Here is a 66071-nt window from a genome sequence, read left to right on the forward strand (position 1 = left end):
AGGAAACAAGTAGGAAAACACAGGTTCTGAATTAGCATTTCTTCAGCTCCCCTAAAACACAGTATGTGCCAAGGGAGCATTTTTACTTAGAAATCCTCTCCTGAATGGCCCTACAGTATCAGGATTGTGTGATATTGCTAGTTTTTAAATGCCTCTGACTATTTCCTTTTTTTCACATTCACTCCTCTGGAGGTATACAACTAGAGAAGCTCTGTGTGCTGCTTATGAGAGAATCTAGCTGGCTCATGTGATAGCTGCTTCTCTCCTGCTATCCTTTTTCCCCCTGCTAGCCTAACGCAGACTGCAGTCAGCTTGGACTAGCAAGTGTGTACTCCTGTGCAGTTGGTAAGGGTGAGTTCCGTCTGCTTTGAACGAGAGAGGTGATTGCATTGGGGAACAGGAATTGGATCCTATTTTAAATACTTCCTTCTAACAGCCAAGGAATACACTGGATGTAGCTGAGTCATGCAAAACCACTGTCTTTAAGGTTTGAATGGAGACAGGTTTAAATTTCTTAAACTGTAATTTCTGTTTTGCTTGGTTGCAGAATGACTGGATTTGGAGCATGAGATTAGCTTTCACAGCCTCTCCGTGCAACAGTTTCTCCATTGGGTTAAGATGCCAGCGTTCGGTTGAAATTAATCATGGGTGAAATCCCCTCTTTCCCCCCCCTCCCCCCCCGCCCCACAGAAGGATTACACGAGAGCAATACAGCCGTGCTGTCCTGTGTACCTGGGATGCAATTTTGAAACTTGTCCTGAATCATTCTTGTGACCCTGAGCCCAGACTGTGTGTTTTCTCTGGTAGTGATGTCAATCAGGGCAAACACCACGTGAAGTCGATGGCATTATGCTGGTGTAAAAGCAGGATAAGTGAGATCAGAATCTGGCCTTGGGTGTCTCCCCAGTCTCAATAGGTCTAATTATACCCATCTATTTGACAGTGTCACAGAATCCATCAAGAAAAGGAGTACTTGTGGCACCTTAGAGACTAACCAATTTATTTGAGCATGAGCTCTCGTGAGCTACAGCTCACTTCATCCGATGAAGTGAGCTGTAGCTCACGAAAGCTCATGCTCAAATAAATTGGTTAGTCTCTAAGGTGCCACAAGTACTCCTTTTCTTTTTGCGAATACAGACTAACACGGCTGTTACTCTGAAACAGAATCCATCCTGTGCCACAGAAGTGCATTTCATTTTTTAAAAAAGTGCTCATCCCTGTGTTTGCCAGATAACCTTTTAAGTGTGAATTGAGCCTACATCAATGCAAAATTGTCTTGCTGATTATGCAGCCGGCTGGGAACAACATCTGAGAGATGGTGACTAGCCCCATTCATGTCAGTGGCGTGTTGGCTATTGACGGCTGATGATGAAAATTCAAATGCTCCTGTTTAACTCTTTCACTCTAGCAAGTTAATTCAGCTAATATCTCCAGCCCATGCCTTCCTAGTTGCCAAAACCTCAGCTTCTCCCTGACATCTTCTGCACTGCAGTTGAGTTGCCAATACACAATGCTTTGCAAATATTGTGGGAGTGGAAAACAAATTCATTTTAATGTAGATATAAATAATGCAGGAGCTTCCGTAGTGATTGTGTGAAGCATTTTCATATGTAATTGAAAAAAAGCCTTTAAAAGAAACCACATTTTCCTGAAGCTGCTGCAGAATTTCTACGTTTCAGCACTGGGGTCCCATAGAAATCAGGGGACCTTGCTGTAGAAGGTAGAGGAATAGACAGTCTCTTAATTATGTCCCATTCACATCAGCATGAACAACGGAGTTAGCAGAGATAGTGTTTAAATCCTGTGCGACTGATTCTGATTGCACTTTGTGGTGGAAAAACTAGTGTAATGCCATTAACCTCATTGATGTTACTGCTGATTAACACTAGTTTATGTGAGTGAGAAGTTGTGTGTTCTACCCCCATTTGCATAGGTGTAAATGGCTGCACAAGACGTAAGACAGTGGAGAGGCAGGTCCTTGGGGATGACAGTGCAGGCAGGGAATGCAGATCAGGCTGTTGTCTCTTTGCCACTCAGCTCCCTGTATTATTAGAGAACAGAGGGGTGACATGTCTTGTTTAATTGTGGCTGGAAATTGATAACTTGCTTTGTAAGCAGCACATTTCATGCTTTCGTGAACAGGTGAGAGAGGGGGAAGCACGTTCATATTTTAAAGGTAACTTTGCTGAAAGGCTTTTGCTTGGTAGACTGAGATAATTGAAGTCATACAAAATTAGTTATAGTGAGACTAAGGGGAATTTTACTGCAAATCTGTCCTTTAAAAGGACACTGAGGTTTAAGTTCCATTTTTCTTGCTGATTAATCACCCTTTGGGAACTTGATACTGAAATTCCCTTATCAGAATTATGTTCTTTAAAACTTGCATGCATGACTGCTGGGTGACTTGCATGGGTTTTTTCTTATCTGAGAAAATAGCATTTAAGTATTGAGCTGTTAATGAATTATGTAGGTTTTTGCGAATACAAGTTAGCTCTTTGGGTCTACCAACCTTGATGTCCCTTTTAATGGGATTAACTGAAGAAAAATGTATTTTCTGAGGGCTTGTCTACACTACCGCGCAGGGTCAATCTAGGATATGGAACTTCAGCTACGTGAATAGCATAGCTGATGTCGACGTACTTAGATCTACTTGTGGTAAGACGACAGCTGACGCTCTCCCATCGACTCAGCATGTGCGTCTCGTTCTGGTGGAGTACCGGAGTCGACAGAAGAGCGTTCAGCGGTCGATTTATCACGTCTATACCTGATCCAGCAGGTAGTGTAGACAAGCCCTGAGTTTAGCTCTCCAAATTGGGGAGAGTGGGAGGAGTTACTTTAATTTAGTCTGACCACAGTTTCTAGGGGTTCTTAGACTCAGCCTTTGCATCAACCCATGCCAGCTGTTAAAAAGCTCTGAGGCTACCATAACAAAGCTCATGTTTTGAAACCTAGATGACTTTTTTTCAAGTACAAGGTGGTGATCCAGAATATGGTAGGTTCCTGATGGACAGGAAGGCCCTTCTGGGCTGGAAGCGCAAACAGTTGCTTCACTGGAAACAAAAATAGCAGTTTACCACTTAATCTTCATAGGAGTCTACTGCAGCAATATTATTCCAAGAAGCAAAATCTCCTATCCTGCCATTTACCCATGAGACACATTTCCCCTATTCCTTTGCAAGTCACTCCGATTCCCTCTTACCTAGTGGAGAATTGTCACTGTTGGTATAAAACTGAGTGAAGGGGACCAAAAAGGGGTGTGTGTCACCTTAACAGGCATACTTTGGATCTGAACCTGTAAGAGAGGTAGGTCACCAATATTCATAAACTATAAAACTACCTCCTGCAGGGCCAGGATCTCAGCTGGTGCAGATTGGCGCAAAGTCATTGGCGCTACACCCGTTTACATCACCTGAGAATCAGGCCCACAATGGCTTCCTGGCAGGTGAAACTGCATGCTCTTAGAATTGACTTTGAATTTGTTTCCCCTGCTCAATGGCACCACTTTGAGCATGCCCAGCAGGGACACTGGAAAACCTTCTAGAGCCTTCACTGCTCTCCTCTTCCTTTGCAGAGTTTCCCCTAAGCTCTAAGGAGGGGTTGATGATGTCATTTTCTGCACCAACTCCTCCATTCATCCCTGTTCCTTAAAGACTTTGCTCCCCTCTTAAACCAACTCCACAGGGAGCCAACTATGCTCTATTGTACATTTGAGGCTGCATATTCAGACATCTGGGAACTTGTCCACACCTTTACCTAAAATCTTGGGGGAAACCCTGCATTATCTCTTGTCACTTCCTTTTCAATATGCCAATGTGTAAATTTATGAGAAATAACTATATTCATTTCAGCCAGAAGAGTGCCTCCTGCTAGACTTACATCGGATTTGAATACGATCTAAACCTATCCTAGAACTATTTTATTGTTTTAAACCTCTTTCTGACTCTTCTACTGTGGATCATCCGAACTTGGCTATCTTGTTTTCAGTTTATACGAAGAGGCATGTTTGCTCTCTGTCTAGCTGTTCCTGCAGGAAGCCACAAAAAGCTACAATTTTGAAAGCCACGTTAAACCATGTCACAATTAAAATAAGCCAGCCGTGCAAGAAGCCCACTTGCATAGTACTGTGTGTACTGTGCACAAAGAACCCCCGTTCCCTTTTTCAGACACTTTCTTGGCACCACCGAGTGTTAGCTGGATGGAGAGAGACAGAATTTTTCTTCAGATTCACTAGGGTCTCAATATCATTTTGCTGAGCTAGCATTTTGTTTTTTAAATTCAAGATTGGAAACTCAGAGAAAAGACTATTTGAAGTGGGAATTTCCACAAGAAGATTTTCTCTGTAGAAGGGTATAGGTTAGGCAATATGTTGCTTGTAACCTGGATGACTTAGTGAGGATTTGCCTTCTTGGTCTGTCTTGGGACAATTCATGTATAATGAGCTCATTGGCTTGGACAGCTCACGTTGGAAATGCTCCAAGAACCAGAGGCATTCTCCTATCTCTAGCAGTGGTGGTCTGTATTTGGAAATAGAGGCGCCCAAAGTTCCTGCTAAGCTGCACGGCCGCGCAGCAAGCTATAAAGGGCCGCACAGATGGGGGGAGGGGAGCAAGTTGGGGAATGCAGGGCTGCCATGGGCCTCTGCCCCTGCCCCAGAGCTGCTGCTGGTGGGGAGAGGGCTGGGGGGAGTCCTCTGGCCCCAGGCCCAGGACAGCCTGCATTCCAAACTCCTCATCCCTGGCCCCACCCCAGAGCCCGCATCCCCAGCTGGAGCTCTCACCCCCGCACCACAACCCTCTGCCCCAGCCCTGAGCCCCCTTCTGCACCCCAAACTCCTCATCCCTGACTCTTCCCCAGAGCCTGCACCCCCAGCCCTGAGCCCCCTTCCACACTCCTAACCCCAATCCCACCAAACATCACCTCCATATTGGTGCACATAACAAAATTCATTCTGCCCATGGATGGGAAAAATTAGAGGGAAGTTGCAGGAGCCCAGCCTGCCTTTGGCCTCTACTGAGAACTTCTACTGACTTCCACAGGAGAGGCCCATGTGCATCCAAAGGTAGAATGTGGCCCATATGGCATGGGGACCTGATCTGGCCTCGTTGGAAAGACTCATTGACTTCAGTGGGAGCTGGATTGTGCCTTTAATGTGGGGAGGCTAGACTGCCTCACACCACGCCGGACACATTGAGCCTGATCCTCCTGTCACACTGGGGAAACGTTGCTGAAGCCAGTGGAGTCTCATTGATGCGATAGGAGAATCAGGCCCTGTGGACATGGGAGTGGGATGTTGATAGTTAACACTCATTGGTTGAATGTTTTAACCTCCTTCCCCCAAGTAATCACAGTTGATGCAAGTGTACACAGGTTATTGTGAAAGACACTGCTCAAAAGTGGAACAAACTTGCCTTACTGGAGGCCAGTGGATAATCCCTTTTTTACAACAGAAAGGTAAAGAAATGCCAATTTCATACTTGGATTTGTTTTTTTTTTTTTTTTTGGTTTGTTTTTAAAACCCTTTGAGCACCCTCTCTCCATGTTCTGTTACTGCTGATGCCAGCAGCCGGCCATTGTGATGCCAAAAGCATCGTTGGATATCAAGATTCTGATCCTTTTGTTGCTGCTTTTCTCTGTTTTCACTGATTGTTAAAATCCAAGATTTCTGCTGGGGAGGATTCCTGTCTGCAACAACTCTGAGGTGGTTAGTAACCCCGCAGTTCATATTGGGCCGGGAGGTTTCATTAATTTGACAGGGCTCTTCAGAAGAACTAAGTTTTAACTCTTGGGGGATGGGCTGATATTTAACTTGAAAGAGAATAATAGGAGAATACACTTCTGTGGGCCACATCCGTCAGCCCTTATTCCGACCACTGAAGGTAATGGACTGGATTCAGATCTTATTTAGCCTGATGTACATTGAAAATGACAAGTAATCCTGGCAGAGTTACTCTGGATCTACACCAGCAAAACTCAGAGACAATCCATTCAAAGGGGAGTTTGGAGTAAGGATTTAGCTTATTTAAACTAAATGTCTGACCTATTTTGTGACATGGCTGAAAGGAGTTAACGTAAGTCTATGGGCCTGATTCTCCTCTCACTTTCCTCCGTTTTACAGCACTGTAACTCGACTTCAGTGGAGTTACTCTTGTTTTTTGCTCTTACTTACACCAGAATGACTAACGAGTGACACTACTGCAAGTCAGTGGAAGTTAGACTTGTATGCATCTGGTGAGATGAATCAGGTCCTATAACTTGAGAGCCCAGTCCAGTTCCATTAAAGTCAATGGCAAAACTTGTGTTGACCTCTATGGGATCAGGGAAATGAGAGGGGAGGAAGAGGACAAATAATTTTAAAAGTTACACTGTGGAGTCCATTCTCTGTCACGCTGTCGAACTCCGTTGGCATAAATGGGCATAATGTATGTGCTCAAGGTTGTCTTATACGTCTAGTGAATTATCAGTTTTGATGGCTGCTTTGTTGGATAACTACCAAGAATATCTATCTAAGCATCTTGAAATTCACCAGGTAGCCCTCAAGGCTACTCACATGTGATCTGACTGAAGACCATCAAGCTGGCTGCTATTGCGGCGCTGAGGAATATATCCTGCTATTTTTTTCTGACACTTCTTTCCAGATGTTATGGGCTGAAGAAGGGTCAGTGATGACAGTTCTGAGGCTACTTTAATAAGGCTGGATTTTCACTGATGTCACAGTACAGGCTTATAATAGGTTTAGAGTTCTTTATTTAATGGCCTGACTTAATTAGTCCCCCTGCAACTATGGAGTGACGCAAAGAATTAACCTATGTAAACAACCCTGCTCAGCCCTCCTTTTTAAGACACCTCTTCTGAATGCCCTAATTTTGGTTCAGGATATTGTGTTTTCTCAAACTTATCTTGTAAGAATGAGGTTATAAAGAATGAAAGTCATCCTAGTGCAGAGGGCCTAAACAAGGCCCCTTGTTATGGGTCTAGTGGTGTACTGGAGTTTATACAGGCCCCCTTGGGATTGGGGTGACATTGATCCCAAGAGTTAGCCAGGGTTAGTGTGCAAAGGCTGGATCCTTCAGGGCTTTCTTCTGCAAAGCTTCATTAAAGTCAGTTGGAGCTTGCCTGAGTAGGGAATGCAATATCAGGCCCTAAATGAGTGTAAATGAATGAAGACATCTGGCGTGGGGGATTTATTTATACCCACGTTGCATGGACGTGAAGGACTGCACAGGGCATGAGTCTCACCTCCTCTGTATGCTGATGTAGCTCCGCTGACATTAGTGAGTTACTCTGGGTTTGTACCAGTGTGCGTGAGGGGAAAATCAGGCCTCTAGGCCTTTGGTAGGTTTCTGTTAACACTCAGTCAAGACCCTGTTGTATGCTCCCTGTGAAAATAACTGTTTCATAATAAATAAAACTTGAGCCAGTATCAGTGGTAGAATAAAAAAAAAACCAGCAAGCCGCTGCCTGGCAGATTCAGTTCAGAGGTTCTGTTTCTTCTGAAGAAGCTCATAATGTGGGAGAACAGCTGTTGTACATCAAATCATAATAATGAAAAAAAAATCCCAGCAGAGATCTTGGATATTTCTAAATTTTGGACTTGTAACGGTATTGGCATCTAAGGAAAAGACACTTGCAAGGCTCATTCTGGGAATTTTCTAGCATGAGCCAGATCCACCTGTGTGTCTGAAGACAAAACACTTTCATGACATTTGCAATAATTTTCGGCCTACCTCTCAACTGTGACAGAAAATCATAGAGATGGGGAAAGGTCCATTTGGTATGGGGTGAGAACAGGTGTCCTATCAGGGGTTGTTCCTTAAATAGATTTAAGTATTTTGTTTAATTCAGCTGGAAAAGCTGAAGGAGTAAAACTGAATATCCGTGGTTAGATTTTTAAATTTAATACACTGTGAGGGTCTCTTGTTAATGTTGCATCTGTTGCATTTGGCTGCATGTTAGTTGCTGAATTCCAACAAAAGCAACAAATAAAATCAGGTGGGTGGTGATTATTGAGTAGGGGCAGGGGTGTGTGTGACTGCTCAGTGTTCAATACACTAGGCATTCAAAGGCAGAGGGAATAGTACCTGATGATGAAATAATTTATAGGCAAAGAAGTCTTTTTTTTGTCTTTAAACATCACAGATGTGTTCCATTTGAGAGGTATAGTATGAATTGTGATGTCCACTTATTGCACCAAACTAAGGAGCTGTTAACTGGTGTTTTGGGATATGAATGAAGAGAGCTGTTCACTTAAAATACTATTTTAGCACATAAAACATGCACTATATTATGCCCATCTTGCCATTGTGCCTCCAGAGTATGTTGCTAAACAGGATCTGGCTGGGTCTGTACCTGAACAGGAATCCTCCAAGGATCATCTGAGGTTCTTCTGCAAAATTACATAGGGAAGACAAAAATTTCATCTTGGGTAGACCCCAAATCCAGGTAGGGAAAGGTCAAGATATTTTGCAACTCTCTCTACAACATGTCTGCACTGTCCTTGCAATAGAGAAGGAGAACAAGTTCCCTTCTAATTGAGAGAGGAAACGAAGTTCCGGTGCTAAAGGTTCCTGCTGGAATATATAGAATGCAGGTGAATTAACATAAAACAAAGCAAACTGGTACAAAGCGGAATGTGTGTAACCCAGGAAAACACTCTGCAGGCTGGAATGAGTGGGTCTCAGAATAGAAGGCTCAGTCTTTCACTCTGGGTGAGACCCACCCTGTATGGAGGGTCGCTTGCAAGGCACTCTGGTGTTCTTAAGTCCTACATAAACCCTATTTTCAAGAGTTAAATGGGATTTAAATGGTACATAGGCCCTTGCAAGTGGGTCTTCTGCCCCAGGCTTAGTTTCAGTTGCTGAAAACCCAGAGCCCCAGTTTTCAATGGAATGCCCAATACAAGATCTGATGCCAAGTCACTTGTAACATACAAAACTACATTCAAGCCTAGTACAAACCCATTAAAGTCAATGGTGTTACAAAGGGATGAATTTTGCTCCAGAGAAGAAAATGAGCGATTGAATAAAATGATTGAAACTGGCTTCTTACCATTGGCTGCTGTTTTCAGTTCCCATAGTTGCACAAAGGTGGACAAGTTAGGGCAGGGGCATTTTTTTCTTTTGTTCCTGCCCTTCCCTGCCGTTTTGTGGTTTTTTGGTTTTTTTTTTTTTGTGCATATAGGCGGCCTTCTATTTCTTTGATAAACAGTGATATTGGAGTCTTTACATTACTGAGATGAAAAGTTAAAGTGCAATTATAATCTATTTAAAAATGTTATTTCTTTATTGCTGTTCCCAATCTCCAACCAGCAGCACAATTAAAAAAGCACTTGAGATAGAGAGACAAGACTCTTCCCTTGGTTGTATCTACTGAATTGTGTGGGAGTGCACGGGTGTAATCTTGTAAACAGCCTTATCCCTGCAAATATAATGAGCCAGTATCACCAGTACATTTTGCATCACCACATCACAGTCTTCAACAACCATTTAAACCAAGTTTGCAGCATAAAGGAGCTAGGTGGCTGCAAACTTGGTTTAAATGGTTGTTGAAGACTGGTTTATTGCTGCTTTTAATCATTGTAACAGTACAGAGCAGCCAAAGTGAGGTGGCAAATTTGGTCCCAAATCTACAAATAGACATGCATTTAATTCATATGGAATCACCTCGATTTCTTGTATGTTACTTGCCTCTCTTTCCATGGTGTCTGTAACCTTTGACATTTCTCTTAGCTTGTGGTAAAAGAACACAGCCTACAAAAATGGAACAGATGCTAAATGAACCAACAGCCCAGCTGTTCAGCTTTTGATGGTTACAAAAGAATCTGTCCTTTACATTTCATTTCTTACAGAATATTTTTCAGGAAGTTCATTTGAAAATTTGGATGTAATTGACTGCTCCCCACAAGCCCTAAGTACAGGAAACATTTTTACCTTGGGAGATCTGTTAGTAGGTATCTCATTTCAGTGATTCGTGAGCATTACTTTGACAATCAGTTTGGTTTTAGTCAATCAAACATTTCAAATGCACACACTGATGTAAATGGTGCCTCTTCTAACCAATTTTTTGCTGTGTTTTATGTTAATCTAAATGGGGTTGTTTCTAATGTGGGGTAAATAGACTTCGTAGTCCTCCAGGTGCATGTTTTATCTGCTCAAGTATTAGGTTTAAATGGACTAGTTCCCTCGGTTCCTCTGACTTTGCCTAGAATGGACACAGCTTTACAGTTTTGATGGGATGTTTAACAGTTATTTTTTAAAAACTAACTTGTGCTTTTGTACAAAGATCAAGCAAGTGAGCAGGCCGCTGAAGTTTAAAAAGAATAAGCCTGACTGCAGATGGTACCTCCAAATGGGGGCCCAATGGCTGCCTCGTGGGAAACTTGTTTTCACGAGAGCAAGTGCTAGTGAAACTTTAATAAAGATGTGTCTTACACGTTACTGGCTTTTACTGTATTGTCCCAGTATGAGCCTTGGGAGGGCTTGAAGGGAGGGCGGTAAAGCCGTATACACCAATCTGACTCGTTTCACATTGATGGCTTTTGCTCTGACATGCTGTTTTCTTTCAGATGAAGAATCTCATGAACTTGCCTGGCTTTGGAAACACGTCAAGGGCAGGGTGCAAAACACACTAGTAGGACATGACCCTTAACCTTTTTCTCTAAAGAGTAGCCCTATAGGTATATAAGATAAATAGAGCTTAAAACGTGGGGTTGGTTTTATTGTAAGTTTTGGTTTTTGGTTTTTTTCCTAAGTAAAAATGTTTCTTTTAGTGGTTGGGTGTGGGGGAGTAAAATAGAAACAGCTTTAAGAATTTTCTGATAAGCTTTTTAAAAAAATGCATATTCAATTGTATAATTGTGGCACATGGTTATAGAATGGGGTGAATGAAAGCCACTGGGGCAGCTGGGCTGAACATCTGAAGAGTGAATTGCTCATTTGTGATGTTATCTATGGCTGCGGTGGTTTAGAACTCAACTGATGTGGTCCCCCCCCCCCCCCAAATGTCTTGCAAAACTAACGTGCATAAACTCCCATCACTTTCGGCCAGCACAAGCCCTATGCTCCATTTAAACCCAATTTTGATGACTTCAGTGGTGCGTAGGCTTTGTGCTAGCCCCCTGCACAGGAATGTCCCCTTCCTATGAATAAAAAGTCTACAGAGGTAGCAATTCTTCTGGGCTACTACCTGAGATGACATCTTAATGTTGCAGTCTTTCCTCCCCTCTGTAACATGCTATTCAGGGGAGGGGGGCTAAAAGGACAGAGGAAAGCAAAAGGCATCTATCCCAATGAATATATACAGGTGTGCATATATAAGAATGCAAAGGCTGCAACTGGCCAGATCATCGCAAGTGAGTGAAGCTGAGCTGAGTGAGGACATGCAGTGACTAGAAGTTAGGCAGGTGTGAAACTATAAGGCTTGAAAGTGCATGAAAATACTCTGGGCAGCATGTATGGTTTTTAAAAAACACCTCTGGGAGCTAATCTCATGTTAATCGTCTCATGATGTGGGGCAGAAGGGCTACAGCCAGGCTGGCACTTTAGCACTGACAGCTGCCAAAGGAAGCACCAAGATGAGTGCTGACCCCTTTAATGGCAGAGGAACTGCTGGCTGTCTCGGGTCTCCCCACGAAGAAGAGGAGTCAGGTACTAATTTACACACCAATAGCCGGAAAACTCCCCTCTTTGTAAGGCCGTCCCAAAACAAACTTTTTTGAAGGAAGGATCTAAATATAGAGCATTGGAGTTGCGGGGCACTAGTCCTTGTCCCTGTTCCACCACTTTTGCATCAGTTCTTTAAAATCCAAACTGGGCTGCGATTGGTATTTAGTGTTTTATTGGCTTTACTTTTATTTAAGGAAAAAAACCTATAAGGCCAAGAAGCTCCTGTCCCCTTGTAACAGCTGTTCTGTGTCCCAGGACACATTGCAATAGGATCCCTATAAGAAACCTAGCTCCATGTTCACACAATAAAATCAGCCTTCTCTAAGACTCCCTCAGCTTGACCCTAGACGCGATTCACAGATACTTGGGGAATTTAACTATAGACTCAACGCTGATCCATTGGGCCTCTCCTGTTCTTCAAGGATCTGTGCTTAAATAATTTCCTTTTGAAAGGCAGCCGCAAAGGTCTTCTCGTCCTGACTCTTTCTCCCCCTGCTGGGTTCCAGGTATATTTCACCACTTTAAGAAGCTGTTCCTGAGTGAGCAAGCAGGCCGAGCCCAGGCTCTGGAGTTTGTCCGCAAGAATGTCGCCAATGCCCTCTCTGTGGCTAACCTGATCATGGGTCTGTCTTCCATCCTCTGCAGTCTAAATGGGTATGTCTGGGTCTGGGGCTTCACACAGTGTCGTGATTTCATGGGAAGGACTGCATAATTGGCAGGGGTGGAGGGAGGGACAGGGAATCCGCATTATAATCAATGGCAAAACTTCTGTTTGCCGCACTGGGGGAAGGGTCTGGGCCGGTAAGGCCATCTTTACGTTTGAAAAGACTACAGGGGTGTGAATGGCAGAGTGCACCAAAGATCTGCACACTAACTGCCCTGTGGACACTCCTGCTGCAAACCAAAAAGGACCGAGTGCACGTGAATTCAGTCTTTCCACCAGGACTGTGTTAATGTGAACTAGGAACCTTTTAGTTCACACCCACAGCGTGCGCAGGGGGCAGCTAAAGAGCCGCTCTGGTGAGCTCTGCAGTTCGTACCCCCGTAGCTGCACTGCGGTGCTGTGTAGACAAACCATTTGCTAACAGGTGTGCATTTCAAAACGTGACATTTTGTCCTCGTGTGGGCGTGGCCCAAGGTGACCAGGTTGCGCTGATGTCCCCTGACATCTCCAAGGTGACGGCTATCGGAGCTGGTGAGGGGTGGCTGTTGCCACAAGGTATTTCTGTGCTATGTCCTGCCATGATTTATACCCTCTGCCCCCTTGTGGACTTCAGTGGAATGCCTGGACTGTAAATCAGGATAAGAATTGGCCTATGTACCGTAAAATTTCTCTGCACTGCATTACCAGTGTGCTGCCAAAGTATCTCCTCTAGGCTCAGTAAGCAACACGGTAGGTAGGAAAGAAAAGAGACCTGACGAGGTAACAAAACAGCGAAGTGTTTGAAGAGAGTTAAACAGGCACAGGGGAATATATTCAAGGTTGTCTTCCTCCCGTATGAGTGGGAATTTCCATCAATTTCTGCAGGATGCCAAAGGGGCCTTTACTTATACATTGTCCTGTAAGGATACCCAGCTAAAAATATTCCTTGAACTTGTTAATTTATATGGTGCATCCAGAATTGACTACCCAGTCCAGCAGCCCTACTCAGATACAGCTCCTGTTGACATCACTGTAGAGATCTGCCTCAGTTCAGACTGCTGACTCGGGGTCTGAAATCTCATCGGGGCTTGTCAAACAGGGAATCGTGTCTGCTCATAAAATAGAATAAAAAGGAAAGAGGTGGTCATCCCAGACTTTTGCCCTCCAGGCAAACATTTGAAATGTTCTTTGATAAAACAACAAATAGCACTGCATGGCCTAAGAGTTATTTCCATGTGATATCACTTGTGTGCTGTTTCGTTCAGGAGGGGGAATCCCAGGGAGACACTTTCCTGGAGCAGAGCCAACGTGGCAGTCTAGTGTGCAGTTGTTGCTCTCCTTAGCTTCACTTTAAGCCTGTCTGCAGCTACAAAAACAGAGTTGGAGGCTTGGTTACAGCTCAGTAAAAGGGCTGGTTTCTTAGTCCCTGTCACGGAGTCCCTGGACGATGCTCTGGAACTGCTCCCCATGAAGCCAGTCAGGACTCTGGGGCAGTTGCCTTCCTGTGAGCAGCCTGTCTGCAGGACACACAGCTTCCACCTTCCTGGGTCTGACCTCGGAGCATTCAGCATCCTCTGCCCCTCTGTGCGCTTCCCAAAGCGAGTCCACTCAGGCGGGCTCCTGGGGAAGCCAGAGGGTCCTGCACCCCAACTTCGCAGTCAGACGTGACTCTCAGCCAGCCAGTAAAACAGAGGTTTATTAGATGACAGGAACATGGTCTAAAACAGAGCTTGCAGGTGCAGAGAACAGGACCCCTCAGCTGGGTCCATTTTGGGGGGCAGTGAGCCAGACAACCACGTCTGCCCTTCACTCCATGTCCCAGCCAGCCCCCAACTGAAACTCCCTCCAGCCCCTCCTCCTCTGGGCTTTGTCCATTTCCCGGGCCAGGAGGTCACCTGATTCCTTTGTTTTCCAACCCTTTAGCTCTCACCTTGCAGGGGGGAAGGGCCCAGACCATCAGTTGCCAGGAAACAGGGTGTCGGCCATTCTCTGTGTCCAGATCCCTGCACACACCTGCCCTCTAGGGCTCTGCAATGATCATACACCCTTATCCCACCACCTAGATACTTAAGAACTGCCTAGGAGAAACTGAGGCACCCCCACACTATTCAGAGGAAACATTAAGAACAGTCCCACTTCGTCACAGTCCCCCATAGTGTAAATTGGCATAGTTCCACTGACTAGAGTAAAGCTCTGTAATTGAGCCTTGGTCACATGCCAGGCTTTAGCTTCGTTATGTGACGTGGTTACAATACGGCTAGCTCCTGTCCACACTACAGATCTGATCGTGGTGTACATGACTCTGTTGTGGTAACACAGATGGCTCCCTAATGCACGATTTATGTTAATATTAAAAAGAAAAGGAGGACTTGTGGCACCTTAGAGACTAACCAATTTATTTGAGCATGAGCTTTCGTGAGCTACAGCGCACTTCATCGGATGCATCCGATGAAGTGAGCTGTAGCGCACCCGATGAAGTGAGCTGTAGCTCACGAAAGCTCGTGCTCAAATAAATTGGTTAGTCTCTAAGGTGCCACAAGTACTCCTTTTCTTTTTGCGAATACAGACTAACACGGCTGTTACTCTGAAACCTGTTAATATTAAAGTGAGGGGGGAAGGGAGATGTCAAGCAATAGAGCCCCCAAATTTAGGTTTGGGTGTTTTTTAAACAAAAAACTTAGTCTATAAAATCAAAAGGAACATTTATTATTCAACACTTAGCTCAGGTGGGAGGAGATTCTGCTTTCATAACTGGAGGAGCTGAGTTCTATCCTGGCTGGCAGTGCAAAGGGCCAGGAGTTCATGGTATGCAGTGTAGTGAAAACTATGAAATTACAATACAAACATTTTGATCCATGGGGCAAACAAAAATTGTGCAAGAGAGAACATAATAGGACAACCCAGTACCTATTTTGGATATTTCTATAACACCTATTACTGTAGTTTCTAAGTGGTATTAAACCACACAATTTGGGGTTTGCACCCAAATATCCCATTTATGAATAGAGGTCTACTTAAATCATGGAGAAATCACAAATTTTTCACGAGTTGGTCATGGCATAAATAGCAAATTTTGCAGATGTCTTCAGACGTCAGCATTTCTCAAACAGGAGGTCCTGACCCAAAAGAGGGTCTCAAGACTATTGTAGCGGGGGCATGAGAGCAGTAGCTGGGGGCCGGGCACCCCGCTTTGAAGGTAGCGCTGCTGCCAACAGAAGTAAGGACGGTTCCCTTCTGTTGTGCTGCCTTCAGAGCTGGGTGCCGGCGAGCAGCCACCACTCTCCATCCGCCCAGGTCTGAAGGCAGCGCAGAAGAAAGGGTGGCAATACCGTGACCCCCCTACAATAGCAAGATTTCACAGGGGAGACCAGATTTCATGGTGCATGACATGTTTTTCATGGCTGTGAATTTGGTAAGGCCCTTTTCATGAATCATATTTAGGAACCTCTGCGATCATCGAATGCCTGCAGGGAAATGTATTAGCTCTGTTTGGACGAGAGACGCTCACCCTTTCTCCCTCAAGGTGAAGTGAACACAACAAATTAGCTAGATGGGGATGACAGATGAACAGATACTCCTTGAAGGGCAGGGATTCTGTTGCCGTTTGGATACCACCTTGTACCACAGCAACCAAATGGAGATCGTACCTCAGCAGCCTAAGGGATGTGCCTGGTGCACAGGAATGAATAAATGCGGCGCTTATGAAAGCAGCGAAGCCATGAGGGGCGAGTGGAGCCCGACTCCACCCCTTCCCCTTGCTCCCCTCCGCCACCAGAGCCCTGAAACCACCCTGCCCCCCCCCACTGCCAAAGGAGCACCGTGCCAGCCGGAGCCCTGAGGGGGGGGGGCCCCAACCTGCTTAGAGGAGCCCTGGGCTGGCCAGAGCCACCGCGACCACACCTCCCCTCTGCAGACCCCAAGCCTCCCCATGGGAAAATTCAAAAGCTGTTGTCGTCTCTCTTCCAGAAGAAGAACCTGAGATTTTGCTATGCCCCATGCAGGTTCTGGGGCGGCTGAGAGGTGGTATGTCTTACTCAGCTTCCTGGGTTCATCTCCCTGGAGTCTAGCGAGTTACTGATGAACCCAGGAAGCTGAGTAGCACATTCCACTGCCTCAGCCACCCCAGAACCTGCATGGGGCATAATAAAAAGCAAAAATTTCCCCCACCAAACCCACAACAGGGGTCCGGCAGCAGTGGCTGCACGAGGGGAGGCTGAGTCTGTTGTTCTCGCCACCCATGAGTGATGCCTTGGCCAGATGTTACAGTAACTCCCAGAGCCCAGGAAGTCGCAGCACTGTACTGCTAGTCAGTATCCTGTTACTAAGTTGGACCAAATTCTGTCCTCCATTTACACCTGGGAGGGACAGAGACACAACTTGAACAAAAACAGAGGGGCCCTTGGAAGGACAATGCAGGAGATCCATAGGCACGCTGGGGGGACATCAGCAGGAGAGTGAAGAGCTGGGGAGGGACTTATTTTGCGCTGCAAAAATGATTGCCCCCATGCTAAGGCATCTTGCAACGCTCCCCTGCCAAATCTGTTTTGGCTGCTTGATCTCCCTGGGAAGCTCTTACGCACTTTAATCTGGTTCAGTCAAGGCCATGCCATCCCGGACACACTGCTGACTGCCCTCCTCCTCTCCTGTGTGATTATCCTCTAATGCTTCCCTATTGAAGCCTATCAGCCCCTGCCTGTGGTCAAGGTCAAGGACGTCCCCTTCTTCCAAGGCTGAGCAAGTGGCATGTGTACGGAACAGGACTCTTGTCTCCCCCACATCACAGAGTGGAATTTGCTCCTCCCCTTCCGGAGAGCCTGTGTGAACAAGGCAGCAGAAGGTGCGGGCAGGCCCCTGGGAGAGCTACTGCTTGGGAGGTGGGAAAGGCAGCGTGTATCAGAAGATCTGGGCGTGAGCTCTGACTTCAGTCTCCTGCACTGATGCAGAGCCATGCGCATTCCAGCTTCACAGGCTGTCTCCCAGCAACCCTGCTCTTGTTGCCTGTTATAAACCTCCGAACCTGACGTAGTCATGGAGACCCTAATGTCCTTCCCTTGCTCTTGTCCTCTAGGCAATACCACTGTGCTTGCTGGCTGCTCCTGATCGGGTTCCTGCTTGACCTAGCTGACGGAGCGGTTGCTAGGCAATTGAATGCTTGCTCAGCCCTGGGTGAGTTCCATCTTGTCGTCCTTTAGAAGCTCTGAATACGAGGCCTGTTGCTCAGGCTGTGAGACAGGCAGTGTCCAATCTACTTAATGAACAAACGAGACATAACAGGTCCACTCATCCCTGTCGGGCAGGATAAATTGCACCCTAGGGATAAAATTAGCCCACGGGCTGTATTGCTACCCCATCACTGCACTCCCAGACAGGTGGGTTTTCAAGCACAGAGACTGTTGTGCCAGGTAATCGTTACACACGTTGGTGCTGGGGGCTTCTTGCTAAACGTAGGGTCGTTTGTCTGTAGAATTTCTGAGATTTCGGTCAGGATTCTGTGCTTTAAAAGCATTCTTCAGAATCGCAGTTAGTCCCCAGTTTGCCTGGAACGTGTTAGAATCCAGAGGATTTCAGATTATATCCTTTTTTAATTCTAGCCTTCCTTGTTGCAAATTGAAACACCAAAACTCAATAGCCATTAACATGGTGCCTCTCCTGGTAGTCAATCAGCAGCAGCAGTTTCTCCAGTCGTTCTCGTAAATGATGGCATTGCAGACAGGCCGTTATGAATCACTAAAACAACCATATCAGTTTGAGCTGTCGGTATGGAAAACACAGGTGGGGAGCAAATTCCGTGTGGGAGGGGAAAATAACAGGCCTTGACCCTGGCGTCTGGACAGAGAGAGGAAACATACTGCATTCCTGTCCAGAGGCTGTGGAATGGAGACTTCTGCTGCACTCTTCCCCTTGACTCCACTTCCAGTGGGGATCCACATATGTGGATGGGTGCTCTCCATTCATCTTCCACCATCAGATTGACTGCAAAGAGCCCTTGTTTCTGGCTTGGCCCAAGATCCATGTGAAACTCTGGAGTGGTGAGTCTTGCCGATGGGTGGGTTTAAAACCCTTCTAATTCTGCAGGGAGGCAACTTCCCTGTATCGCCAATAAATGATCTGATGGGGAAACTGAGAGAAACCTCCCTTAGTTTTCTATTGCCACCTGTTTTTTTTCCCACCCAACTATTTGGGCCATAGTGATTGCTCTACGTCAACTCCTGCAGCATGCTAATGGAAGAGTCTGTTTGGAGGCAGAGGAGAGAAATTGTATATTAGATCCAAATTTCCAGTGCAGTCCGCCTTCATCTGTTATCCTTCAGACCAGCGCGAAGAGAGTTATATGGTATGGTTCTAGGTTTTCCAGGCCTGCTGTACCACAGGAGTATGTGAATACAGAATCAGCCTTGCAAAGGCAGAGGGCTAAATATAGTATTCAAAAGATAAGTTCATGAGATGGGTAGGGATCTGGAGTCCAGTGCTACATTTTTAACCCACCCAAAGCCTCCACTGCAGTCACTGGGATCAGATTCGCCATTGCCCTGCACTTGGGGGAGTCTTTTACACAAGTGCAAAGTGAGTATAAACTCCCGCTCCCAAATCTGAATGGTGGCATTTAACACCTGTGTTGAACTGGTGTGAATGATTGCCCCAGGGCAACACCGAATTGGGCCTTGGGAGTGCAAGGACTATACAGCCAGGCCCCTGGACATGCCCAGGTTGTTTCTCTATGATGGACTCTCTGTGCCCCATGTAGGATTGTACTGTGCGTGTAGCCAGGTAAGTCCATGTTTGGGAGTAGAGCAGCATGCGTAGGGTTGAGCTGTGGACACTGCCTCCATCTGAGCAACTCGGCCTCCGGCCCCACTGGCTCACTGGTTTCCTGGGAAAAAGGCGTTGTGGTGCTCTCCAGGTTTGTTGTCTCTCAGCGACTCTAGATCAGGTGTGCTTGGTTTATAAGCAGCATTTTTCTAACTGGCAGCCCTGCCAGGTGCCCTTGGGAACCAGGAGTCAAGCTAGGTTGTTCCATAAGGCTCAGGGAGTCAACAGTTCTGACGATACGCAGGCCAGAACCGACTCCTGCTCCCTCTGCTGTAGCTTGGCTCTCCAGGGCCAATGGGAATGAAAACAACTACACTTATTTTAGTCAGTGAAGTTGGCAGATGAGGCTTTGATACACCCAGGGAGCATAGAAGAAGGTGCCAATTTTAAAAGAAAGGGTCTTCAGGGAAAACGAAGACCGAGTCCTAAAAACAGAGCTTGAACTCCTCTTCTCTTGCAGACAGTAACTCTCTTTGGGGCTGGGTTTAACTGTCTAGTGCAGTAAAAGTCTTTTGTGTCTTACAGAACAAATAATTGCTACTAATAATAATTTTGGCCCCCAAGACGAATGAAGTAAAAGTATCTGCTCGGGGGAGTAGAGTATCCAGAGCTTTAAACTTACAATAAAAAAACCCAGACCTCTGTCCTAGTACTCTTTCAGGGGAGGAAAGCAGAAACATAGGAAGACACCATACCAGCTCAGACCCCTGGTCCTTCTAGTCCTGTATTCTGCCCCTGACATGCCCAGCCCCAGAACCAGATGCCACAGGAAGGTGCACGAACCCTCTTGGCTGGCAGATGTGGGCTAATTGAACCCCCATGTGAATGTCTTGTTCTAACCCCATATAATCAGAGATCAGGCTAAGCCCTGCAGCATCCAGTTTTATATCCCTCCCTTCCAAAATTTCTTTTGTTAGCATTAGTTATTGTAATGCTGAATATTCTTGTTCTCGATCCCTTGTTGAATGTTACCAACTTCTTGGCCTCAACAACAGCCTAGCAATGAGTTTCACAGACTCACTGTGTAAATGAGGCCCACTGTGTAAAGGATTTTCTTTTATCAGTTTTGAATTTGTCACATTTCAATGTTATTGAATGGTCCCTTGTTCTGGTGTTATGAAAGAGCAAGAACAGAAGCTCTCTTAATTACCTTCTCCAGACCAATTCCTCTTCCTCCTTTCCTGCAGCACCTCCTGTCTCCCATAACTCTAGACTGTGCTGGTGCTATTTATGCCCTGTCCTTCCCCATTGACTCAAACCCATCTTGTGGTGGCACCAATTCTGGTGTCTCATGTTTTAGGGTTTGGTGTACTTCTGACTGTGCTGTGCACCAAGACACTTGCACAAGTCAATGGGGAGCCTCCACTGGAAGCTTGGCAAGTACAGGAAGTGGGGGAAGCAGAGGACTGCCTTTCTCTTAGCCAGTACTTGGTTAGTGTTGGCTCTGTCCAACTATCTGAATTGGCAGGATTAATTGTAAATGGTGGCTGCCTCCAGTACCTGGTAATCTTGGGAGTGTGGGACTCTGACTTGTCCTCAGGTGCGGGTGGGTTTGTGCCAGGGCAGGGAAACAGGTTATGCCTTTGACAGTCCTCAGCTGAAGTAAGCAGGAAAGTTCTTAAGCCAAAGGACACCTACTCTTTGTAGATTAATAGGCTCCAAGGCCAGACAGGACCATTGTGATCATCTGGTCTGACCTCCGATATTACACAGGCCAGAGAAGTTACCTAAAATAATTCCTAGAGCAGATATTTTAGAAAAACGCTGAATCTTGATTTTAAAATTCTCAGCGACAGAGAATCCACCACAACCTTTGGTAAATTGTTGCAGTAGTTAATTACCCGCACTGTTAAAATTTTAGACCTAATATCCAGTCTGAATTTGTCTAGCTTCAACTTCCAGCCACTGAATCGTGTTAGCCCTTTCTCTGCTAGATTGAAGAACCCATTATTAAGCAGTTGTGCCCTGTGTAGGTACTTACAGACTGTGATCGAGTCACCCCTTAACCTTCTCTTTGGTAAGCTAAATAGATTGAGCTTCTTGAGTCTATCACTATAAGGCAGGTTTTCAAATCCTTTAATCATTCTCGTGGCTCTTCTTTGAACCCGCTCTAATTTACCAACATCCTCCTTGAATTGTGAGAACCAGATCTGGACCCAGGATGCCAGCAACGGTCACACCAGTGCCAAATGCACAGGTAAAATAACCTCTATTCCTACTCCAGAATCCCCTGTTTATTACTCCTGGGGGAATTTTGTGCCACTGTGCATGCACAGAATTTATGTCCCCTGCAGATTTCTTTTCTTCCCCACAGAAAATGACTTTCTGATGAGGAAGCAAAGGGAAGCCACAAGAGCGGTCATACGACCCTCCCCAGCAGTATGTTTCGGGTGCCCAGGGCAGCTGGCAGAGCGGTAACTCACTGTGGGGCAGGGGATGGGACTGGGGAAGACCTGGCTGGTTGCTCCCACCCTGTGCTGGGCTCAGCTGCTAGTCCCGGCTGGGCTGGGGGGGATGGGACTTCCTCTTTCCCCCGCACAGCATCTGGGGCTGTGTCAGACCCACCCCCAGACTTCTCCCCTGGCTGTAGGAAGCTCTGCAAACTGGCCTTCCCCTTCTCCCCCTCACCTTCCTGCACTTATTGCTCCTCAGCTGCAGGGGAAGAGATCACTGTACAGGGAGCTGCTCCCCCATCCCCCCAACCCCTGTGCATCTAGACCCCCTCATACCCAGACCCTCCTGCCGAGCCTCACCCCCCTCCCACCCACACACACAGAACCCCCCCCCCCCCGACGAGCCCCACTCCCCCTGCACCTAAACCACCCCAATGAGCCACCTGCATCCGGATCCACACCCTACTGAGCCCTAACCAGCTGCACCTGGATCCCGACCCCACTGAGCCGAACTCCCCCAGCATCTGGACCCTCCCACTGAGCTCCCCACACCCAGACCCCCCTGCCGAGCCTCAACCACCTTCACCTGGATCCCCCTGTGGAGTCCCATTACTGTTGCACCCAAAAACCACCAACAAGCCACTGTGCATCCAGATCCCTCCCGCGCCCAGATTGCCATACACCGAAGTATCTCAACCCACACCTGGATCCCCCCACACTAGGCCCCTCCACACTTGGATCATGCCTTCCTGAGCCTGCCTGCCTGCACCTGGTATACCTGGCACGGAGGAGCAGGGCCCTGGGGTGTTTCTGGGATAGGCCTGGCTTGCTCTGTGTCAGGGTTGGGTGCAGCCTCACTGCTGAGTCCGTATCCTGTGGGGAGCCGCACAGTGATTTCCCACCTCAGTGCAGCCAGTGGCCTGTGCTTCCCAGTGCCAATCTGGAGTGTCCACATTTATTTGACAAATAAAATTTTCAGAATTTTGCAGAATTTTAAAATACTATGTGCAGAATTTATTATTTTGTGGTGCAGAATGTCCTCAGGAGTAATAAAGTTTATGCATCCCAGGATCACATTAGCTTTTTTGGCCACAGTATCACATTGGGAGCTCATGGTCAGCTGATTATCCTCCATGACCCCCACTGCTTCCCAGGATAGAGTCCCCCATCCTGAAAGTATGGCCCACATTCATTATTCCTAGATGGATACATTTAGCCACATTAAAATGCATATTGTTTGCTTGAGCCCAGTTTACCAAGCGATCTAGATCACTCTGTATCAGTGACCTGTCTTCATTATTTACCACTCCCCCAGTTTTGTGGCCTCTGCAAACATAATTAGTGATTATTTTGTTTTCCTCCAGGTCACTGATTAAAAATGTGAAACAGCGTCAGGCTAAGAGTTGGAGCCCATTACAAACACATCGGCTCGATGATCCGCTGCTTACAATCACATTTTCAGATCTATCAGTTAGGCAGCTTTTAATGCATATAACATGCAGTTCCATGTCAAATGCCTTGCAGAAGTCTAAGTATATTAAGTCACTGTTACCTTTGGCAACCAAACTTGTAATCCCGTCAAAAAAAGAGAGAGTTAGACAGGATATACTTTCCATTTACACGTGTTGGTTGGCATTGATTATATTACCCTTCTATAGAAATATAAGCCCACATTAGACCCCACTAAACTATGGTTTTAAATTGAGTGTGGATTTTAATATGCGTGATAGGCCTGAAGCATGAGACCAAAAAAAAAAAAAGATCACGAGAATGAAGGATTGTTCGTGTTAGACTTGTATTGGGCCTGGAAGTACTAGAGTTTTCTTATTTAAGAGTTAGGATAAGCAGCAGAAATAAAGAGAATGTGTTAACTGGATCCCAGACATAGTAAATAATTGGTTAGAAATGCTTAGACCAGTAGCTCGGGAAAAATACGGCAAAGCAATATAAACTGCTTCAGCTGACTTTAGCGAAGGTCCAGTAATTCGCAATGACATCCCTCATGCATTAGTGTATATAAAGCATGGGTTTTCTACGGGTTCCTTGTCCGAGCTTTTCCTTACCTCTCTGGAGTCGTGCTTTCATGGGAAGGTGTCTCCCAGGCCTGATCTGGTTGTTTTGGCTTATCACTTATTTGCTTATCACTGTATTGTTGGTGGATATTGACTGTGAGTTTATCTGTTTACATCTGTATTTTGGATGTAACCAACAGCAAGTGGCCTTTGGGACTAATAAAAGAATGCTTGTGTGGCAGCTGAGTCAGGGCAAACCGCAATAAATGTATTAACAAAATAATTTCCAGCACCACTATTAATTCTGTATTAATTGAGTCCTGTGTCAGCCGCTCCGTGAGCAGACTGACAGGTCTGTAATTACCTGGGTCAACTCACTTACCCTTTCTAAGTATCAGCACCACACCAGCTTTCTTCTGGAACTTCTCCAGCATTCCCGGGCTGATTGAAAACGAACAGTACCGCCCCAGCGAGCGTCTCCACCGGCCCTTCCAAGGCTGTTGCGTGTGGGGAGGGGAGGGAGCGGTGGTGATCCTAGGTGCCGTTTCACACCCGTAGTAGCCTTGAGGGAGAGAAAATCGTGTATCTCACCGTGCACTGAATGTGCAACAAGCCAAATTCAGTGCTGCGCTACGGCTGTGCGGAAAGGGCTGAGGAAAGGCGAGGAGGAGCAATATGGCTCATTTGAGGGGACAGGAGGGCTCTCAAAGTGGAGAAACTCATCCACTTTGCAAACTGAACTTCTCACCCTGGGAGGTGCCAAGCCTGAATGCCTAACTCAGCTCCTTCTTCATCAAGTAGAACTTGATCATGGATGGGTCAGAAATAGCGTGGGGAAAAATGAACCCTTTGACAAGAGGATCCGTCTCCTCTCCGCATCCTCCAGGCTCAGTACCCTCCTCTTCGGCAGAAGGGCAGAGGGAGGCCCTAAGGAGCCAGTAGGGCAGGCCTCTCTTGAGGTGAAAGGAGTTGCACCAGAAAGTGGGGGCAGTTTAAAATGTGCCTAGCTGACTGTTCCAAGTGGTTTGTAAAATCAAAGGTCAAAACTTGACTCTTCCCATTCGCCAAAGCTGGAACATCTTTCCTGCCATCATCTGCCTCACTGGAGCCCAAGCCAGAGAGTAACCTCACCATGCCCCTTACCTGTTCTTCCAGTGGTTTGTTATCTTGACAGTTACACAGTTGGGCCTTATTTCCACTTGAGTGTGACTAGCTTCTACTTCCAGCTCTTGGCTCTTATTCTGCCTTGGGTGGACTAAAGAGACCCCTGCTGTCAGAAATCTCCCTGTCTAGACACTTCTCGGTCCTGAGCAAGGCACAGCTGTAGCTCCTTTAGTCTCTGTAAGGGACGTGCTGTGTTGGTGGTGATGATGCTAGTCGTGTCCAGCCCATGGAGTTCCCTAGTGGGTGATGCTGAACTCACCCCAAGAGCACTGCTGGGTTTGGGAAATCTGTTTGCCCCTTCCTGCCATTTGTGGTGCTGGGATCAGCGACCACGCAACCTGAGCAGCTACTTGTCACTCGCTGCAGGTGCCAAGCTGGATGACTTTGCTGACTTCACGTCATTCGGTCTGGCCACAGCTCTGCTGCTGCAGGCTCACGGGATCCTGGATGGCTTGCTGGCGATGGTCTATGTGCTCGCAGTCTTTGCCCGCTTGTGTTTCTTCTCCAGTGGTAAGTGCGTGGTCTCCCTTCCTCTGCGTGGGTCTGGAGCATGGCTACAGCCAGTCATAAGGGCGTGTAAGTAGGGTGTAATGCGGCTGAAAGTCGGTCACCTGGTTGTAGGAGTTCTGTTCTAGTCTCTGCTAACAGGGGCCGGGCAGCACCTCCTGCTGGGAGGAAATGGAATGAGAGAATTGTGCTGGTCCTGCTTTCTGAACTCCTGTAGCTGAGAAGCAGCCATGCCCTGTGAGTTTCTGAGGCCGCTCTAAACAGTGTGGACTCTCACTGGTTTTATTTCATATCCTCTGCTGCAAGTGGTGGCAGGTGTGTGTGGGGCGGGGGGGAGAGGTAGGGGGAGGGGTAGTGCTCGGAGGTGTGGGAGGCCCCAGTGATGGATCTCTGCTGCTGTGGAGGAGGGAGCAGGTCAGCCCCTGGGGGCTGGGGAGCAGTAGGAAGGGTTCAGGCTCCTCGGGGCCACCATGTTCTCCTTGTGGAGTTTCCTGGTTTCTCTGTCCCACTCCAGCAGGTTTTTCTTTCAGAGGATATAGTTTTGCCCTCTGTGGGAGAGAGTGGGTGAGATGCTGTGTATATGTTAGAGACTTTCAACTTTAGTGTCTATCTGTGCTGTTAACAACATATTAAACTCTCCAAACTGTATCCGTGCCCTGTCCTCTTCATTATTTGCCACTTGCCCAATGTTTGTGTCATCTGCAAACTTTATCAGTGGTGGTTTTATGTTTCCTCCCAGGTTATTGATAGAAATGTGAAATAGCGCAGGGCCAAGAACCAATCCCTGAGGGACCCCAGTGGAAACACACCAACTTGGTGACGGCTCCCCATTTACAGTTACACGTTGAGACTCTGTGTTAGCCCGTTTAGTCCATTGAATGTGTGCCATGTTCACTTTATACTGTTCTAGTTGTTGAATTAAAATGTGGTGTGGCACCGAGTCACTTGCCTTACAGAAGTCTCAGGAAATTACAGTAGCACGGTTATGAATTTGGTTGATAAAAGGACTCTCCTCAAAAAGATACCACGTTTAGTGAGGCAGGGTCTGTTTTCCATAAGCCCATGTTGACTTTCGTTAATTGTGTTGCCGCCTTTTAATTCTTGGGTCGATGTTTGGCAGACAGGCCTATAACTACCTGGGTCGGCCTGTTTAAACCCTTTTTAAAACTGGCCCAACATTGACTTTCCTCCAGTCATCTGGGGTTTCCCCAGTGCTCCAAGACTCAGTGAACATCTGCATTTTCCCTTTCAATGGCTGGAGTGAGAGAGCAACGAAAGAGAAGGTGGAAGAAAGGAAAGCAAGAGGGAGGAAACCTCTTGGGGAGGAGAAGAGAGGAAAGAAGAAAACAAACATAGTCCTGATTGCTCGAGGGGAAGGAGGGAGGGAAAATTAGCCCACGACCCTATTTTGGTTGCAGTCCTTTCGGTTATGATCCATTTTCTTAGCGTTGAGATGGTGAGTGATGGGCACAGTGAGAACTCCCAGATAATCTGTTCCCCTGTCTAATCGTTGGTGATGTCCAGCTGAGGGAAACGAAAAATACACACAGTAAATGGTGAAACGTGATTTTTAAGTGTTCATTTTTCTTATCTCAGGTGTTACAAATAAAACCGGGGAAGAACTGTTCAAATTTTTGGTTAATCTGTCCATGTCCCCTTTTTAGGGCTGAACCAAGCATTGTCTTTTATTTCCCAGAATCCTCTGTCTTATAGCTTTGTGGCCATTTAAAAAGGAAAAGTCACCCATTCCTTCCTCTTTCTTGTAGGAATCCCTTTCATGTACCGAGGCCTGCCCTGTCCCTATGCTTCTTCCCTCCTGACGGGCACATACCTCTTGACAGGGGGCAACCTTGTGGTTCTACGGATTGTGGCCATGATAATGATCCTGTTCATGGTTGACCAGGGCTTCTATCCCCATGACAAAGTACTGGAGTCCCAGCTCTGGAAAAAGATGGTCTATGCAGGGGGTAAGTTTTTAAAACAAACCAGCACAAAACCTTGGCTCTCATTTGTTTCTTATAACACACACACAAGGGGTGAAGGCATAGTGCTTTTGCCCTTCATTATCGAGTCTCTTCTCTGACTTCATCCTTCAGCTGAACTGCTGGAAAGGGTAAACTAATGTGAAGAGTTCTTGGGAGCTGTATGAAAATATACATTTCTTTTTTGTACTGTAAACCTAAAATATATATCTTCTTCAACATGTGTTTGAAACATGAGGGGGTTCTTACTTGCCTGAATACAGTGTGTGCCTCTTTAAGAGAAGCAGAAATAAGAATACATGGAATGTCCATAGTGCTTGTCACCAGAGACATTGTGAATACACACTACAAAATGGGGAAGAGCATTTTCTCAGTGTTTAGGGATTGGCAAACAGGCAGAGGCACAGAAGTTACTGGTGTAAGATCACATAGTGGCCATGTTTGGATTAGGAATAGAACCAGTTTCTCAACTTTCAATTGCTATGATCAAACTCTTAGGTCATGCTCCCTCCTCCCTGAAATAAACCTAGATGATTCAGAAGCAGAGAAAGTGTCATGCCAGATCCTGTCAATGGTCCATCTAGCTCAGTTTCCTTTCTCTGGGAATGGCCAGTACCAGATGTTTCAGAGGAAGGTGTAAAATACCCAGCAGCTCATACTGGACAACTGCATTTTTTATTAATGTTTTTATTCATTTATAGAACCCTGAAATGGAGCCATGAAACAGCCAGAAAAGTATTTTGTCAGACTTCTAGGCATGGCATGGAAACAGTAGAAGCACAGCACTGTGTGTATACAAAGGTGGGGTCACGAAACTAACTCACCAGGCTGGCAGCTGCACTGTGCATGGTGCTGCAGGAAGGCAGTGTGACAAGAGACCGTTGAAGTGTTAGAACTTTGACTAGTAGCTGTATGCTGCACAGCAGAGACTCTGCGATGGGAATGGCATTGCATCTGCGTCTAGCAGTACCCTTCTCTCTATTTGCTGTCGCAGTCTTTAACACAACTTCCTTGAAGGCAGTAAGTTTTTGCTGGTGTATAGAAGAGTAGCTCTGGCAGCTTGTACTTTCATGGATTATATATTTTCTCTTTTAAGATCATGAAGTACATTATACGTGGTGGCAATGGCTCCTTTTGCCGCAGAGTTACATGCTGTGAAAGGTGCAAGAGAAGACCAGATCATACTAAACAACCTGTGTCTGGTGTTTCTTAAAAGGACTTATTTCCAGCAGCGAACAGAAGAATCTTTTAGGCTCAAACCTGCTAGAAAATCTTTCAGTGACAGAAAGGCAGGGATTTGGGGAAGTGTGTGAAATGCATATTTACATTTGTTTAACCTTGTCAATTGTATCTGACCTACTTTTCTGTGCTACTTTCCTGTTGCAGGTATCCTGATGGTTTTGTTCTCTTCCTATTCAATAGTCTCTCTCTACTATCTCATTTGGTCTACTACTTACATCTTCTTTCCAGTCGCCTTGTGGAGCAGCAAAGTTTAACTGCACGCTTGATATTGTGTAGATGACAGCTTCATGTGTCACCATGATAACCTGCCAAAGGCAACACCTGTGACCTAAATGAAGACTTATCCTGTGTTAACATCCATGAGTTGCCTAATCCTTACTAAAGGTTTCATCATTGAAATCATCTATACTTGAAAGTAACTGCGACTTGTCACTTCAAATAACACTTTCAAACTGGAGTGGTAGGAAGTATCTGTGTTAACACAGCTCCTGCAGTTCCCCTGCCTGTTTCAAAGTGTTCATGTCGTGCCTGCTCTCTGACACCACATGTAATAACTAACATGAAGTTTAACGCTTGTTAATGGGGAAACTTCATTTAAACTCTCCCAGATATTTGAGGGTTTGCTGAAGATGTGAGTACATGTTCCTTACAAAAAGATACTGTATGGATTTAAGTTGAGAAATTCATTTTCAGATTTTTATTATGCTTAAAATCATGAATTTATAAAGTTATTTGCTTCTTCTAGAGTTGTAGGGCAGTAGACACCCACGATGGGGGTTCCTCTAACGACCCCACAGGCCCAACCTCAGCTGTGACTCTGGAAGAGGCCCAGGAAGGCTGGGATCAGTATCAGAAGCACTGAGATTGGTACCTTAAGCACTGAGATGTTGATTTGAAAACTGCTGCTTAACAGCTTGACCCAGTGGTGGCCAACCTTATTATACGGGTGGGCCACAGGAACTTAAGCACGACCCTTGGGTGGACCAAACAGATTTGACAGATTTTAATCAGATTTCAAGGCATCTGTATTGATTTATATTTGAAGTTCTGCTTGTTTCGTATGTATTTAGCTAGGTTGTTTCTATGTAAAGTATTGTCTGTTTACACACTCGTGTAAACTAAAATGATGTAAACATGATGACAAAACGCTAATGTATTGGCCATTAGTATATTGTGTTGAAGCAGGGTGTGGGCCTTATGAAATGCTCTGGTGGCCTGTAGGTTGGGGTCCCCTGTCCTAACCCAATGAAATGGCATGAAAATAGTTAGAGTAGGTTTATTTGTATATTTGTAATACACAGGAGAGCAGAACGGTGGCTTTTTTCTTAATGGATCACTGAGGACAATTTGAAATTGCTCTCAGTCCTTCTCAGCAACAGTGTTTGCATTTGCACGAAAGATGAAAACGTACCACCCCTTTCTAGAGGTGGTGTAATGCAGCCCAGACTGCGGTAGGACACAGCTAGGAAATGTATGTTTAGAAGAGCCAGTGACTAACTGAACATAAGCACATGGCTTACATTGAATCACCTAGTCCTATATTCTCTGCAGATACTGTATCTGGTAGGGCTTTTATCCTGCTCCAAGGGCCTTGGCTTCTCATCAGAGTTAGGCTGAGAAAACAGAGGTATACCTAAAAAGTAGTGTAGATCAGTTATTTTACTATTTTAGATAATTATGAACAGCTCCCCATTGAAATATGAGATCTGTATATTATAAATTGTAACCACCAACTCCTCTAATGCTCACATAGAAGTAATCAGACTAGTGAGATCATCTTGTAAGTGAAACGTAAAACCATACATACACTATACCAGACCAAAATCCCACTGCAGTGGGACCTTATCATTTCAGAGAATCCTGTGCTGAAGGAAGGAAAGTTATGACTATCCCACTACAAAGCACCTGCCTCTGAAAAGGGAAAAATGTCTAGCAGACCAAGGGATAAAGAATAACCTCTTAAATGTTTGGGATCCTGGTGTAACTACATTGAAGTCTGTGGAGTTGCACCAGGTCTGAACTTGGCCCAGCTTTATTGCCTGTACTGGAGTTGTACCTACTGAGGTAGGAATTTGGCCCACTGTGTAAACTTCGCTGGTGAAGGGACTTTACCCAACAGTGAGTCGTCTTGGCAATGTGAAAACCTCTCCCTGGACATAACTTGGACTGTACCTGTGGTTACAAGTCTGAGGCTCCAAACTTCACTTCAGATGAAAGACCAGGGAAATTGACCTAATACATATGCACCTATGTCAGTCCAAGCGTAGCTAGATCAAAAACTATTGCAAAACAGTAAAACAAATTTTTGGAAACACTTGATACCTGATTCTGATCTCTTTGCTGTGGTGTCAATCTGGAGTAACGTCACTGAAGCCAGACTAACATCTGGGTAAAGCTGGAGTGAGACCCAAATCAGGCCCTTACAGTTCAAGTTATGGCCTCAATTGACAAATTATGATTTGAGTATCATTCCGATAAAGAAAATTAATTAAAATAACCATTGGATTAACTAGTTTTTAACATTGGTGTCCTCCTAATTAATGATTCAGTCTGAGAGTGCATTTGAAAATAAAATAGCCAAACTACTGGGGTAAGATCCTTCTGCCTTAATTTTTTGACAAATGCGTGTTCTCATAAAGGTTGAGGTTTTCTCACTTGAGCTGTCTGGGAAAGGGGAAAGTGGGTCATGTAAGCACCTAGATTCTGCCTCCTACCTTCTCTAGGGTTGTGAAAATAAGCCTGACCTTCAAAGTGTGCCCCCGGAAGAGCAGACTGATGAGAACTGCCAAAGCAAGTCCTGCACCTTGAAGCTCCTTTTCAAGAGGCCTGATCCTGCGAGGCCCTGAATGCCTCCTGGGAGATGCAACTGACTTCACTGGGAACTGAAGGTGCTCAGCATTTCACAGTGCCAGACCTTGATATTTCTGCTACACTGTGTTTGAGTCTCGAAATGACAAATGAGTCACTTGCGTGCCCCAGGAGGGCCAGTAGAGCAATCCTTGCATTCACCAGTGGTATTCAGGCACAATAGCATGTGGCAGCTGTTGCAGTGGGTCCAAGCAGAGGGGCACTTGACTGTTTTCAAGCCATTGAGTCCCTAATTCTGATTGCATCAGCATCCTTAGAAGTATCTAAACTTGGTCCCGTTGACTAGAGGGAATAAAACTAGCCAGGCTAAACAGTGGCTTCCTATCTGTGCTCAGAAGTGCCTTGTTGGAGCCCTAGTCTCTCTTGCATTGTGGTTGCTCATGGACCCTGGAGCAGGGACTGCCTACGCGCAGGCATAGCCCTGTGGCTGGTATTGATGCAACCTCTGCAGCCAGAAGAAGAATGGCTCCATTATGAGCCCTTCAGTACCCCTCCCTCTGGCGTGGAGCAAGGAGTAGCTAGGAATCCACCCGTATGGCACCTTATCACAACACGCAAAACTGGAAGACAAACAGAAGCATTCCCATTAGGCATAGCCTTCGCTCCCAGAGTGCTCTGACTCTTCCCAAGTGTTTTTTAAACATGGCCCCTTATCTGATGCTGTGACTACACCTGGCATTACTTCCATGTCCCCATTTTTTGTTTGCACATTTGCTGGCACCACTAACGGGTTGGAGCGAGCGAACGCACCAAGCAAGAAGCTGCCTGGCAAAATGGACTGTAGCTCATCTGTAGCTGTGGTGTGCAGGACTGGAGACTGCTGCGAAGCTGTTCTGTTCTGGCAATTGAAATCTGAACAAGAGAACATTCAATTGGCAGATGTATCACAAATGTACATAGTAATGTAATGTACAGAAGTAATTGTAGTGTGGTTTTTTATTGTTGTTGAAGTCCTGAATATATTTTAAAGAGAATTAGCTCTGTCCCCACCTGAATACTGTGGGGACAGAACTCTTCTCTATTGATCAAATCTTTGGTTGGGAAGAAAATAATCTACCAGCTCTTTTAAAATATGACATGAAGTCTTGATGTCCAGGAGTTTTAGAATATTTATTTTTTACTGATCACTGTAGTGAAACGTATTGTTTCCCCCCTGCATTTGCTTTATCTGGGGAAAGGGCACAGGAATGGAAAATTGTACTTGAAATTGAAGTTCAATCTCTGGAAATAAAATGTTGGGGAAACATCCAATGCTGTGCTTTGTTTGTAAATCTGTTCGCTCCTGAAAAGCAAAGAAGCTGGAGACTGAAAGCATGTGAGGAAAATCTTCCACAATTCTTGCCTTCAAACACAGGCATTCTGTGGAATACAACTCTGCTCACTGTAGCTTGACAAAAGTGCGTTCCCTGCTTGGCTGGGTGTTGGCAGAATGGCTTGCTTATTAGTATGCAAAGAGGTACAGCAAACATTCCCATGGGAGATTGGAATTCCCACCGCTGTCACATGATACCGCTACTAAAACCAGACCAGTGAGGACAAGAGAACACTTTCCAGAAGGTACCAGTCAGGAGATAGAGCAAAGGATAGCATAGTAGAACTGCTTCCTAGCTCTGCTGCTGACTTGCATTGTGATCTTGGTGAAGTCTCTTGGACCAAAAGGATTGCCCCTAAGTCCGTATTTCTTTATGGATCCAAGTTTGGAAATGGTATTAACACACCTACCCCTACTTTCCCTGTGTGTTCAAAAAACAAACAAAGCAAATCCCTCCTTTTTGTAAATGTGCTTTGAAAGGCCAGTATTTATTATGTATCATGCAGTTTTGATCCGGTCAGTATTTTAATAGCACACAATCTCCGCCTTATGGCAGGAGCCTGGTCTTGTTTATCACTGCACTTACAGCAGAAAGAAGGCTGCCTTGAAAAGCTGACCCCAGCCATAATAAACCCATTGCTTCTATCAAGGAGCAGCAATGTGACTTAACACACCGGTCATAGGTTATAAAGCCAGAAGGGTCCACTGTGATCACCCAGCATGTTCTGTATAACGCCGATCATAGGACATCCCTGAATTAATCTGTGTTAGAACTAGAGCAGAGCTCATAAAAACATGCAATCTTGAATTAAAAATTGCTAGTGATGTAGAACAGAGGAGTCGTCAGTCTAGCAGACAAAAGTGTCACCAGATCCAAGGGGGAAGCTGAAGCTAGACACATTTAGACTGGAATAATGCACAATTTATTTAACAGTGAGGGTAAACCTGTCACAAGGAGAGTTTGCTTCTCGCACTCCCAGAAAGCATTAGATCACATATGGTACGATCTGACTTGGCCTCACCTCTGGGAGAAGTAAATGACTTTGTCAAGGAGGAAATCTGCTTTGCCCTGCAGGCGTGCTATCAGCTGGATAAAACTTCCTGCAATGGCTAAATTCATCCCTAATACTAAAGGCTGAGAAGCATTGCCAGCAATAACTTAGCCCATTTTGGTTAAGAACATCACCATCTCCGTAGCTGGAGGTCATTCATATAGCCAATCAGATTTCCCCCCCACCCACCCCAAAAAAAAAAAAGACTTGTGGGCTTTACGATAAAAGTGTGAAACTTGGCAGAGTCACAGGGCATGACCTAATAACGATTTTCAGAGATGGGGCCATTGCCAACTCATGCTGTGTTGGCTGTGGCAGCCATTTTAACAACATTCCCATAATTGGCAAAGAACATTGCTTTACAGTTGGACACACAAGGGCTGTATTCTTAGTTTTCCTTCAACATGACCTTAACATCAGCGTAAGGACACATCTTTGTACTAATTTTGATTGTCAGTGTGGTCTTGGCAGAATTTAATCACATTTCTCTTTTTCTTTCAGAGGGTACTTTGGTTATGTGAAAGCAGCTTGGTGATGGGGTGGTACTGACTGCACACAGTAGAGAAAGATATTAGATTATTATTGGCTATTACTAATGCTTCAAATGTATCTTTTAGACAAGCTTGTTCAAGAGCAGGTCCATCAACAGAGAGCCATTCCTCTATTGACTGGGGCAAGTGTGTACTTTGTCAGGAAGATACAGGTGCAGAGTTGACTGATCCAGCAGACTCAGAAAGAGAGCATGTCGGATGTGGCTATCAAACTCTACTAGAAAATATCAGATGTTCCCATAAGCTGAAGGCACGTCCCATATCCACAGACATACGTATATTAGATGATGGTGTGATACGAGCAGTGGGGGAGGGGAGAGTAGCTCCCTTTGATGGACAGCCAGCCAACCAGTTAGCTGTAAAATCCTCTTGGTCTGTTCTCTGCTTGCTTTACCTATAAAGGGTTAAGAAGTCCATAGGTAAAAGAAAAGGATTGGGCACCTGACCAAAAGAGCCAATGGAAATGTAGAACTTTTTAAAATTGGAAAGAAGCTTTCCCTTTGTCTGTCATTCTCTGGGCTGCAGTGCTGTGTAAGGCTTGAACCAGGTACGAAAATTCATCTTCCAAATCTAGAGGAAATGATTTGGATAGGGAATGTTTAGTTAGACACAATCAGGTTTATTTTTTATTTTGGCTAATGGATCTCCTCTGTGCTAATCCCAGATGCTTTTGTTTGCTTGTAACTTTTAAGATGAACCCTTAAGAAAGCTAGTTTGGGTGCTTGGTTTTTGGAATTGCTCTTTTAAAATCTAGCAAAAGCCTAAGTTCCAGATGTATTTTCTTTCTTTGTGTTTTTAATAAAATTTACCTTTTTTAAGAACAGGATTGGATTTTTGGTGTCCTAAGAGGTTTGTGCATATGCTGTTTGATTAGCTGGTGGCAACAGCTACTTTCCTTTGTTTTCTCTCTCAGCTCTTCCCGGGGAGGGGGGGTGGGTGGGGGTGTGTGTGTGTGTGTGTGTGTGTGTGTGTGAGAGAGAGAGAGAGAGAGAGAGAGCGCGAGCGTGCGCACAGGGAGGAATTCCCAAGTGCTCTTTCCTGGATCCAAGGGGGTTTTTTACATTTGGGTGGTGGCAGCGTTTACCAAGCCAAGGTCAGAGAAAGCTGTAACCTTGGGAGTGTAATAAAAATTAATACTTGCCACTCCAGGCTTCTATTAATTTTTATTACACTCCCAAGGTTACAGCTTTTATCTGACCTTGGCTTGGTAAACACATGAAGCTTCTACTCTGGGAATAGATCCTCAAGTCCACAGGCATGCAGTTCAGCTACAGATCAGTGCTTCAAAAAGTAAGGCTTTGTCTACACTGGCAAGTGAAAGACAAAACTTTTCTTGTTCAGAGATGTTAAAAACACACACACTAAAAGACAAAAGTTTTGTCTACATTAAGTGCTGGTGTGAACAGTGCTTTGTTGGCAGGAGTGTTCAACTAGAATTCTTTGAGGGGGTCAACAAGCATGTGGACAAGGGGGATCCAGTGGACATAGTGTATTTAGATTTTCAGAAAGCCTTTGACAAGGTCCCTCACCAAAGGGTATTAAGCAAAGTAAGCTGTCATGGGATAAAAGGAACTGGTTAAAAGATAGGAAACAAAGGGTAGGAATAAATGGTCAGTTTTCAGAATGGAGAGAGGTAAATAGTGGTGTCCCCCTCGGGTCTGTATTGGGACCAGTCCTATTCAACATATTCATAAATGATCTGGAAAAAGGGGTAAACAGTGAGGTGGCAAAATTTGCAGATGACACAAAACTAGTAAAGATAGTTAAGTCCCAGGCAGACTGCGAAGAGCTAAAAAAGGATTTCACAAAACTGGGTGACTGGGCAACAAAACGGCAGATGAAATTCAATGTTGATAAATACAGAGTAATGCACATTGGAAAACATAATCCCAACTATACGTATAAAATGATGGGGTCTAAATTAGCTGTTACCACTCAAGAAAGAGATCTTGGAGTCAGTGTGGAGAGTTCTCTGAAAACATCCACTCAATGTGCAGCAGCATCCAAAAAAGTGAACAGACTGTTGGGAATCATTAAGAAAGGAATAATAAGACAGAAAATATATTGCCTCTATATACACCCCTGGTATGCCCACACCTGGAATACTGCGGGCAGATGTGGTCGCCCCATTACAAAAAAGATACATTGGGGTGGGAAAAGGTTCAGAAAAGGGCAACAAAAATTATTAGGGACATGGAACGGCTTCTGTCTGAGGAGAGATTAATAAGACTGGGACTTTTCAGCTTGGAAAAAAGACAACTAAGGTGGGATATGATAGAGGTCTATAAAATCATGACATGGAGAAAGGAAATAAGGTAGTGTTCTTTACTTCATCTCATAGCACAAGAACTAGGGGTCACCAAATGACATTAATAGGCAGCAGGTTTAAAACAAACCAAGTATTTTTTCCACACAACGCACAGTCAACCTGTGGAACTCTTTGCCACATGATGTTGTGAAGGCCAAGACTATAATAGGGTTCAAAAAAGAACGAGATAAATTCATGGAGGATAGGTCTATCAATGGCTATTAGCCAGGATGGGCAGGGAAGGTGTCTCTATCCTCTGTTTGCCAGAAGCTAGGAATGAGCGACAGGGGATGGATCACTTGATGATTACCTGTTCTGTTCATTCCCTCTGGGGCACTTGGCATTGACCACTGTCGGAAGATAGGATACTGGGCTAGATGGACGTTTGGTCTGACCCAGTAGGGGCATTCTTATGTTCTTAACTGATGCAGCATGCCCAGAGGTGCCAGGGCTATGAATTGCTAAGCCTAGAGGTGCTGGGGCTAAGCTCTGGCAAGCCATGGCACAAATGAAGCAGTTTGTACCACAACAAAGCTCAAGAAATGCCTTTCCCAGTCTATGGTGGTCTGACATTTTATGCACAGACATGAAAAAAGTGAACCAGTAGAAATTTCTTTAAACATGGATTGTCCATCTCCTATGACAGAGCACTGCTATCTCTACCTGCATGGCAAACATGCATGCCAACACTTCAAGAATGAGAATGCAGTCTGTCTCTAAAGCTTCATGCTGGTCTGTTCACTGCTGTGACCATAAACAACATAGACCACATTCCCAGCTCCACCATGGCAACAGACTCCTTCCATGGAACTGGATACACTTTTTCAGTATCCCAGTACTCATGTGGGGGGAGTTGTCCGTGAAATTCCCACCCTGGGCTGTGAGATAGCAACATCAGTGAAGACGACTATATCATCACTTCCTGATGATATAGTCGTCACAATTGTCCTTTCATTGATCTTGCAGAAAACCAGTGCTCCCATCCCTGCTGCACATGCTGATGGCCAGCTCATTACACAAGCCTTGTAAGAAGAATGCAAATGGCTTGAACAAGTAAAGCAAGCAGCAAGTCTGGATACCTTCAATGGAGATCAAGACATTTCCGGGGCAGCTTAGCAAGCCAGCAAACAGCCAGTGCAAGACTTCACCCCAGCCTGCACTGGGCTTCTTCCCTTCCTGAGCCTGTGGCAATGATTCGTCCAGCCATGGATGTGATAAGGAACATTGTACATCACCACGCCAAGTCCCAGTGATCCCTGTGAATCAGCCTCTTTTCCCCATAACCAAACCGATACAGTGGACCTGGCCTGCTGGGGATGGAGAGGACAAATCTGTCATTATGGTGGGTGGTCTGCATCTGGAAATGGCAAGTCATAAAGGTGATTGGAGATTGGCTAAAAGAGAGTGGATGGACTGAACCCCTTGTTCAGGCCAAAGTGGCCTCTCTAGAAAAGGCTGACTCCTCCCTGAAAGTGTCTCATGTCACAGGTATTAGGCATGGTCACCAAGTAACTGCCAGCAGACTGTACAGCTTGCTCCAATATACACACACCCAGTACTGTATACCTAAGGTCCCGGGTGTTAAATTAGAGAAAACAGTATTCCATTTCTGGCATACCACACTTCACCTAAAAGATAGTAAAATGATAAGTAACAGCATGGATTTGTCAAGAACAAATCATGTCAAACCAACCTAATATCTTTCTTTGACAGGGTAACAAGCCTTGTGATGGGGGAAGTGGTAGACGTGGTATATCTTGACTTTAGTAAGACTTCTGATACTGTCTCGCATGACCTTCTCATAAACAAACGAGGGAAATACAACCTATAAGGTGGGTGCATAACTGGCTGGAAAATTGTTCCCAGAGAGTAATCATCAGTGGTTCACAGTCATGCTGGAAGGGCATAACGAGTGGGGTCGCACAGGGATCAGTTCTGGATCCGGTTCTGTTCAATAGCTTCATCAGTGATTTAGATCAGTGGTCTCCAAAGTGGGGTTCGCGCACCCCAGGGGGTGCGCAAGACCATCCCTGGGGGTGCGCGGCAACAGGAGCGCCGCCAAAGGAGCCCTGCTGGCGCGGTGGCAGCAGTGCTCCTGGACCTTCGATTCTTCGGCAGCAGCTCGGCTCTCCCCGCTCCGTCTTGGGCCGCATGCCGGCAGGTCAGCTCTCCCCACTCCGTCTTCGGCCGCACGCCGGCAGGTCAGCTCTCCCCGCTCCGTCTTGGGCCGCACGCCGGCGGGTCAGCTCTCCCCACTCCGTCTTGGGCCGCACGCCGGCAGGTCAGCTCTCCCCGCTCCGTCTTGGGCCGCACGCCGGCGGGTCAGCTCTCCCCGCTCCGTCTTCAGCGGCACGCCGGCAGGTCAGCTCTCCCCGCTCCGTCTTGGGCCGCACGCCAGCGGGTCAGCTCTCCCCGCTTCGACTTGGGCCGCACGCCGGTGGGTCAGCTCTCCCCGCTCCGTCTTGGGCCGCACGCCGGCAGGTCAGCTCTCCCCGCTCCGTCTTGGGCCGCACGCCGGCAGGTCAGCTCTCCCCGCTCCGTCTTGGGCCGCACGCCGGCAGGTCAGCTCTCCCCGCTCCGTCTTGGGCCGCACGCCGGCAGGTCAGCTCTCCCCGCTTCGACTTGGGCCGCACGCCGGCAGGTCAGCTCTCCCCGCTCCGTCTTGGGCCGCACGCCGGCAGGTCAGCTCTCCCCGCTCCGTCTTGGGCCGCACGCCGGCAGGTCAGCTCTCCCCGCTCCGTCTTGGGCCGCACGCCGGCAGGTCAGCTCTCCCCGCTCCGTCTTGGGCCGCACGCCGGCAGGTCAGCTCTCCCCGCTCCGTCTTGGGCCGCACGCCGGCAGGTCAGCTCTCCCCGCTCCGTCTTGGGCCGCACGCCGGCAGGTCAGCTCTCCCCGCTCCGTCTTGGGCCGCACGCCGGCAGGTCAGCTCTCCCCGCTTCGACTTGGGCCGCACGCCGGCGGGTCAGCTCTCCCCACTCCGTCTTCGGCCGCACGCCGGCAGGTCAGCTCTCCCCGCTCCGTCTTGGGCCGCACGCCGGCGGGTCAGCTCTCCCCACTCCGTCTTCGGCCGCACGCCGGCAGGTCAGCTCTCCCCGCTCCGTCTTGGGCCGCACGCCGGCGGGTCAGCTCTCCCCACTCCGTCTTGGGCCGCACGCCGGCAGGTCAGCTCTCCCCGCTCCGTCTTGGGCCGCACGCCGGCGGGTCAGCTCTCCCCGCTCCGTCTTCAGCGGCACGCCGGCAGGTCAGCTCTCCCCGCTCCGTCTTGGGCCGCACGCCAGCGGGTCAGCTCTCCCCGCTTCGACTTGGGCCGCACGCCGGCGGGTCAGCTCTCCCCGCTCCGTCTTGGGCCGCACGCCGGCAGGTCAGCTCTCCCCGCTCCGTCTTGGGCCGCACGCCGGCAGGTCAGCTCTCCCCGCTCCGTCTTGGGCCGCACGCCGGCAGGTCAGCTCTCCCCGCTCCGTCTTGGGCCGCACGCCGGCAGGTCAGCTCTCCCCGCTCCGTCTTGGGCCGCACGCCGGCAGGTCAGCTCTCCCCGCTCCGTCTTGGGCCGCACGCCGGCAGGTCAGCTCTCCCCGCTCCGTCTTGGGCCGCACGCCGGCAGGTCAGCTCTCCCCGCTTCGACTTGGGCCACACGCCGGCAGGTCAGCTCTCCCCACTTCGACTTGGGCCACACGCCGGCAGGTCAGCTCTCCCCGCTTCGACTTGGGCCACACGCCGGCAGGTCAGCTCTCCCCGCTTCGACTTGGGCCGCACGCCGGCAGGTCAGCTCTCCCCGCTCCGTCTTGGGCCGCACGCCGGCAGGTCAGCTCTCCCCGCTCCGTCTTGGGCCGCACGCCGGCAGGTCAGCTCTCCTCGCTCCGTCTTGGGCCGCACGCCGGCAGGTCAGCTCTCCCCGCTTCGACTTGGGCCGCACGCCGGCAGGTCAGCTCTCCCCGCTTCGACTTGGGCCGCACGCCGGCAGGTCAGCTCTCCCCGCTCCGTCTTGGGCCGCACGCCGGCAGGTCAGCTCTCCCCGCTCCGTCTTGGGCCGCACGCCGGCAGGTCAGCTCTCCCCGCTCCGTCTTGGGCCGCACGCCGGCAGGTCAGCTCTCCCCGCTCCGTCTTGGGCCGCACGCCGGCAGGTCAGCTCTCCCCGCTCCGTCTTGGGCCGCACGCCGGCAGGTCAGCTCTCCCCGCTCCGTCTTGGGCCGCACGCCGGCAGGTCAGCTCTCCCCGCTTCGACTTGGGCCGCACGCCGGCGGGTCAGCGCTCCCCGCTTCGACTTGGGCCACACGCTGGCGGGTCAGCTCTCCCCGCTTCGACTTGGGCCGCACGCCAGCAGGTCAGCTCTCCCCGCTCCATCTTGGGCCGCACGCCGGCGGGTCAGCTCTCCCCGCTTCGACTTGGGCCGCACGCCGGCAGGTCAGCGCTCCCCGCTTCGACTTGGGCCGCACGCTGGCGGGTCAGCTCTCCCCGCTTAGACTTGGGCCGCACGCCAGCAGGTCAGCTCTCCGCGCTCCGTCTTGGGCCACACGCCGGCAGGTCAGCTCTCCCCGCTTCGACTTGGGCCGCACACCAGCAGGTCAGCTCTCCCCGCTCTGTCTTGGGCCGCACACCGGCGGGTCAGCTCTCCCCGCTCCGTCTTGGGCCGCAAGCCGGCGGCAGCTCGGCTCTCCCGCTCCGTCCTCGGCAGCACGCTGGCAGCAGCTCTTTTTTTTTTTCTTTTTGCTTCCGCAGAGCTGGCCCTGGTGGTGCGCGATTCAAAAGGTTTGGAGACCCTTGATTTAGATCATAGCAAAGAGAGAACACTTATGAAGTTTGCAGACAATATCAAGCTGGGAGGGGTTGCAAGTGCTTTGGAGGATAGGATTAAAATTCAAAATGATCTGGACAAACTGGAGAAATGGTCTGAAGTAAGTAGGATGAAATTCAATAAGGACAAATGCAAAGTAGTACTTTGGAAGGGACAATCAGTTGCACACACAGACAATGGGAAATGACGGCCTAGGAAGGAGTACAGAGGAAAGGGCTCTGGGGTAATAGTGGTTCACAACCTAAATATGAGTCAAGAATGTAACACCGTTGGGAAAATAAGCGATCATTACTCTGGGATGTATTAGAAGGAATGTTGTAAGCAAGACATGAGAAGTAATTCTTCTGCTCTACTCCACACTGGCCTCAACTAGAGTATTGTGTACAGTTCTGGGTGTCACATTTCAGGAAGGATGTGGACAAATTGGAGAAAGTCCAGAGAAGAGCAACAAAAACGATTAAAGATCTAGAAAACATGAGCTATGAGGGAAGATTGAAAAAAATTGGGTTTGTTTAGTCTGGAGAAGAGAAGACAGGATGTTTCAGATGCTGAAGACTGTGAAAGAGCTTTTTGTGTCTTAATTAGCATTAGGCTGCATGTTTAGGTAAACTGCCTTTTCAGTCTTTCTGAGACACACCAATGTCCTGTTACGCACAGATCAATCTGAACTATCCTTATCAGCAGAGAGAAGTATAATTTGCTGTTCATGAACAGAAAATTGTAAACTTCATGTTATTTTTCCATATAATTAATATGTTAGTAAATACTCCCTGGTGATCCACTACGGAGCATGTTAATTCTTATTATAGCTGTACAATCTCAAGCCATCACAATTAATTGCTTTAGTTTTGAATACACCTAAGAAAATAGGAATATAAATATATAAACCCCGCCTGGTCACAGTTTAATACCATAACCAATCAATAACAGAAAAACATCAGTAGGAAAAAAGCGTTTGTAATTTAAAATGGCTGCCACAGCCAACATGGCATGAGCTGAGGATGACCAAGGACCTTAGAAATCCATTTGCCATTGAAAAATATGGAATTTGCATTTTTACTGAGAATCTTTAGTTTTTACATTTTGTGGGGGGGAAAAAACATATGAATTTTGAACTAAATTTTACTGAAAGTACTAGTGTCCCTTAGTCCAGTGGCTCTCAACCTTTCCAAACTGCTGTACCCCTGTCAGGAGTCTGATCTGTCTTGAGTACCCCAAGTTTCATCTCACTTAAAAACTACTCGGTTGCAAAATCAGACGTAGAAATACAAAAGTGGCACAGCACACTAGGACCGAAACATTGCTTATTTTCTCATTTTTACCATATAATTATCAAATAACTCAATTGAATATAAATATTGTGCTTACATTTCAGTGTATAGTACAGTATTTAGAGCAGTATAAACAAGTCATTGTATGAAATTTGAGTTTGTAGATGACACTAGTGCTTTTTATGTAGCCTATTGTAAAACTAGGCAAATATCTAGATGAGTTGATGTACCCCCTAAAAGATATCTGCGTACCCCCAGAGATACGTGTACCCCCGGTTGAGAACCACTGACTTATTCAATGTGCACAGCCTCCCCCTCTTGTAGTTGATTTTTGAATGCACTTTAAATTTACAGTGGAACCTTGTTTATCTGATCTAATTGGGACTGGGCGCAGATTGGATAATCAAAAATTGGGATAATCAGGAGGATTGGCAAAGAGCTTTCTGTTCCTTATTTTAAGAGGCCGGGTGGACTCAGGTGGTCAGCCCTGGACAGCGGGGTCTCGGCTAGTCAGCCCCGGGGAGACTGATGATTTGGTTAATACGGAGAGCTGGATAGCGGAGGCTTGGATAAGTGGGGTTCTACTGTATATCAATAAAACTTTGTGTTTAAGTGATCCTTGAACATATTGTGGCTAGGGAAATGAAAGTTCAGCTTTTTAATTTAATAGCAGAAAAATGCTGATTTTTAAGTTTTTTTATCAGAGAATTTTAGTTTTTTATCACGGATAACTAGGATCCCTGGTGATGATCCCTTTTCTGAAAATCTTTATTAGGGCATGCCCTAAGACTCTAGCAAATCTCATGCTTTTATCATAAAATCTGCAATTCTTTCACAAATCTGATCAGTTAATAATCATCTGATCATAACAACGGGGACTTCCCGGCAGGAAAGCTGCACAAAGGGCTATGATCTCCCTCACCTCCCAGTTATTAGCCTCTTCAGACACAAGCCTCCAAAGCTGCAAAACGACTCGCAGATGAACATATCACTTCCCTTCACTGCTCACATCATCGGCATATCCCTGTATTTTCAGCATGGCCTTCCCAGCAGTGGGATTTCCTAATTTGTATGTTCTTGCTGGTTCCTTTGGATCAGTGTTCCCGTAGAACAGACAATAACGTTTCTTTCATAATAAAGCAGCACAGAGCAGCCTCATTTTCTGCCCATGCTGTTGAGCTCCCACAAGACTATCCACCCACAGCAGATACACTGTGGTGGGGAATTTGAAAGGTTTTATCGCCATGGGCCGGGGGGGTTCCCATTCGTAAGAGCAGGAGTTGGCAGTAAGTGACACAAGTTTCCTGGAAAACATTTACAGCTCCTCGTGCTCCCATAGATTCTGTTTAAGGAGGTTATTTTGCTTTGTTTCACCCTATTTTTCATTCTCTCTTCCTCTTTGAAGTATCTTTTGCTCAAGAGGCCTAGTCAGTTTGGAATTTTGTATAGTAGCATGTGATTTTTATCCACCCTGATTCCAATATTTTTAAATTGGATTTTTTTGATAGGTTTTTTTTCCCTCAAAAAACATTTTATCTAAAGATAGTTTTAATTAAGATACATTATAGCTCAAAGATATCTCATCAGAGAATAGGGATTATAAATTCTAATTCTATAGTATGAAAATATATTAATGTAATGTTTAAGAAAAGTTTTGTAAATGAGTTCCAATAGTTCATGGATTAGGGACCCCATCTTATACGGTTCCAGGGGCTTCTGTATAGATTATTTAGGTTAATTTTTCTATCTACCCACTGGGACTTAGTGATCAGTCTAGAAGATACCATCAGAGATGCTTAGTTTTGCAGTTCTCAAACTGTGGATGTGTCTCCAAAGATAACATGCTTGTTATCAGTAAAAATGTTTTTAAGTCAATAATATAGAGGTGAGAAATAACAAACCTCAACCCCATTGTCCCTCTGCAAATTTGGGTACACAGAGTCAATCCCTTACCTTGCTCTAAAAGTGCAGTCAATTTAATTTTGTTTTTAAAAAAATATTCCATCTAACTATTTTAGTTGAAAACAATTTTAACAAAAACAAACCTGATTTTAAAAAACTTGAATGTTTAAATTCAAAAATTTATATGCTTGTTTTATTTAAATATGATATGTTTGCTGTTGAAGAAAAAATCCAGAATACATAACGTTGTTTTAGTTAAATAAAACAATTTAAATGTCTCTGGTGATGTTCTCCTCCTAAAACAGCCTGGCAAGAAAATCCTCCAAATATTAATGATTAACCTGTTGAATTGGAGATCGTTCACCTCCCAATGACTTCATTAATTATCTGCTTCAATTACCTTTGGTAAATGAAATAGCCAAACAATCATTCATTTTCTGATATAGCTGTAAAACTCATCTGAAAAGTTTTCAATATAAATCACTTAAAAAAATCTATAGTGTGTACCTTCTAAAAATGAAACCGACATCTCTATCTCGGAGTTGTGAAGAATATGTATTAAGGTTATGACAACCAACAAGAATGCACTTTTATGTAGAAATCCATGATTAAATCGAGTCTTCCAGACTAGTGATTTAGACTGATTTAAAACCATTTGATTTAAATCAAATCCCACCTGTGTGGAATGCAGGAATTTATGCACCTAACAGAGGGAGATTCATTCCACAAGTGCCTACGCTCCTAGCAATAAGGTTCTTCAAACTCACTGATGCTGTAAAGACGGACATTTACACCAACAGAGCAAAGGCCAAATAAGCATTTGTGTTAACTACACAGACACCAAGCTGTTTCTTCAACTATAGCCCCTGTCTAGATTAATCAAACCTGCCTACTAGAGTCAAGTTTATGAAAGCCCAGAACCCCAATCGGTCCAAAAAGCGGTCAGTTAATAACCAACTCCCTCTACACCTGTCCATCCCTTTCTATTTTGTAATGACTGGGAAGGGATGGCCTCTCCATCTCTTCATGTTTTCAAATCAAAACGGGATGCCTTTCTAGAAGATCTGCTTTAGTCAAACAAAAATTGTTGGGCTCAGTACAGAAGTAACTGGGATGAAATTCTCTCACCTGTGTTAAGCAGGAGGTCAAACTACATGACCCAACGGTCCTTTCTGCCCTTGAAATCTAAGAATCTATAATGAGAACCCACATAGACAAGGACTAATCAGCTATAGGACAATCTAGCCAGCCATTTTACAGTCAGCAGTGCTGAAGACGTTAGTTCACGATGGATTGATTTAAATAACCAATTTTAATTAGGATTTAAATCAGCAAGCAGGAAACCTTGATTTAAATAATCAATGTTAATCATGTTTTCCATTTGTACATTTTAGTTACTTGCCTAAAGAAAGATTTAGTCTCATTGGTCAGTAACCATTAAAACATGTGGATTTGCAACTAAATATAACCTTTACACTAAACTCGGTGCTTCTTTTTGCTAACCAGGAAGATACATTATCTATACACATTTAAACAATTATGTAGCTTAACTTACATTTATTCATAGTTTTAATTTTTACCTTTTTATTATGGTAGAAAATGGTAAATGATGTATTTCTTATTTACTAGATGCTGCGGTTTTTTTACTTGTGATTTGTCAAACGCTATTTCTACGGAAATTCAAATAAAACTGCACAAAAACAGCATTTAAAAAATTATTACTTAAATCGACCTTAACAGTGCTGGGTACATAAGGAAAAAAAAATCAGAATGTTTTGCATTTAAAACTGATTTATTAAATGAAGGAAGCGTTATCTAAAGTTAGTGAATTGAACTGATTGTTCCTGGCCACCACATTCTTCAAGATTTTAGAACTAGTAGATTTCATCCTCTCACACCTAATTTGTATTCATAGATTGAAAGAGGAAAATAAGCTTTCCTGCTTTGTCAACTCCCAATCGGTTTCTTAATTTTGCATGAACTAGCCATTGAAGTGAACTAGCTAAATTCACAAAAATGAAGAAAATATTCTCTCTGCACCTGCAGCAGGGGTGACTGCTGTCAAAAGCTGATTTAGCTCTTCAACAAACTCTGGTTCCAGGGACTTAGCCAGAGACTTCCCCCAGTTCAGTGGTTTGACTTCCTTTAAAATTTGACAGAAAACATACTGCTTTTTATTGTTTGTATTTAATTGATTTTAAGGTACTATATGTTCAGGTCTTGATATAGATTTTCAAGTTTCAAATGTAAGTAAATTTATTTTTAAAAAATAAACCTGTATTTAATTTAAATCAAAAATTGGATTTTTTATTTAAATCTGATTTTTTACAATATCTTTAATCATTCATTTTTATCCATCCTGCATCAGTCAGAGACACAGGAACACTCTTCTTTCACAAATCCTGGTCTTACAAACAGCGACACTTGTACTAAGTGACCATTCAAGCAAGTGCCGAAGAGAGGAGTCGTCTAATAAAGGTGACTGAAGTTGAGCTGGGAAGGTGAGGGCAATTCAGCCAGAGATTCAAGCAGATGCATGTTTTAAAACACACTTGTACTTTGGCTGCAAAAAATTTACTTGAATTTTTTTCAGCCAAAGTGAACGTTTTCAGAAACACTCAGGAAGAAAACGAGATACTGCCAGGCAGCCACAACTCCCCTTTCACCATCACCACTTTCTCAACACACAAGGGAAGAGGCAATCAGGGAGCTCCCCGGTCACAGCTTGCTGCCGCTCATCTACCGATTCTCTACATCCCTGCTCAAGCTACCCGCGATACGAGAGAGGGGGAATGTGGTAGCCATAGGGCTGTGAGGAGTGCATCTGCGAGCTGGAGGACAGCAAGGGGTAGATTCCACTAGGGTAGAGACTCTACACGTCTATCTGCAGCATACGAGGCTCACAAAGGTGTCACATGGCCCATTGATCGCAATGGGAAATTCTTAGGTGAGTGAGCACACATTCCCCCCCCCGCCCCCCATGGAGATGAATACGGACTGAAACAATAGCTGAGAGGTGTCAGATCCTGTCAGTGGGTATTCTCTTCCCCAACCCTCTCCCAAGCTCAGAGCTGTGTGCTTATGGCATGCCTTCTGCAGGTCCATTCTCTGCTCCCAACCTGCTCTAAGCAGTGTGTGCCTGTGGCATGCAGGTTCTTAGCCCCCACCCAGTTACTGGTCTGTCTTGTATCCAGTAGCATTTAAAAGAAATGGGTGGTAGTCTCATTCTCCTGGCCAACAGCTCCAGCCATGACACGTGCTGCTTTTAAAAGACGCTTCCCTTATGCATCAGGACTAGGTAAGTGCAACCACAATTTCTATTTAAAAAAAATGTTTATTTGTCAAACCAAAGCAATAAATACCTTTAAGGAGGACAGTGTTTAAAAAAAAAAAATGAAAAATATGCCATCTTAACAAGGATGAACCAGAGAATTCTGCACTGCTGTGGGAAAACTCCAGACAATGGGTCAGAGGCAGTTACAATGAAGGGCAGGTGGAACAAGGTTCATGCCGTACAAGTGATCCTATCCCCTCTATATCTGCAAGTGTGCAGTTCTGCATGATCCTTTTATTAATTATTCCCCATGGTCAGCAGAAAGATGCCTGGGGACACTGAGCCCTGACCACCACTCATCCATGTTGTTTCCTGCTTTAAAATGGCCCTGGCAATCCTGGGATGGCAGACAGAGGGTCTCATTCTCCAGAGGGCTGCATCTGCTTGCAGAAGGCATCGAACTGCTGCTGTTCAAGCTCTGTCATCACTCTGTTCAGGGCGTAGATCTGTGCAGAGAAAAGGGAGGTGTAAGAACAACACACACTTGCCAAAGGGGGCTGTAGTTTTCATGCTGGGAGACGGGGGTCCTATTCTGCTGTTGGGAATTGTCTCTCTAAAGTGTTAAAGAAACTGTATCCATGCCAACAGGCACCTCAACTTCTAACTATAAAGAGACCGTATCACTCTAAAAGTCACACTTGTCTCAAATAGTTTTACCTGCTACTACAAGTAATCCCCAAAGATTCCCACAGCTGAGAGGAGGAAAAATGATTTGCTGTTTTTTCAGTCTGCTTCCTGCACACTTATCAGTACTGCAGTCTAGTCAGTTTGTCGGGGTACACAGCCAGTCCTGCCTGTTCAGTCAGGAACTGTCCTGTTTGTGGGTCTCTGTATGGCAGAGGAGAAAGCAATACATGTTGAAATGTAAAGTGAGCCCCCATGGTCTGGGTGATTTGGGGCAGGGCTTGCCCCCAAAGCCACATTTAACTCATTCCTGAAGGTGGCAGCATCAGTGGAGCACACAGGAAAGAGGAGCGGATCCCAGAGCTGCTGTGGCCCCTGACATGTTTACCCTCCGCTGTAAGTGGGCTAGGGCTCCAAGGATGAGTGGGTTCTCTGCAGATGAATGCTGAAGGCACTTTCAGGCTGACTAACTTCCCCTCTGCTGCCCTCCTGTGTTGATTTTCAAGGGAGCACATCTCATCATCAAGCTGCCACTGGGGTTCTCCCAGATCACTTGATGTTAAAGCTACTGCATCCAATGACCCACCGCCCTCGCCAAAGCTCCTAATCCGATGTCTGCTGCCAAAGCAGCACTTTGCACATGAGAGAAGGAAGGGAAGTTGACTAGGTGTCAGAGTGTGGGGGAGTCAGGGTTCTGCACCCCCACTTCCTGCGATTCATCATGACTCTCAGTCAGCCAGTAAAACGGAAGGCTTATTGGACCACAAATAGTCCCAAACAGAGCTTGTAGGTACAACCAGGACCCCTCAGTCAAGTCCTTCTGGGGGGCAGGGAGCTTAGACCCCAGTCCCCTGGGGCTCCCTCCGTTTCTCCAGCCAGCTCCAAACTGAAACCCTCTCCAGCCATCTCTCACCGCCCTCCCCTGGTTCCTCCTCCAGCCTTTGTCCAGTTTCCTGGGCAGAAGGTGTCACCTGGCCCCAACCCCCGTCCTGGGCTCTCATGTTACATGCTGATATCTTCCCTCAAGGAAAGTCTCCTACCCCCAATGTAGACAGTCCCAGTGAAACTCCCCTGCAACATTACCAGGTCAATACTCCCCACTCCCTGCTGCGTCACCCTAGGGCTATGTGCCCTCTGCAACAAGCAGTCACTTTACACCCAGAGAGGGCTATGGAGGGAGTGGATGACAGGCATTTTAAATGAGAATGTTTAGTTGCTGCCTCTGGCGGGCCTGGCACCTTACCGCCCCTTTGGGGCAGGGCAGAGATGCGGTGTCGGAGCCTTGCCACTCCTAAGTTCACGTGCTCGCCTCTCTGTGGGTGGCCCGATGTGGCCTAATGGCCTCCCTCCATGCAAACACCCCTTGGTCAGGGTAGTGTGCCCTAACGGCCGGAGTCCACATAAATCACTCCCAGCGTCAGAGCGGTGCGGCCAGCGGCCAGAGTCCCTTTGACCACGCCTCGCAGGTGGAGTAGTTCGGCCTACCGGCCCGAGTCCTTGTAACTTGCCCCAAACAACAGGGCAGGGTGGCCCACTGGCCAGGGTCCATATAACTTGCTCCCAGCATTGAAGCAGTGCAGCCCAATGACTAGAGTCCATATAATCCCCCTCACAGATGGGATAGTGCGGCCTAGCGGCCGGAGTCCAAGTGGCTCGCCTCAAGCATCAAGGCAGTGTGGCCCAATGGCCAGTCATGGAAATCTCCCCAGCACCAGGGCAGTGTGGCCCAACATCCATATAATAATCACCCATCTCAGGCAGGGTAGCACGGCCTGGCAGCCGGAGTCCACATGGTTCCTGTGCTGAGGCCCCCCGCCCCCTGGTTGGGGGGTGAAGGGGACTGTGTGTAAGTGTAAGAGGACCCAGGCCTGCCCACTCCACTGGGTCCCGACCCAGGGCCATGGCAGTGGCAAGTACCCCTTGCCACCAGCTCTGCAGGGATCACCTCGAGCTCTTTCCGCACAGTCTCCCACATCTTTTTGAGGGCGGGCGGTGGTTCTCCCTCACTTTGTGGCCGGGGATGGTGGCGATATGATAGCTGCTCAAGGTGGTCTTCCCTGGCTGGGCTGACAAGACAGTGGGGAAGGTGGATATCAACTGTCGTACCTGTTCCTGCTGTACTGGACCAAGCTCCTGGCCTTTGGCTGCTACCCCTGGCTCTGCTGGTTTGCCGGCCAATCGCCCCAATTCAGGTTCTGGAGGGTACGGGGTGATCATCAGGCCTTCCCAGTCTCTCCAGGACTTGAGGAGGTTCACATGGTAGACCAGAGAGTGTCTTTCCTTTGCCCCGACACCCGAACTTCGTAGTTGACGGGCCCACCTGGAAGAGGCCTTGCCACTTTGATTAGATTCAGAGGCAGGTAACAACAAGAGGATGCGGTCCCCAGGCTCAAAACTCCTCATCTTCGCCCCCCTATTATACTGAGCCTCTTGACTACATTGGGCCTGCACCAGGTTCTCTCATGCCAAAGCTCCCAACTCTCAGAGCCACTCCCGTAGGTGGAGGATATATTGAATGGATCCTCTGACCCAGGTCTCCTGTTCTTCCCATGTTTCTCTCAGGAGATCTAAGATTCCCCAGGGTTTCCTCCTGTAGAGGAGTTTGAAGGGGTAGAACCCTGTGGCACCTCTCGCACGGTGAAGAAACTGGGGAAAACTTATCCCAGTCCCTCATCTTCCACAAACTTTCGCAACATGGCTTTCAGGATGCCGTTCAATCTCTCTACCAACCCACCTGTCTGAGGGTGGTAGACGGAGGTCTCGTGAGCGTGGATATTTAACAGACGGCATATCTCCACCACCAACCTAGAAGTTACGTTAGTCCCTTGGTCCGCCAGAATCTCCTGGGGCAGACCAACACGGGCAAAGATCTGGAGGAGCTTGTTGGTGATGACCGGGGCTGTGGCGGTTCATAAAAGTACCACCTCTGGGTACCGCGTTGCATAGTCAACCACAACGAGGATGTACTTGTGGCCTGAGTTGCTCTTTTCCAAGGGCCCCACCAAGTCCATACCAATCTGCTCAAAGGGCATCCCAATCACCCGCAAGAGCACAAGGGGGGCTTTTGGTACCCCTTTCGGGCTGGCCTTCTGGCACTCAGGGCAAGAGGCACAGTAATCCCACACCTCTTGATGGATGCCTGGCCAGAGGAACCTCTGGGCCGCCCGTTACAGGGTTTTCTCCCTCCCTAGATGTCTGGCCCAAGGTATTGAGTGAGCCAAGTGGAGTAGAGTTCCCCTGGAACTGCCACAGGACCAACAGTTGGTGCAGGTCTTATTTCATTTTGGGCTCCTGGACCACCCAATAGAGTAAGTTGTTATGGATCTCAAAACGGGGGCCTTGCTGTTGGTGTCGGAAGAGGTGTTCCTCTTCTAGGAAGTCAGCATCTACATCCAGCTATCCCTGGCCCTCCCTTTTTGGTGCCTCAGCAGGGGCTCAGCCTCCTTTGGTTATCTCTGGATTCTCTGAGGGCCCCTCCAGGGGGGTTGTCCAGCGCTGGTTGGCCTAGTAATCCATGCCTCCCGGCCCACACACCCCTTTTCCTCGCAGGCTGAGTACCCCACTCCTGCAGGAGCTCAGCAAAGCCCAGCCAATTGCATCCCCAAATCACTGGATAAGTGAACTTCGGGGCCACCCCCAACTAGGCATCGCCCGCCTTGCTGAGCGGCATCAAGCTGCACCCAGACAGTGGGGTAGGGTTTCATGTCCCCATGAATACACTGCAGGTGTTTGGGGCCTCTGGTGAGTTCTACCAGCCCAGCCCAGATGACTGTCTGGCTACATCCCAAGTCCACCAAGGCCACAGTAGATATCCCATCCACTTTCACCGGTACAACAATCTTAGCCGGCTCCCACTTCTGGGTGTGTTGACAGGTGGCCCAAACCTGCCCGTAGTTACAACCCATTTATGGGCACTCGCTCCGGAAATGCCCTATCTGTCCACACTCGTAACACCGGTCTCGCTTTCCTTCTCCGGATGGGGTGTTTTGGGGGGTGCTCTTCCTTCCCAACGAGTCATCTTGGCCCCGCGTGAGGTTTGCACCGTTGGGTCCCTTGCACTAAGGGTTGGTGGGGTCCCCGATGACAGGGGCATATAAACAGGGGCTCCTCCCCTCTACCTTGCACGGCCCCTGTGCCAGGGTTGGGTTCCGTTCACCCGAGTTCCCCAATTTGGAGACTGTCTTCTCCCCTCCCTCTGCTGCCATGTAATCCTCCATTGAGAGGTCGCTTCAGCAAGGCTCCTTGGGCGGTGCTGCTGCACCCACTCATTCCCCCTGGTAGGTATGGTCTGGAAGAACTACTCTAGGGCCACAGTCTCGGATACTTGAACACTCGTCCGGTGTTCTGGTTCTAGCAACCTCCAATAGAGATTGGATGTGGATTCGCTGGTGGTAAGTCTTGGGGTTGACCCCCGTTTTGGGCCAAGATGGCTGCCTTGACCTTAGAGTACTCCAGCGCCTCCTGTGGATCGAGGTTGCAATATGCGGATTGAGCCAGGCCAGTTAAGTAAGGGGCTAAGATAGAGTCCCAATGTGCGGTGGGCCATTGGACAGCAGTTGCAACCCGCTCAAAAGTCATGAGAAAGGCCTCGGGGTGGTCCCTGGGCCCTATCTTTGTTAGGTGCACTGGTGGTCCTCCAAGGCCATCCCCTGCCCCGCCTGGGGGAGGACTTGGTGCATGTCTTAGCAAAGTTGCCATCTGCTGGAATAGTCGCTCCTGGTTTGCTTGTTGGGCAGCCAGCTCCCGAATCAGCTGCTGCTCTTACTGCTGAGCCACCTGCAGTTGCTGTTCTGCTGCTTGCTCAGGGGTGGGCAAGCTTTTTGGCCCAAGGGCCACATCAGGGTTGCCCAACGGTATGGAGGGCTGGGTAGGGAAGGCGGTGTCTCCCCAAACAGCCTGGCCCCAGCCCCCATCCACCCCCTCCCACCCCACTCAGAACTCCCAACCCATCCACCCCCCCCCGCTCCTTGACCCCTAACTGCGCCCCAGGGACCCACTCATCTGCCACAACCCCCACCCCAAACTGCCCCCTGGAAGCCCACCCCCTATCCAACTCCCCCTGCTCCCCATCCCCTGACTGCCCCCCACCTCAGAACCTCCACCCCCTGTCCACCCCATATCCAACCCCGCCACTCCCCACCCCCTTACCATGCCGGACACAGCCACGTCGCCGCGCTGCCCACAAGAGCGGTGGGCCAGAGCGCTGCCTGCGCAGCAGTGCGGCTGCAGGGAAGGGGGGTGGATAAATTGGAGAGAGTCCAGCGAAGGGCAACAAAAATGATTAGGGGTCTAGAACACATGACTTATGAGGAGAGGCTGAGGGAACTGGGAATGTTTAGCCTGCAGAAGAGAAGAATGAGGGGGGATTTGATAGCTGCTTTCAACTACCTGAAAGGGGGTTCCAAAGAGGATGGCTCTAGACTGTTCTCAATGGTAGCAGATGACAGAACAAGGAGTAATGGTCTCAAGTTGCAGTGGGGGAGGTTTAGGTTGGATATTAGGAAAAACTTTTTCACTAGGAGGGTGGTGAAACACTGGAATGCGTTACCTAGGGAGGTGGTAGAATCTCCTTCCTTAGAGGTTTTTAAGGTCAGGCTTGACAAAGCCCTGGCTGGGATGATTTAACTGGGAATTGGTCCTGCTTCGAGCAGGAGGTTGGACTAGATGACCTTCAGGGGTCCCTTCCAACCCTGATATTCTATGATTCTATGACAGAGGGGCTGGGGGCTAGCCTCCCCGGCTGGGAGCTCAGGAGCCAGGCCGGATGGTGCTGCGGGCTGGATGTGGGCCGTAGTTTGCCCACCTCTGTGCTAGCTGCCAGAGCAACTGTGCTTGCTGCTGCTGTTGTGCCATCTGCTGTTGTTGGTTGTCCAGCAGCCATTTCAGAAGCTTCTCTGACTCCATCTTGGGTGTCTTGGTCCTTCTTTCAGGCCCTGATCAATGCCCACATTCTCCAACTGTTGTGGCGGGCCTGGCACCTTACCACCCCTTTGGGGATGGGGGAGCTGGGGTGTTGGAACCTTGCCACTCCCAAGTTTGCATGCTCGTCTCTCTGTGGCGGCCTGATGAGGCCTCCATGCAATTACCCTTTAGTCAGGGTAGTGTGCCCTAATGGCTGGAGTCCATATAAATCGCTCCCAGTGTCAGAGCGGTGCGGCACAGTGGCCAGAGTCCATATAACCCACCCCCCCTTGCAGGCAGGGTAGTGCAGCCTAGCAGCCGGAGTCCATGTGGCTCGCCTCAAGTGTCAGGGCTGTGTGGTCCAAAGGCAAACGTCCATATAGTCACCCCCCTCAGGCAGGGTAGAGCGGCCTAGTAGCCAGAGTTCAGACAATCACCCCTCACTGGCGGGGTAGCGCAACCTAGCAGCCGGAGTCCAGTGCTGGGCCACCCCTCCCACCCGACCCTGAGTGGGGGCAGGTGTTGGGGGGGGGAGGGAGAAGGTGTAGGGGGACCTGGGCCTGCCCTCTCCACCGGGTCTCAACCCAGGGCCCTGGCAGTGGCAAGTCCCCCTTGCCACCGGCTCAGTGGGGATCCGCCTGAAACACCCCGAGCCTCTGTGCAGCTCTAATGCTGTTTTCCTCTCAAGATCCCCTGGTCACTTCCTACCCTAACCATCATGTGGAGGGGTCCTCAGGTCTGTCCCCTGCTGCGATGGGCTCCATCTGGGCATGTCCCAGCTTGGCTGGCTTCCGGATCCTGGGGTGCAGGCTGTCCCTCCTCAGGAGCTGGCAGCGTGCCTTCTTCCCCTCCAGCGGTCCACCCAGATTGATCAGCTTTTCAGGCTTTTATACCTGTTCTCCAGCTGGAGCATACCCAGCAGAGCCTCAGAGGCGTGGCTTCCTCCGCTAGGAAGGAAGGATTAACCCCTGCGGTACCAGTGTGGGGCCGCTCCACCCCGTCACAATGCCATTGATCACGGAAACATTTTGAGACCAAAAGATCAGGAAAGAACAAGTACTAAGATGGGAGAAAGAGTAAGCAGTGCTCCCGAGGGGTACGTCTACACTACAGCGGCACACCCGTGGTGCTTCAGCTCTGCCATTGTAGCACCATGGCGTAGCCACTTCCCACCACAACAAACGTGGCTTTTCTGTCACCGTGGTAAAAGCACCTCCCTGAGAGGCAGCGGCTAGGTCTCCTGAAGAGTTTCCCCATTGAGTCTACAGTGGGGGTTAGGGCGACCTAACGACATCAAACTGGAGAGGAAAGTTTCCCACAGCCCTGAGCAATGCGGCTAGGTGGATGGAACTTTTTGGTGTAGACCAGGGTTACGAGTCCCACAGCCCATTTTCCCTCCAAGGGAATAAACGCGAGTCCATTTGCCTACAGCGTAAGAGAAAAAGTTCCCCCGGGCCCGTGTCTCTCCCCCCCCCCCGCCCCCCCGCGCCCAGCCAGGGCCCCCCTCTCCCCCCCCGCCCCCAGCCAGGGCCCCCCCCGCCCTCACCTCTGCTCTCTGCCTCTGCTTCAGCTCCTGCTGCGCGGATTTCTGCTTGGCCTTCTCCAGGCGGCTGCCGGGCTCCTTGGGTTTGGGCTTCTCCTTCCGCCCGCCGCCGGGCTCCATGGCTCCTCACCGGCCGCCGCGCTCGGCCCGGGCAGGGACCGGGCCTGCAAGCGAGACCGCAGCGTCAGGCCCGCGCCGCCCCGCGCCCTGCAGCCCTGGCGCCCCGGCCTCGCCCAAGCCCCCACCGCAGCGCTGCCACCCTCCTCCCCGGGGCCCAGCCCCCGCCTCCCGCGTTCCGGGTGGCCGGGCGGGTACGCGCCTGCCGCGCCGCTTCTCGCCAGTGTAAAATGGCGGGGGAGGGGCTGGTCCCATCGAGGACTCGGCGCTCGATTGCTCCTACCCGACCTCGGCGGGTAGGGTAAGCGGACTAGGGAAGCGCGCGCTGAAATATGAGCGAGTGCGCAGGCGCGAGAATACGCATGCGTAAACGTTGCGTGAAAACTGGCTAATGCGCAGGGACAGCACCGGGGGATCGAGCGTGGCAAACGGAGAGAGCAGGCCCCGCGCATGCGCATGTAGTGAGGCCGCGAGCTGGGCAGGGTGCCAACAGCGCCCGGCATCTCGTGGGGTACCGCCTAGCGCAGCGCCCCCTGGCGGGGGAGGGTCCCGTGGCAGCTGGGCCCGGCCAGGCTCTGCGCGGGGCCGCTGGGCTGGGGGGCCTGTTGGGTGGTGGGGGCCCGCTGGGGCACAGGTCAGGGCACCGGAAGACTTGCAAGGGGGGGAGGCCAAACCACCAGAAGGGGCATTTTGGGCCGCGCTGGGGCCCTGCACCCCAGGTCACCACGCCAGTCGCTCCGCTTGGCCAGCAGTGACCACCCGGACCCAGGCGGGCCAAGGGGGCCAGCCCTGGCTCCCTCCACCCACTGGGCCCCGGCTGAGCTCGGTTTTGCAGAGCGAGGGTCAGTGCCCCTTTGGCTGCCCCATCTAACATCTGAGTGTCTCTGGATTAAGTTTAGAAGTGTGAGCAACAAGGGTGATGTCGTGATGGGAGTCTGCTATAGACCACCGGACCAGGGGGATGAGGTGGACGAGGCTTTCTTCCAGCAGCTCGTAGAAGCTACTAGATCACACGCCCTGGTTCTCATGGGGGACTTTAATTTTCCTGATATCTGCTGGGAGAGCAATACAGCGGTGCACAGACAATCCAGGAAGTTTTTGGAAAGTGGAGGGGACAATTTCCTGGTGCAAGTGCTGGAGGAACCAACTAGGGGCAGAGCTCTTCTTGACCTGCTGCTCACAAACTGGGAAGAATTAGTAGGGGAAGCAAAAGTGGACGGGAATCTGGGAGGCAGTGACCATGAGTTGGTTGAGTTCAGGATCCTGATACAGGGAAGAAAGGTAAGCAGCAGGATACGGACCCTGGACTTCAGGAAAGCAGACTTCGTCTCCCTCAGGGAACAGATGGGTAGGATCCCCTGGGGGACTAACATGAAGGGGAAAGGAGTCCAGGAGAGCTGGCTGTATTTCAAGGAATCCCTGTTGAGGTTACAGGGACAAACCATCCTGATGTGTCGAAAGTATAGTAAATATGGCAGGCGACCAGCTTGGCTTAACGGTGAAATCCTAGCAGATCTTAAACATAAAAAAGAAGCCCACAAGAAGTGGAAGGTTGGACATATGACCAGGGAAGAGTATAAAAATATTGCTCGGGCATGTAGGAATGAAATCAGGAGGGCCAAATCGCACCTGGAGCTGCAGCTAGCGAGAGATGTCAAGAGTAACAAGAAGGGTTTCTTCAGGTATGTTGGCAACAAGAAGAAAGCCAAGGAAAGTGTGGACCCCTTACTGAATGAGAGAGGCAACCTAGTGATAGAGGATGTGGAAAAAGCTAATGTACTCAATGCTTTTTTTGCCTCTGTCTTCACGAACAAGGTCAGCTCCCAGACTGCTGCGCTGGGCATCACAACATGGGGAAGAGATGGCCAGCCCTCTTTGGAGAAAGAGGTGGTTAGGGACTATTTAGAAAAGCTGGATGTGCACAAGTCCATGGGGCCAGACGAGTTGCATCCGAGAGTGCTAAAGGAGTTGGCAGCTGTGATTGCAGAGCCATTGGCCATTATCTTTGAAAACTAGTGGCGAACGGGGGAAGTCCCGGATGACTGGAAAAAGGCTAATGTAGTGCCAATCTTTAAAAAAGGGAAGAAGGAGGATCCTGGGAACTACAGGCCAGTCAGCCTCACCTCAGTCCCCGGAAAAATCATGGAGCAGGTCCTCAAAGAATCAATCCTGAAGCACTTACATAAGAGGAAAGTGATCAGGAACAGTCAGCATGGATTCACCAAGGGAAGGTCATGCCTGACTAATCTAATTGCCTTCTATGATGAGATTACTGGTTCTGTGGATGAAGGGAAAGCAGTGGATGTATTGTTTCTTGATTTTAGCAAAGCTTTTGACACGGTCTCCCACAGTATTCTTGTCAGCAAGTTAAAGAAGTATGGGCTGGATGAATGCACTATAAGGTGGGTAGAAAGTTGGCTAGATTGTCGGGCTCAACGGGTAGTGATCAATGGCTCCATGTCTAGTTGGCAGCCGGTGTCAAGTGGCCTACCCCAAGAGGGAACCCAGGTGTCCTGCGTCAGGGGCTCTGTTATTTTGCCTAGCTAAGATAGTTGAATGGCTTGACCCTGTTGCATCACTGAGTGCAGACATGAGAGATGCATAAAGATTGGGGGTGGGGTGTGTGTGGAAATTGTGACTATTCTGCAAACACCAGTTTCTGTCTGATGTAACTGAGTTCAAGCACTGTGATATCATCAGCTGAGCGTGGCTACACCAGAGAGCTTACAGCAGTGCAGCTACATCAGTACAGCTGTGCCACTTGAAGCTCTCTAGTATAGCCATAGCCTCAGAAGACTTGGGTTTTCATCTCCAGCCCTGCCGCTGGCCTACTGGATGACCCGGGGCCAGTCACTTCCCTGGTCTATTTCTCTGCCTGCCCTTTGTCTTCTACATTTAGACTCAGCTTTTCAGGGCAGGGATTGTCTCTTTCCATATGTTTATGCAGCACCCAGCAGAATGGGACCCTGAACTCAGCTGCCACCGTAACACAAATGAATGGTTCCAAAGCTCTAGCATCTACACAGGACATTCTGGCCTTTTGCTGGTTGCTGCTTTTTGTCCAATATTTCTGAATAGCAAATAGATTCGCTGATAATCCATGGGTTCCTGGCAGTGCCAGGCTGTATTCAGCAAATACTATTCCACTGGAGAGTGCTCTGCCTCCCAGTGAGGAGTCCACAAGACCTTGCTTTGTGGGGCTGGGGATCAACCTTGATTCTGACTCATGTGTGGCTGGCTCCAGACTCTGTGTTCTCAACCACAGTGAAGGCATTCTGCATTGGGTGTTTCACCAGGAGCGCCCTGTTCTCAAAGGCTACAGATCAAGTTATACACTATTAGGCTGCCTGATGTGCAAGTCCACCAGGTATTGGACCTCTGGTCCATTGACACCCCATTAAAGTGCCTTAGCTTTGCTCACTCTCTCTCCAGCAAAGCCTCCTGACCTGGACAACCCACCCCAGAGCCTGGCCAGTCAAGTTTTACTGCTTCTGTTGGTTACAGGGATGGTGACGGGTTCAAGCCTTTTCACCGCACTTGGTAAGAACGGGCTATGCTGTGACCAGCCACACACAAATATATCAACCCCCCATGGGTTTCTAGGTCACCCTGCTTCCCCTAGCCCTGGAACATCCCCTTATTTTAGATAATGCAATAACTCTTATTCAGGCCGGAAATAAAGTGTAGCATTTTAACAGTGAGGGTAATCAACCACTGGAACAGTTCACCAAGGGTCAGGGTAGATTCTGCATCACTGTCCATTTTTAACTCAAGCTTGGATGTGTTTCTAGAAGATCTGCTCTGGGAATTATTTGTGGGCAGGTCTCTCTCCGGTGCAGTACAGGAGGTCTGACTAGATGATCACAATGGTCCCTTCTGGCCTTCGAAACTCTTCATTGTAAGTTGGATTCCGTTTTCCTGGCAGTTCTTTCCTTGTCCCTTCATTTTAATCCCCTCTTCTCTGCCAAGACTTTCTTGTCCACAGCACTTTAGCCTCCCATGAGGAGAGGTCGGGACAGTTATATTGGCACAGGCTTTGTCTGCATGGCCCTTCGAGGGATGCTTCCCTGCCCTGCCGTACCTTCACTGCTAGCAACGGAGCTGCCATAGGCAGAGCACAACGTTGTCCCACCAGGTCCCTAACCCTGCTCAGAGCAGGTCCAGGCAGAGCAGTGACACAAATGCTGGTGTCGTCTCTGCATTTACTCCTTGTGAAGCTGCAATGAAGGGAGATGGCCCCAACGATGACCATGGGATGGTGTTCCAAGAAGGAGGAGTGCTAGGCAGAGACGGGCTCCACCTAACGAAGAGAGGGAAGAGCACCTTCGCAAGCAGGCTGGCTAACCTAGTGAGGAGGGCTTTAAACTAGGTTCACGGGGGAAGGAGACCAAAGCCCTAAGGTAAGTGGGGAAGTGAGAGGAAGCAGGAGCAGGAGAGCACGAGAGGGGGGCGCTCCTGCCTCATACTGAGAAAGAGGGACAATCAGCGAGTTATCTTAAGTGCCTATACACAAATGCAAGAAACCTGGGAAACAAGCAGGGAGAACTGGAAGTCCTGGCACAGTCAAGGAATTATGATGTGATTGGAATAACAGAGACTTGGTGGGATAACTCACGACTGGAGTACTGTCATGGATGGTTATAAACTGTTCAGGAAGGACAGGCAGGGCAGAAAAGGGGGGGAGTTGCATTGTATGTAAGAGAGCAGTATGACTGCTCAGAGCTCCAGTATGAAACTGCAGAAAAACCTGAGAGTCTCTGGATTAAGTTTGGATAAAGCTCATGCTCAAATAAATTGGTTAGTCTCTAAGGTGCCACAAGTACTCCTTTTCTTTTTGCGAATACAGACTAACACGGCTGTTACTCTGAAACCTGGATTAAGTTTAGAAGCATGAGCAACAAGGGTGATGTCATGGTGGGAGTCTGCTATAGACCACCGGACCAGGGGGATGAGGTGGACGAGGCTTTCTTTCGGGTACTAATGGAAGTTACTAGATCGCAGGCCCTGGTTCTCATGGGAGACTTCAATCACCCTGATATCTGCTGGGAGAGCAATACAGCGGTGCACAGACAATCCAGGAAATTTTTGGAAAGGGTAGGGGACAATTTCCTGGTGCAAGTGCTGGAGGAACCAACTAGGGGCAGAGCTCTTCTTGACCTGCTGCTCACAAACCGGGAAGAATTAGATGGGGAAGCAAAAGTGGATGGGAACCTGGGAGGCAGTGACCATGAGATGGTCAAGTTCAGGATCCTGACACAGGGAAGAAAGGAGAGCAGCAGAATACGGACCCTGGACTTCAGAAAAGCAGACTTTGACAACCTCAGGGAACTGATGGGCAGGATCCACTGGGAGAATAACATGAGGGGGAAAGGAGTCCAGGAGAGCTGGCTGTATTTTAAAGAATCCTTATTGAGGTGACAGGGACAAACCATCCCGAAGTGTAGAAAGAATAGTAAATATGGCAGGCGACCAGCTTGGCTTAACAGTGAAATCCTTGCTGATCTTAAACAGAAAAAAGAAGCTTACAAGAAGTGGAAGATTGGACAAGTGACCAGGGAGGAGTATAAAAATATTACTCAGGCATGCAGGCATGAAATCAGGAAGGCCAAATCACACTTGGAGTTGCAGCTAGCAAGGGATGTTAAGAGTAACAAGAAGGGTTTCTTCAGGTATGTTAGCAACAAGAAGGAAGTCAAGGAAAGTGTGGGCCCCTTACTGAATGAGGGAGGCAACCTAGTGACATTTTCCACTGAATGCATCCGATGAAGTGAGCTGTAGCTCACGAAAGCTTATGCTCAAATAAATTTGTTAGTCTCTAAGGTGCCACAAGTCCTCCTTTTCTTTTTGCGAATACAGACTAACACGGCGGCTACTCTGAAACCTAGTGACAGAGGACAGTGGAAAAAGCTAATGTACTCAATGCTTTTTTGCCTCTGTCTTCACGAACAAGGTCAGCTCCCAGACTACTGCACTGGGCAGCATAGCATGGGGAGGAGGTGACCAGCCCTCTGTGGAGAGAGAAGTGGTTCTGGTCTATTTAGAAAAGCTGGACGAGCACAAGTCCATGGGGCCGGATGTGCTGCATCCGAGGGTGCTAAAGGAGTTGGAGGATGTGATTGCAGAGCCTTTGGCCATTATCTTTGAAAACTCATGGCAATCGGGGGAAGTCCCGGACGACTGGAAAAAGGCTAATTTAGAGCCCATCTTTAAAAAAGGGAAGAAGGAGGATCCTGGGAACTACAGGCTAGTCAGCCTCACCTCAGTCCCTGGAAAAATCATGGAGCAGGTCCTCAAGGAATCAATTCTGAAGCACTTAGAGGAGAGGAAAGTGATCAGGAACAGTCAGCATGGATTCACCAAGGGCAAGTCATGCCTGACCAATCTAATTGCCTTCTATGACGAGATTACTGGATCTGTGGATGAGGGGAAAGCAGTGGACGTGTTATTCCTTGACTTTAGCAAAGCTTTTGACACAGTCTCCCACCATATTGTTGCCAGCAAGTTAAAGAAGTATGGGCTGGATGAATGGACTATAAGATGGATAGAAAGCTGGCTAGATTGTCAGGCTCAACGGGTAGTGATCAATGGCTCCATGTCTAGTTGGCAGGCGGTATCAAGCGGAGTGCCCCAAGGGTCTGTCCTGGGGCTGGTTTTGTTCAATACCTTCATTAATGATCTGGAGGATGGTGTGGATTGCACCCTCAGCAAATTTGCAGATAACACTAAACTGGGAGGAGAGGTAGATACACTGGATGGTAGGGATAGGATACAGAGGGCCCTAGACAAATTAGAGAATTGGCCCAAAAGAAATCTGATGAGGTTCAACAAGGACAAGTGCAGAGTCCTGCACTTAGGATGGAAGAATCCTATGCACCACTGCAGACTAGGGACCAAGTGGCTAGGCAGCAGTTCTGCAGAAAAGGACCTAGGGGTTACGGTGGATGAGAGGCTGGATATGAGTCAACAGTGTGCCCTTGTTGCCAAGAAGGCTAACGGTATTTTGGGCTGTATAAGTAGGAGCATTGCCAGCAGATCGAGGGACGTGACCGTTCCCCTCTATTCGACATTGGTGATGCCTAATCTGGAGTACTGTGTCCAGTTTTGGGCCCCACACTACAAGAAGGATGTGGAAAAATTGGAAAGAGTCCAGCGGAGGGCAGCAAAAAGGATTAGGGGACTGGAACACATGACTTCTGAGGAGAGGCTGAGGGAACTGGGATTGTTTAGTCTGCGGGAAGAGAAGAATGAGCAGGGATTTGATAGCTGCTTTCAGCTTCCTGAAAGGGGGTTCCAAGGAGGATGGATCTAAACAATTCTCAGTGGTAGCAGATGACAAAACAAGGGGTAATGGTCTCAAGTTGCAGTGGGGGAGGTTTAGGTTGGATATTAGGAAAAACTTTCACTAGGAGGGTGGTGAAGCACTGGAATGTGTTACCTTGGGAGGTGGTGGAATCTCCTTCCTTTGAGGTTTTTAAGGTCAGACTTGACAAAGCCCTGGCTGGGATGATTTAGTTGGGGATTGGTCCTGCTTCGAGCAGGGGGTTGGACTAGATGACCTCCTGAGGTCCCTTCCAACCCTGATATTCTATGATTCCATGATAGTCTGGTGCAGATACAGTCACAATGCCATGGCTAGAATGCAGGAAAACTAGCAAGCAGGTATGTTTACACTACCCCACCTCCCCACTGTCTCCAGGATCGCTCAGCAAGTCCTCCAGAGGAGCCTAGCTGCATCTAACTTTAGTCTGTTCTTTGCAAAAGGTTCTTGATCAAACCACTGCGCTTGTTCTATTGCCGTCAAGACACTTTAGGTCACAATTATTTGAAATCGTCACTCAGTCCATATCCAGTGACTCAGTGCACTAGAATGGCTTTTGAGCAAGGCAAGCACTAAGCTCAGTTGAACTTTGCCAGTAAACTACTCACCAAAGGCAACAGGCTTGAACTAGTGAAATATGGCTGATAAAATATGGCTCCATCACCACAAATCCTTTATTCAGTGCTATCTTGGGCTGGCTTATCTCTCATAGCACTGCACTTCATTAGTGACAAAACCCTCAAAGCGATTACTTTCCAGTGCACCTTTATTTAATCAAAAACACTTGGTATGTTTAGTCTGGAGAAAAGAAGACTGGGGGAGGGGGGAAGCAACTGATGACAGTCTTCAAATATGGTAAGGGCTGTTTATAGAGGACAGTGATCTGTTGTTCTCCATGTCCACTGAAGATAGGAGAAGAAGTAATGGGCTTAATCTGCAACAAGGGAGATTTAGGTCAGATATTAGGGAAAACTTTTACTTTAAGGACAGGTAAGCTCTGGAACAGGCTTCCAAGGGAGGCTGTGGAATCCCCATCATTGGAGCTTTTTAAGAACATGTTGGACAAACACATGTCAGGGATGGTCTAGGTTTACTTGGTTCTGCCTCAGTGCAGAGGGGTGGATTTGACCACTGGAGGTCCCTTCCAGCCCCACATTTGTAAGATTCTAAGGTCCTGTCCATGACTCCTTTCACATAAGAGGTCCATCTGCTTTAGCAAAAGGCAACCTCCTCGTGACAGACAGTAAATTAACCTAATGCAAACTAGAGACTCTAAGGCAGTAACAAGAGAATATCTGCCATTGCCAGAACATGTAGTAGGTTTCTAAAGGATCATGTGATTTTTACCAGGGTAGATTTCTGGGCAGACAGTGCTAAACTTTCCTTGGGGACAGACTTTGAATTAGTTTGAAAATTCAATCACTGTTAAACATGTGTGCCTTCATTCTAATTTGAATTTGTCCGGCTTTAACTTCCAACCATGGATTCTTGTTCTGCTTGTGCTTGCTAGATCAAAGTGCCCTTTACTACCAATATCTGGTATTTCTCCCCAAGAAGGTACTTATGTCCTGTAATCAAAACACACATTGACCTTTCTGAGAAGCTGAACAGATTGAGCTCCTTAAGTCTCTCACTGTAAGGAATTTTCTCCATCCCTGGAATCATCTGTTTGGCCCTTCTCTGCACCCTCTCCAATTTTATCAATATCCTTTTTAAATTGTGTACTCCAGAACTGGGCACAGTATTCCACCATCAGTCTCACCAATGCCATACATAGAGGTAAAATCACCTCCCTACTCTTACTCCCTACCAAGGATCCTATTAGCCTGTTTTGCCACAATGTTGCACTGGGAGCTTATGTTTGGTTGTTTATCCACTCTGCCCCCTAAATCCTTTCAGAGTCCCTGCTTTCCAGGATCTATGCCATCATGTGCCAGCAATGCCCCTCTGCCATGTACATCGGCCAAACCGGACAGTCTCTACACAAAAGAATAAATGGACACAAATCTGACATCAGGTATCATAACATTCAAAAACCGGTAGGAGAACACTTCAACCTCTCTGGCCACTCAGTAAAAGACTTAAGGGTGGCAATTTTGCAACAGAAAAGCTTCAAAAACAGACTCCAATGAGAAACTGCTGAGCTTGAATTAATATGCAAACTAGATACCATTAACTTGGGTTTGAATAGAGACTGGGAGTGGCTGGGTCATTACACATATTGAATGTATTTCCCCATGTTAAGTATCCTCACACCTTCTTGTCAACTGTCTAAATGGGCCATCTTGATTATCACTACAAAAGTTTTTTTCTCCTGCCGGTAATAGCTCATCTTAATTAATTAGCCTCTTACAGTTTGCATGGCAACTTCCACCTTCTCTGTATGTATATATATATCTTCTTACTATATGTTCCATTCTATGCATCCGATGAAGTGAGCTGTAGCTCACGAAAGCTTATGCTCTAATAAATTTGTTAGTCTCTAAGGTGCCACAAGTACTCCCGTCCCTCATTCTGTTGGTTTGACCTGCATCCCTTGGTCCTGATGTATAACTGCATTTGGCTGTATTAAAACATATTTTGTATGAATGGGCCCAGCCTACCAAGTGATCCAGATCACTTTGTGTGGCTGCCCAGTTATTATTATTTACCCCTCCATTGATCTTTGCTGATAAAAAGTTTGTCATTCGCACATTTTATATTTACTTCCAGATCATTGATGAAAATACTGAATAGCATCAGAAACAGAACTGATCCCTGCAGAA

At 47.7% G+C, this 66071-nt stretch overlaps 2 protein-coding genes across 2 annotated transcripts; one reads left to right on the forward strand and one right to left on the reverse strand.

Annotated features, from left to right (window-relative positions):
• The first annotated feature begins 11569 nt into the window (after positions 1-11569).
• Positions 11570-28667, forward strand: TMEM269 (transmembrane protein 269). The gene is made up of 6 exons (XM_077837563.1): positions 11570-11642; positions 12167-12314; positions 17372-17469; positions 25049-25192; positions 26956-27156; positions 28558-28667. The coding sequence occupies exons 1-6, from the start codon at positions 11570-11572 to the stop codon at positions 28665-28667; spliced, it is 774 nt and encodes a 257-aa protein (XP_077693689.1).
• A 19116-nt stretch (positions 28668-47783) lies between these two features.
• Positions 47784-56127, reverse strand: SVBP (small vasohibin binding protein). The gene is made up of 2 exons (XM_077837363.1): positions 55875-56127; positions 47784-48249 (listed from the first exon to the last, which is right to left on the reverse strand). The coding sequence occupies exons 1-2, from the start codon at positions 55989-55991 to the stop codon at positions 48163-48165; spliced, it is 204 nt and encodes a 67-aa protein (XP_077693489.1). The 5' UTR covers positions 55992-56127; the 3' UTR covers positions 47784-48162.
• Between the last annotated feature and the right edge of the window lie 9944 nt (positions 56128-66071).

This window comes from Eretmochelys imbricata, chromosome 18, assembly GCF_965152235.1.
Source record: "Eretmochelys imbricata isolate rEreImb1 chromosome 18, rEreImb1.hap1, whole genome shotgun sequence".
NCBI classification, from domain to species: Eukaryota; Metazoa; Chordata; order Testudines; family Cheloniidae; genus Eretmochelys; species Eretmochelys imbricata.

Excerpts from the sequence above, each read along its gene's own strand:
- SVBP (XM_077837363.1), bottom strand. The coding sequence starts at position 55,991 with ATGGAGCCCGGCGGCGGGCGGAAGGAGAAGCCCAAACCCAAGGAGCCC. Across the intron at positions 48,250-55,874 it reads AGCAGAGGCAGAGAGCAGAG|ATCTACGCCCTGAACAGAGT; the intron begins GTGAGGGCGGGG and ends TTCTCTGCACAG.
- TMEM269 (XM_077837563.1), top strand. The coding sequence starts at position 11,570 with ATGAGTGCTGACCCCTTTAATGGCAGAGGAACTGCTGGCTGTCTCGGG. Across the intron at positions 12,315-17,371 it reads ATCCTCTGCAGTCTAAATGG|GCAATACCACTGTGCTTGCT; the intron begins GTATGTCTGGGT and ends CTTGTCCTCTAG. Across the intron at positions 27,157-28,557 it reads AAAGATGGTCTATGCAGGGG|GTATCCTGATGGTTTTGTTC; the intron begins GTAAGTTTTTAA and ends TTCCTGTTGCAG.